This window comes from Arachis hypogaea, chromosome 15 (genome assembly GCF_003086295.3).
Source record: "Arachis hypogaea cultivar Tifrunner chromosome 15, arahy.Tifrunner.gnm2.J5K5, whole genome shotgun sequence".
NCBI classification, from domain to species: domain Eukaryota; kingdom Viridiplantae; phylum Streptophyta; class Magnoliopsida; order Fabales; family Fabaceae; genus Arachis; species Arachis hypogaea.
The window spans coordinates 135,229,590-135,298,303 of NC_092050.1; the positions used below are offsets into that span (position 1 = coordinate 135,229,590).

Below are 68,714 nucleotides of genomic sequence, written 5' to 3' on the forward strand. Positions count from 1 at the left end.
GGGTTTAGCAGCTGGACTTGCAGATGAGCCTCATCAGCCATAGGACATGCATACATCATGTGCATATTGTTTGCTTTGCTTGTTGTGCATTAATTGAGAATACCTAATTGATTATATTATACTAACTGTTATATTTGCTATTTGTATACTACTTGTTTTCTACCCGTGCTTAACTTTGTCTGTTTTTCTGTCTATGCAAATTCACCAGAGATGGAGGAACGGAAGAAAGGTGAAAAGACTTAGTGTTAAGGTTAAGTTTAAGCTAGGCTTAGATATCCTTAGAAGACCACCCGTTAATGTTTCTGTTTAGTACTTTAAACTTTATAATCTGAGTGTCGGCATTCTAGGATTGCCTCTGGCATTTCCAAGACCTTATATCTTATGTGCGTGGCACCTTTACCATGCTGAGAACCTCCAGTTCTCATCCCATACTATGTTATTTTTCAGATGCAGGTCAAGAGGCATCTTGGTAGACATCTGGAGCTTCTGCAGCGAAGTGGTTTCATTTTGGGCCTTACTTTTGATATATATATATATATACTCTCCTCATGTGTTTATAATTACTTTACTTTTGTACCTCTTAGAGGTTCTATGGAGAACTACGGTTTTAAAACATATATTTTGGGGTTATGGATTGCATATTTTGTATGTAAATATTCTCCGGCCAGCCTTAGTTTCGCAGGCTGAGTTAGGAGCTTATTATTTCGTATTCTTGACCCTCTATTCCTACTCTCTATTTATTATACTTATGAACTTTAGTATTTTTAGCACGCAAATAATCTACTTTCCTGAGCGTTGCTCTTTTTTTTATTTTACGGTTTTGTTTTATCTGTTTTTTAAGGCTCTTCATATACTGTATTCCTTTCAATATTATTATGTATATATTTTATTTTATTTTAGAGATCGTAATATCACACTACCTCTGTTTTACGGCTTAAGTGTAAAGTTTTATGTGGTAAAGTGTTACATACATCACCGTCAATTTCTACTGAACAAAAGTGATACCAATATGTAGAAGAAAAAAATACAAACACTTTATTCGAATTAGATTTTTTATTAGAATTACGGATCTTAAAAAAATCGTGGAAGAAAGCTTCACGGTTTCATGGTCTCACGTCTCACTCTCTCTCGGCTTCTCTTTCGCTTATTTTCTTTGTCTTTGGTTCGGCGAATGAAGAAGGAATATGTGATTAAAATGATGCAATTAATGAAAGGAGGCGTGTGTTATGATTTAAGGGCCGTGTGTGATACCGTGTGTGATAGTTATATTAATGTGTATGTGTTCGGTTATGATGATGAATAATTAGAGAAGATATTTATTTAGTGGGAGGATGATTTGTCAAAGCAAAGGTTAAGTGTCATGTATATATATATAAAACAAATCTTTCTTTTATTGCTCCATATGGTTCGGTTGTGGATGGTTTATAATCATAGAAGGAGATTTGCTTAATGAAAAGATTAGGTGTCATGGCTTGGTTAATCATGGGTTGGGTGTCGTGTTTCGGAGTTGCTGATTCAGTAGTTTAAGTTATAAATATTTTAAACAAATAATTATGAAAATTGAATATATTAAAACACAAGTAATAACATATATAGGGTTAAATATATATGAGTTACTAATATAAATGACATTAGTAACTTGAGAATGAAAGATATTTGACGAATCATCAGCAACTCTAAACTCACCAAAAAATATCGATAATTACTCATATCGACAAATATCGGACTTGATAATAATAATATTATTATTATCTAGGGTCTATTATAATTATAGCATGTAAAATAAATTAATAACATAATAATAAAATTATATTATCATTTATTTTACTTTGAAACTCGGAATCGATTCATCAAAATAAACCTAATTGCTGAGAAGAATATTTTTCGAAAAATATCGTGTTGGCATAAAAATTCGGGTTGTTACATTCTACCCTCCTAAAAGAAAAATTTGTCCTCAAAATTTTCTTTACCTGTAAACAAGTGCGGATAATCGGTCCTTATTTTATCTTCTAGTTCTCAGGTGTGTTATGTTTCCTCATCTCGTTCCCAAACTACTTTGACTAAAGAAACTGTTTTTCCTTGTAGATGTTTGTCGCTCGTGACTACTTTTTAAACCGGTTTGGCAAGATGTGTTAAGTTGATTTGAAATTGCACTGTTTTCGGTTGCAGAACGTAGCTTTCGTCGGGATTATACCTCTTTAGTTGCGAGATATGAAAGACATTATGAAGATTTGACAAAGAAAGGGGAAGAGCTATCTGATAAACTATTGGACCGACTCTTTTGAGTATCTGAAAAGGTCTTATATATCGAGGGTTAATTTTTTTTTTTTGGGTTCTAGGAGCTCGACCTATTCCTACGGCAGGGGTTAATTTCAGAAAAATATGATCATTCTCATTAAACTCTAAAGGTTTACTTCTATTATCGGTATAGCTCTTCTGTCGGCTTTGCGTTGGTTGAATCCTCCCATGGATCTTCTTAATCTGCTCAGTTGTTTCTGTACCAAGTCTGGTCCCACTATACTAGTTTTCCCTCCGTCATACCAACTTAATGGTGATTGACACCTTCGTCCGTAAAGAGCTTAATATGGCACCATTCTAATGCTTTGTTGAAAGATGTTGTTGTAGACAAACTCAATCAAAGGCAGATACTTGTCCTAGTTTTCTTGATGATTCATCAAGCAAGATCTCAACATATCTTTCAAGATTTGGATTATCTGCTCTAACTGTCCATCTATTTCAGAATGATACGTTGTACTTATGTGCAGCTCTGTTCCAAATACTTCCTGAAGTGCTCCCCATGGTGACACACTTGGACGAATAAAACTTCTCCTCAAGTAGCTCATGTAATTGCTTTTTTAGTTCTGCTAGTTTTAATGGTGACATCTGATAAGGTGCCATCGAGATCGGTTCAACTTCAGGTATCAAATGAATGCCCAACTTTATGTTTTGCTAAGGAAGAAACTCTGGTACGTCTTCAAGAAAAATGTCAGGAAGTTCCTTCACTATTCGGATCCATTCCAAATTTAGTTTTCTGCCACTTCAGCTAGCCAATAACAGAACATACCCCTCACACTCACTCCCGCTATAAATAACTCTCACATAATTTAAGTAAAAAGAACGGGATGACACAGGTCTAGTATGCAAATTATTAGACAAAATAATAGCAATTTTCTCAAAACAGTCAAGAAAACATGGTTCTATTGCCTATATCAAACTCTACTTGTTGGCACACTAGGCTAGTCAGAACATTTTGGGATGTAAGTGTATGAACAAGAAAATCAAAATTCAACTTTGAGAAATCTAATCCTAACTCATGCACAACAGATAAAGAAATAAAAGAATGTGATGCACTAGAATCATAAAGTGTAGTTAGGAAACGAGTCTTGACACAACACTGATCTTGGGTCAAGGAGTCCGAATACGAGCATCTTTAGCAATCATTGTAAAAACTCTTCCTGGCTATTGCGGTCTAGCTACTCCTTGTACCGACTTCTTCGGACAATTACTCACTATATGTCTCGGTTCACCGTAGTTGTAGCAGACTTTCATTCCAAAATAACAAGGCCTACCACTGTGATCCCTTCAACACTGCTTACATGTCGGGCCTTCGTGAATCTATTGAGGTTGCTTACCAGTATTATGTCTTGGCCTGTTTTCATTCCCAATAGTAGAGCACATAGAAAAGTTTTTAACTTGTTGATTTCCTCGCATAGGTACTCCTGGTGCCTTAAAATTAACCTTTCGTTGTACCGCATGTCTATAGAAATTATTAAAGTTTCTTGGTGGTAAGCTCGGATGACTCATCCTTGATGCTGCCATCTTATTTTCACAAACTCTTCCATCAGTTGACTCTTATTGACAAGCTCCGCAAAATTTCGTATTTCCAGTGGTACTAACGAATGCATTAACTCATTGCGAAGTCCTCCTTCGTACTTCAAACATTTCCATTCTTTAAAATAATATGGATTTCCCTAACAGATCTTAGAGAGTCGGAACAAATCCTCAAATTTTCAGGTATATTCTGCTACTAACATATTCCCTTGTTTCAATTGCATCAATTCCATCTCTTTAGCATCACGAACGGATCTAGGAAAATACTTTTTATAAAATTTCTCCTCAAAAGTATCCCCGACAATCTCTTCCGCCTCCTGTCTTGACAAGTGTTGCACTCTATGCTACCAGTGTTCAACTTCTCCCTCCAGCATATAGGTTGCAAATTTCACATGTTGTCCTTCTGGCACATGTTGCGCTCGCAGTGGCTTTTCGATACCACAAAACCAGTTATCAAATTCAGTAGCCACCAGCGTTTCTCTAAACTTTGGCGCATTTACTTTCAAAAAAGTTGCCAGCGTCATAGGGTTATCATGATTTTCAACGCCTTCATTACCATTACAGTCTCCGCTGTATTCACCATTACGTTTCTGGTACGTAAAATCGTGATTATTCGTTCCCTGGCTATAGTGCCAAAAACTTGGTGTGGGAAAACGTGATCTCAAGACTTCTTCACAATTTCGTGTAACTGACCAGCAAGTGTACTAGGTCGTCCAAGTAATAAACCTTACGTGAGTAAGGTCGATCCCACAGAGATTGTCGGCTTGAAGCAAGCTATGGTCATCCTTGTAAATCTCAGTCAGGCGGATTCAAGGGGTTATAAGGTTTTAATAATTAAAATATAAATAAAAAAATAAGATAGAGATACTTATGTAATTCATTGGTGGAAATTTTAGATAAGCGTCTGGAGATGCTTTGTTGCTTCTGAACTTCTGCTTTCCTATTACCTTCTTCCAACCATGCGTTACCTCGTTCCATGGCAAGCTGTATGATCCTCTCGGATGAAAACAAATCCATATGCGTTGTCACCACACGGCTAATCATCTGTCGGTTCCCGCTAGCGTCGGAATAGGACCATTGTCCTTTTGCACACTGTCACTGCGCCCAACATTCGCAAGTTTGAAGCTCGTCACAGTCATCCCTTCCCAGATCCTACTCGGAATACCACAGACAAGGTTTAGACTTTCCAGATCTCAGGAATGCTGCCAATGGTTCTAGCCTATACCACGAAGATTCTAATCTCAGATTCAGATGCTCTGTTGTTAGGAGAGACAATTTGGATCGTTGATTGTGAACCCAAGAGAATATACTCTGGCTGTCGTCCAATGACTACGTTGACCATCATGTAGACCGCTTTGTGGTTGTCAGGCACGCGATTTTGGCTAAGCGAGTAATAAAGATTTGGGTGATTGTCACAGGTCACCCCTTTATTCTGACTTAACTGAATTAAGTACGAGAGTATATCTTGGAGAAGAAGTAGGCGTGAATTGAAGGAAAAACAATAGTAATTGCATTAATTCATGAAGAACAATAGAGCTCCACACCTTAATCTATGGGGTGTAGAAACTCCACCGTAGAAAATACATAAGTGAAAAAGGTCTAGGCATGGCCGTGAGGCCAGCCTCTCCAAACGTAAAATATGGCAAAAAGCTTAACAAAAGATATAAAATAAATCTCTAAAAGTAGTTTTTATACTAGACTAGTGGCCTAGGGTTACAGAAAATGAGTAACTAAGTGCAAATAGTGCAGAAATCTACTTCCGGGGCCCACTTGGTATGTGTTTGGGCTGAGCATTGATGTTTTCACGTGCATAGGCTGTTTCTGGAGTTAAACGCCAACTTTGGTGCCAGTTTGGGCATTTAACTCCAATTCTGGTGCCAGTTTTACGCCAACATGTTTTAGGCTGACTTTGAACGCCAGTTTGGGCCATCAAATCTCGGGCAAAGTATGGACTATTATATATTTCTGAAAAGTCAGGATGTCTACTTTCCAACGCAATTGAGAGCGCGCAAATTGGGCTTCTGTAGCTCCAGAAAATCCACTTCAAGTGCAGGGAGGTCAGAATCCAACAGCATCTGCAGTCCTTTTTCAGCCTCTAAATCAGATTTTTGCTCAGGTCCCTCAATTTCAGCCAGAAAATACCTGAAATCACAGAAAAATACACAAACTCATAGTAAAGTCCAGAAATATAATTTTTAAATAAAAACTAATAAAAATATAATAAAAAGTAATTAAAACATACTAAAAACTATGTAAAAACAATGCCAAAAAGGATATAAATTATCCGCTCATCACAACACCAAACTTAAATTGTTGCTTGTCCCCAAGCAACTGAAAACAAAATAGGATAAAAAGAAGAGAATATACAATGAATTCTAAACTTATCAATGAAGATTAGCTTCAATTAGATGAGCGGGACTTGTAGCCTTTTTACTTCTAAACAGTTTTGGCATCTCACTTTATCCTTTGAAGTTCAGAATGATTGGCATCTATAGGAACTTAGAATTTTTAGATAGTATTATTGATTCTCCTATTTCAGTATGTTGATTCTTGAACACAGTTACTTTTATGAGTCTTGGCCGTGACCCTAAGCATTTTATTTTCCAGTATTACCACCGGATACATAAATGCCACAGACACATAACTGGGTGAACCTTTTCAGATTGTGACTCAGCTTTGCTAGAGTCCCCAGTTAGAGGTGCCCAGAGCTCTTAAGCACACTCTTTTTGCTTTGGACCACGACTTTAACCGCTCAGTATCAAGCTTTTCACTTGACACCTTCACGCCACAAGCACATGGTTAGGGACAGCTTGGTTTAGCCGCTTAGGCCAGGATTTTATTTCTGTGGGCCCTCCTATCCATTAATGCTCAAAGCCTTGGATCCTTTTTACCCTTGCCTTTTGGTTTAAAGGGCTATTGGCTTTTTCTGCTTGCTTTTTCTTTTTCTTTCATTTTTTTTCGCATGCTTTATATTCACTGCTTTTTCTTGCTTCAAGAATCAATTTTATAATTTTTCAGATTATCAATAACATTTCTCTTTTTTCATTATTCTTTCAAGAGCCAACAATTTTAACATTCATAAACAACAAATTCAAAAATATGCACTGTTCAAGCATTCATTCAGAAAACAAAAGGTATTGCCACCACATCAAAATAATTAAACTAATTTCAAGATAGAATTCGAAATCATGCATTTCTAGTTCTTTTACAATTAAAACATTTTTCATTTAAGAAAGGTGATGGATTCATAGGACATTCATAGATTTAAGACATAGATACTAGACACTAATGATCATGTAATAAAGACACAAACATAGACAAAACATAAAACATAATTTTTGAAAAAACAGAAAAATTAGAACAAGGAAATTAAAGAACGGGTCCACCTTAGTAATGGCGGCTAGTTCTTCCTCTTGATGATCTTATGGAGTGCTTGAGCTCCTCTATATCTCTTCCTTGCCTTTGTTGCTCTTCCCTCATGGCTCTTTGGTCCTCTCTGATTTCATTGAAGATAATGGAGTGCTCTTGGTGATCCAACCTTAGTTGCCCCATATTGGAACTCAATTCTCCTAGGGAGGTGTTGATTTGCTCCCAATAGTTTTGTAGAGGAAAATGCATCTCCTGAGGCATCTCAGGGATTTCATGATGAGGAATTTTCTCATGCTCTTGTTGAGGTCCATGAGTGGGCTCTCTTGTTTGCTATATCCTTTTTTTAGTGATGGGCTTGTCCTCTTCAATGAGGGTATCTTCCTCTATGACAACTCTAGCTGAATTGCATAGGTGAAAAATGAGATGAGGGAAGGCTAACCTTGCCAAAGTGGAGGGCTTGTCCGCCACTTTGTAGAGTTCTAAAGATATGATCTCATGAACTTCTACTTCCTCTCCATTCATGATACTATGGATCATGATAGCCCGGTCTATTATGACTTCAGACCGGTTGCTAGTAGGAATGATAGAGCGTTGGATGAACTCCAACCATCCCCTAGCCACGAGTTTGAGGTCAAGCCTTCTTAGTTGAACCGGCTTGCCTCTTGAGTCTCTCTTCCATTGAACGCCTTCCACACAAATGTCCCTAAGGACTTGGTCCAACCTTTGATCAAAATTGACCCTTCTAGTGAAAGAATGAGGATCTCCTTGCATCATTGGCAAGTTGAATGCCAACCTCACATTTTTCGGACTAAAATCCAAGTAGTTCCCCCGAACCATTATGAGCCAATTCTTTGGGTTCGGGTTCACACTTTGATCATGGTTCTTAGTGATCCATGCATTGGCATAGAACTCTTGAACCATTAAGATCCCGACTTGTCGAATGGGATTGGTGAGGATTTCCCAACCTCTTCTTCGAACTTCGTGTCAGATCTCCGGATATTCACTCTTTTTGAGCTTGAAGGGGACCTCGGGGATCACCTTTTTCTTGGCCACAACTTCATAGAAGTGGTCTTGATGGACCTTTGAGATGAATCTCTCCATCTCCCATGACTCGGAGGTGGAAGCAATTGCCTTCTCTTTCCTCTTTCTAGAGGTTTCTCCGGCCTTAGGTGCCATTAATGGTTATAGAAAAACAAAAAGCTTTAGCTTTTCCCACACCAAACTTAGAAGGTTTGCTCGTCCTCGAGCAAAAGAAGAAAGAAAGGAGTAGAAGAAGAAGAAATGAAGGAGATGGAGGTGAGGAGATGGTTCGGCCAAGGGTGTGTATGGTGTATGAGGTGTGAAATTGAAGGTGGTAAGGAGGGGTATTTATAGGATAAGTGAGAGAGGGTATTCGGCCATGTGTGGGTGGGTTTGGAAGGGAAATGGTTTGAATTTGAATGGTGAGGTAGGTGGGGTTTAATGATGATGGATGGATGGATGGTGAAGTGGTTGTGGTGAAGAGGGTAGGATTTGATAGGTGAGGGGTGTTTGGGGAAGAGTTATTGATGGGATTGGTCAAGGGTATTTAGGGAAGAGTGTTATGAAAAGGTGTGAAGAGGAGAGAAGAAGAAGTGGGGTAGGTGAGGATCCTGTGGGATCCAAAGATCCTGAGGTGTCAAAAAATTTGAGTCCCTGCACCATTCTGGTGTTCAAACGCCCATTTTGTGCCAATTCTGGCGTTTAACGCCAGCTCTGCTACCTTTCCTGGCGTTAAACGCCACTCTGCTGCCCATTTCTGGCGTTAAACGCCAGCCGGATGCCCATTTATGGCGTTTAACGCCAGCCAGATGCCAGATAGTCCTTTCTGGTGTTAAACGCCCAAAGTGCTGCCTATTCTGGCGTTTAACGCCCAGAATGCCGCCAGGCTGGGCGTTAAACGCCCATTCTGCTATCTTTACTGGCATTTAAATGCCAGTAAGCCTGTCCTCCAGGGTGTGTTATTTTTAATGCTGTTTTTCATTTTGTTTTTTATTTTTCAGTTGTTTTTGTGACTTTACATTATCATCAACCTAAAGAAAATATAAAATAACAATGGAAAATAAAATAAATATAATTAAATAAAATTAGGTTGTCTCCCAACAAGCGTTTCTTTAATGTTAATAGCTTGACAGTGAGCTCTTAGAGAGCTTCACAGAGACTCAGAGCTTAATGGTGGCCTCCCAATACCAAACTTAGAAGTTGAGTGTGGGGGCTCTGTTTGACTCTGTACTGAGAGAAACTTTTCATGCTTCCTCTCCATGGTTACAGAAGAAGATCCTTGAGCCTTAAACACAAGGTAGTCCTCATTCAATTGAAGGACTAGCTCTCCTCTGTCCACATCAATCACAACTCTTGCTGTGGCTAGGAAGGGTCTTCCAAGGATAATGGATTCATCCTCTTCCTTCCCAGTATCTAGGATTATGAAATTAGCAGGGATGTACAGGCCTTCAACCTTCACCAAGACATCCTCTACAAGTCCATAATCCTGTTTTCTTGAATTGTCTGCCATCTCTAGTGAGATTCTTGCAACTTGCACCTCAAAGATCCCTAGTTTCTCCATTACAGAGAGGGGCATGAGGTTTATCCCTGACCCCAGGTCACACAGAGCCTTCTCAAAGGTTATGGTGCCTATGGTACAAGGTATTAAGAACTTTCCAAGATCCTGTTTCTTCTGAGGTAATTTCAGTTGAACCAGATCATTTAGTTCATTGATGAGCAATGGGGGTTCATCCTCCCAAGTCTCATTACCAAATAACTTGGCATTCAGTTTCATGATTGCTCTTAGATATTGAGCAACTTGCTTTTCAGCAATATCTTCATCCTTTTCAGAGGAAGAATACTCATCAGAGCTCATGAATGGCAACTGTAAGTTTAGTGGAATCTCTATGGTCTCTACATGAGCCGCAGATTCCTTTGGTTCCTCAATAGGGAACTCCTTGGAGGCTAGTGGACGTCCATTGAGGTCTTCCCCATTGAAAATCATTGCCTTTTCTTCCTCTCCAGGTTCGGCCATGTGGGACGTGTTTATGGCCTTGCACTCTCTTTTTGGATTCTCTTCTGTATTGCTTGGGAGAGTACTAGGAGGGAGTTCAGTAACTCTTTTACTCAGCTGACCCACTTGTGCCTCCAAATTTCTAATGGAGGACCTTGCTTCAGTCATAAAACTAAGAGTGGTCTTAGATAGATCAGAGACTACAGTTGCTAAGTCAGAGTGGCTCTGCTTAGAATTCTCTGTCTGTTGCTGAGAAGATGATGAAAAAGGTTTGCTATTGCCAAACCTATTTCTTCCACCATTATTATTATTGAAGCCTTGATTAGGCTTCTGTTGATCCTTCCATGAGAGATTAGGATGATTCTTCTATGAAGGATTGTAGGTGTTTCCATAGGATTTCCCCATGTAATTCACCTCTGCCATTGCAGGATTCTCAGGGTCATAGGCTTCTTCTTCAGAGGAAGCCTCCTTCGTACTGGCTGATGCAGCTTGCATTTCAAACAGACTCTGAGAAATCATATTGACTTGCTGAGTCAATATTTTATTCTGAGCCAATATTGCATTCAGAGTATCAATCTCAAGAACTCCTTTCTTCTGAGTTGTCCCATTATTCACAGGATTCCTTTCAGAAGTGTACATGAACTGGTTATTTGCAACCATTTTAATGAGTTCCTGGGCTTCTGCAGGCGTCTTCTTCAGATGAAGAGATCCTCCAACAGAGTGGTCCAATGACATCTTGGACAATTCAGACAGACCATCATAGAATATACATATGATGCTCCATTCTGAAAACATGTCAGAAGGACACCTTCTGATCAATTGCTTGTATCTTTCCCAAGCTTCATAGAGGGATTCACCTTTCTTCTGTCTGAAGGTTTGAACTTCCACTCTAAGCTTACTCAATTTTTGAGGTGGAAAGAACTTGGCCAAAAAAGTATTGACCAGCTTTTTCCAAGAGTTCAGGCTATCTTTAGGTTGTGAGTCCAACCATGTCCTAGCTCTGTCTCTTACAGCAAAGGGAAAAAACATAAGTCTGTAGACCTCAGGATTAACCCCATTGGTCTTAACAGTATCACAGATTTGCAAGAATTCAGCTAAGAACTGATGAGGATCTTCCAATAGAAGTCAATGAAACTTGCAATTCTGCTGCATCAGAGAAACTAATTGAGGCTTAAGCTCAAAGTTGTTTGCTCCAATTGCAGGAATTGAGATGCTCCTTCCACAGAAGTCAGAAGAGGGTGCAATAAAGTCACCAAGCATCTTCCTTGCATCTCCACCATTGTTATTGGGTTCGGCCATCTCTTCTTCTTTTTCGAAAAAATCTGTCAGGTCCTCTCGAGAGTGTTGTGCTTTAGCTTCTCTTAGTTTCCTCTTTAGAGTCCTTTCAGGTTCCGGATCAGCTTCAACAAGAATGTTCTTATCCTTACTCCTGCTCATATGATAAAAAAGAGAACAGAAAAGAATAGGAATCCTCTATGTCACAGTATAGAGATTCCTTTATGTGAGTAGAAGAATAGAAGAGTAGAATGAAGAAGGGAGAAGATGAAGAATTCGAACACAGAGAGGGAGAGAGGGTTCGAATTATAAGAAAAAGAGAAGTGTTAGTAGATAAATAAATAAATAGAAAGAGATGAGAGAGAGACAGAATTCGAATTTTAAATTAAAATAAAAGGAAAATATTTTTGTTTTTATTTTGATTATTGGTTAGTATTCGAAAATATTAAAAAGAATAAAATAAAATTAAAATTTAAACAATTAGTTAATTAAAAAGGAATTTTGAAAAAGTGGTGAGGAGTTTTTGAAAATAAGAGAGAGAAAAGTAGTTAGGTAGTTTTAAAAAAGATAAGAAATAGTAAACTTTTAAAATCAAACAAAAAGTCAAGTAGTTAATTGAAAAAGATTTGAAAATCAATTTTGAAAAGATAAGAAGTTAGAGAAGATTTTGAAATTAAATTTTGAAAGAGATATGATTGAAATTTATTTTGAAAAAGATTTAAAAAGGAAATTAAAAAGATTTGATTTTTGAAATTAAAGTTGATTACTTGACTAATAAGAAACTAAGATATATGATTTAGAATTTAAAGATTGATCCTTTCTTAATAGGCAAGTAACAACTTGAAAATTTTTTAATCTAAACATTAAATGTTAGCATTAATTTCGAAAATATGAAATAAAAATAAGAAAAAGATTTTGAAAATCAATTTTTTTTAGAATTTTCGAAAATATTGAAAAAAAATGAAAAACAATTGATTTTTTAAAAAATTTGAAAAAGATAGAAATTTTAAATTGAAATTTTGACTTGACTAACAAGAAACAACCAAATTTTAAAACTTTTGACTAAATCAATTCAAAATTTCGAAATTTATGAGTGAAATAAGGGAAATATATTTTTTTTATTTTTGAATTTTTAATGATGAGAGAGAAAAACACAAAAAATGAAACAAAACATAAAAATTCAAGATCAAAACAAAAAATGCATGCAAGAACACTTTGAATGTCAAGATGAACACTAAGAACACTTTAAATGTCAAGATGAACATCAAGAACTTATTTTTGAAAATTTTTAAGAAAAGAAAAACATGCAAGACACCAAACTTAAAAATTTTTAAACTTTAGACACTAATAATTCAAGAATGCATATGAAAAACAAGAAAAGACACAAAATAAGAAAATGTAAAGATCAAACAAAGACAATCATCAAGAACAACTTGAAGATCAATGAAGAATACATGCATGAATTTTCAAAAATTTTAAAAAATTAAAAAGATGCAATTGACACTAAACTTAAAACTTGACACAATACTCAAACAAGAAACATAAAATTTTTAGTTTTTATTGTTTTATTATTTTTTTTTTGTATTTTTCGAAAATTATTTGGAAAAAGAAAATAAATAAATTCAAAATTTTTAATAGGAATTCCAAGAATCATGCAATGTTAGTCTAAAGCTTCGGTCCAAAAATTTAGACATGTCTAAATAGCCAGCCAAGCTTTATATGAAAGCTTCGGTCCAAAAGATTAGACATGGCCAATGGCCAGCCAAGCTTCAGCATACAAATCAGACATACAACAACCAATTAGATGGGGATCCAAAGGCTCTTGCAATGATAAGTGGAAGCTTTGGTCCAAAAGAATTAACATGGCTTGGCAGTCAACCAGGCTTCACATATCATCTGAAACTCTAGAATTCATTCTTAAAAATTTTGAAGAACAAAATAAAATTTTTGTATATATATATATATATATATATACAAAAATAAAAAGCTTAAAAATAAAATAAAATTATCTAATATGAGCAACAAGATGAACCATCAGTTGTCCAAACTCGAACAATCTCCGGCAATGGCGCCAAAAACTTGGTACGCGAAATCGTGATTATTCGTTCGTTGGCTATAGTGCCAAAACTTGGTGTGGGAGAACGTGATCTCAATACTTCTTCACAATTCCGTGTAACTGACCAGCAAGTGCACTGGGTCGTTGGTGCACGAAATTGTGATCATCAATGGCGCCAACAGCTTGGTACGCACAATTGTAATCTCAACTCTTTGTCACAACTTCGCACAACTAACCAGCAAGTGCACTGGGTCGTCCAAGTAATAAACCTTACATGAGTAAGGGTCGATCCCACGGAGACTGTCGGCTTGAAGTAAGCTATGGTCACCTTGTAAATCTCAGTCAGGCAGATTCAAATGGTTATGTAAAATTGATAATTAAAAGATGAATAGAACATAAAATAAAGATAGAGATACTTATGTAATTCATTGGTAGGAATTTCAGATAAGCGTATGAAGATGCTTTGTTCCTCCTAAACTTTTGCTTTTCTATTGCCTTCATCCAATCATTCATACTCCTTTCCATGGCAAGCTTTATGTTGGGCATCACCGTTATCAATGGCTACTTCCAGTCCTCTCAGTGAAAATGTTCCAAATGCGCTGTCACCACACGGCTAATCATCTGTCGGTTCTCGATCATGTTGGAATAGGATCCATTGATCCTTTTGCGTCTGTCACACGCCCAACACTCGCGAGTTTGAAGCTCGTCACAGTCATCCCTTCCCAGATCCTACTCGGAATACCACAGACAAGGTTTAGACTTTCCGGATCTCAGGAATGGCCGCCAATAATTCTAGCCTATACCACGAAGATTCTAATCTTAGATTAGAAACCCAAGAGATACATTCAAGCTTGATTGCATGTAGAACGGAAGTGGTTGTCAAGCACGCGTTCATAGGTGAGAATGGTGATGAGTGTCACATAATCATCACATTCATCATGTTCTTGAGTGCGAATGAATATCTTGGAGAAGAAACAGACTTGAGTTGAATAAAAAAACAATAGTACTTTGCATTAATTCATGAGGAACAGCAGAGCTCCACACCTTAATCTATGGTGTGTAGAAACTCCACCGTTGAAAATACATAAGTTAAAATAGTCTAAGCATGGCCGAATGGCCAGCCTCAAAGGTCTAAGGACTAAACGTTCAAAGATTCAAAATACAATAGTAAAATGTCCTATTTATAGATAACTAGTAGCCTAGGGTTACAGAAATGAGTAAATGATGCAGAATCCACTTCCGGGCCCACTTGGTGTGTGCTTGGGCTGAGTATTGAACCTTTCACGTGTAGAGGCTTTTCTTGGAGTTAAACGCCAGCTTTTGTGCTAGTTTGGGCGTTTAACTCCAGCTTTTATGCCAGTTCTGGCGTTTTGACGCCAGAATTTTTATGCTGACTTAGAACGCCAATTTCGGCCATCAAATCTTGAGCAAAGTATGGACTATTAGATATTTCTGGAAAGCCCAAGATGTCTACTTTCCAACGCAATTGAGAGCGCGCCAATTGGGCTTCTGAAACTCCAGAAAATCTACTTCGAGTGCAGGGATGTCAGAATCCAACAGCATTTGCAGTCCTTTTTCAGCCTCTGAATCAGATTTTTGCTCAAGTCCCTCAATTTCAGCCAGAAAATACCTGAAATCACAGAAAAACACACAAACTCATAGTAAAGTCCAGAAATATGATTTTTATTTAAAAACATAATAAAAACTAACTAAAATATACTAAAAACATACTAAAAACAATGCTAAAAAACGTATAATTTATCCGCTCATCAGTCGTCCAAGTAATAAACCTTACGTGAGTAAGGTCGATCCCACGAAGACTATCGGCTTGAAGCAAGCTGTGGTCATCCTTGTAAATCTCAGTCAGACGGATTCAAGTGGTTATAAGATTTTAAGAATTAAAATATAAATAAAACAGAAAATAGGATAGAGATACTTATGTAATTCATTGGTGGAAATTTCAGATAAGCGTCTGGAGATGCTTTGTTACTTCTGAACTTCTGCTTTCCTACTGCCTTTTTCCAACCATGCGTTACCTCCTTCCATGGCAAGCTGTATGATCCTCTCGGATGAAAACAAATCCATATGTGCTGTCACCGCACGGCTAATCATCTGTCGGTTTCCGCTAGCGTCGGAATAGGACTATTGTCCTTTTGCACACTGTCACTGCGCCCAACATTCGCAAGTTTGAAGCTCGTCATAGTCATCCCTTCCCAGATCCTATTCGGAATACCACAGACAAGGTTTAGACTTTCCGGATCTTAGGAATGCTGCCAATGGTTCTAGCCTATACCACGAAGATTTTAATCTCAGATTCAAATGCTCTGTTGTCAGGAGAGACAATGTGGATCGTTGATTGTAGAACCCAAGAGAATATACTCCGGCTGTCGTCCAATGACTATGTTGAACATCATGTAGACCGCTTTGTGGTTGTCAGGCACGCGATCTTGGCTAAGCGAGTAACGAAGATTTGGGTGATTGTCACAGGTCACCCCTTCATTCTGACTTAACTGAATTAAGTACGAATGTATATCTTGGAGAAGAAGTAGGCGTGAATTGAAGGAAAAACAATAGTAATTGCATTAATTCATGAAGAACAGTAGAGCTCCACACCTTAATCTATGGGGTGTAGAAACTCCACCGTAGAAAATACATAAGTGAAAAAGGTTTAGGCATGGTCGTGAGGCCAGCCTCTCCAAACGTAAAATATGGCAAAAATCTTAACAAAAGACATAAAATAAATCTCTAAAAGTAGTTTTTATACTAGACTAGTGGCCTAGGGTTATAGAAAATGAGTAACTAAGTGCAGATAGTGCAAAAATTCACTTTCGGGGCCCACTTGGTGTATGCTTGGGCTGAGCATTGAAGCTTTCACGTGCATAGGCTGTTCCTGGAGTTAAACGTTAGCTTTGGTGCCAGTTTTGGCATTTAACTCCAATTCTGGTGCCAGTTTGGGCGTTTTACGCCAAGATGTTTTAGGCTGACTTTGAACGCCAGTTTGGGCCATCAAATCTCGGACAAAGTATGGACTATTATATATTGCTAGAAATCCCAGGATGTCTACTTTCCAATGCAATTAAGAGCACGCCAATTGGGCTTCTGTAGCTCCAGAAAATCCACTTCTAGTGTAGGGAGGTCAGAACGCAACAGCATCTACAGTCCTTTTTCAGCCTCTGAATCAGATTTTTGCTCATGTCCCTCAATTTCAGCCAAAAAATACTTGAAATCATAGAAAATTACACAAACTCATAGTAAAGTCTAGAAATGTGATTTTTAAATAAAAACTAAAAAATATATATTAAAAAGTAATTAAAACATACTAAAAACTATGTAAAAATAATGCCAAAAAGGGTATAAATTATCCGCTCATCAGTTTCCCACTACGATCTCCATTCCTCTCTCTTAAATGGTCAATTGCTCGCATTGTAGCAGTTGCCATTTTACGCACAACCTCATCCATGGTGTTTACCGTAGCTATAAAAGTATTCGCATCCCTCGTCGGATCATCTACAGGGGTTCGCACCAGGCTTATCACGTGCTCGTCCCCATGCAGCCATCAAGATCCTATTCAGACCCAACATTCAATATTAAAGTGATCAGTCTTAACATTTCAGGCAAATTGTGAATATTCTTTAAAATAGATACACAGCGACAATCATGCAACACATATCACAAGGATATCCTATATGCATGAGACACAACTCAGAGTATGCAATGAAGTATGATTCAGTCCATTTTCCAAGCCTTTAATAGGAATGAACTACTCTGATACCAAATTGTAACGACCCAACTTTCAGTACGTCATGATCATATTGAAAATCAAGCGTCACTAAGTTGCTCTCCTAAAAAATTAACTAAATATTTATTATTAAGCCTGTAATTGTATTAGCGCGTGATTGAATTTTTCAAAAAAATTAATAATTAAATAAGTACGATAGAATAACACAAACATCAGAGATAGAGATAATATACATCATATATACACAATACCATACAGGTCATAAGTTAGCGTATAACCCTTCACATCTTGTTACTATAGACATAATCAACACTCCGGGTCCTAGTCCATATAGGAAGCCCCTAAGCTGGCACCTGAAAACTAGCCTAGTCAACTATATACATCCTACTCACTCAGTGAGTCTAATCAAAAGTGAGAGACTAAACACAAAAACTAGAATAACACAAAAAACTCCCAAAAGCCACATCCTCAGCTCTTAAGCATGAACTATCGTCGTCAGAGAAAATCTCAATCACATATGAGCACTCCTCAGGATCCTCGTCCTCATCATCAGAAATCTGAATAATCTCAGGAGGGATCCTGGCACTCGTACTACTGCTCTAGCCCACGCTCATCGGCCCACTAATAGAGGTGGTGTGCAGCTCCTCAGATGACGGCTCAGACGAAGACACTGAGATCTACTATACAGGAATATCCCACTAAGTTATAAATAGTATTTATAACTTCCTTAAAGACGTAACTCCTTTTAAGCTTTACTTCTAAACTTTTATTAATTATGTTTTAAACTTCAAACTTTTAATTATTTTACTTTTAACCCAGTATTTTTAGAAAATTCCTAATTAGCTCTTTGTTTATTAATATTTACAAAAGTAACTCTGAGTCTTTATAAAAATACCCGCTCATCCCCAAACACTTATTTTTTACTCAAATTACCTCTAAACTTATTTATTTGTAAAATCAACCTCATTTTTTATCAAAACACAATTCCATTCTCAAATTAATAATGGTAACAAATACAGTTCTTTAAACCCAAAAATATCTTTTTATAATCAGTTCGAATATATATATATAACTTTAAATTAGTTTTCGAGCTTTACGGTTACCGATTCTTCACAGATTTTAATTTAATCTCTCGACCCTTTAATTACACAAAATTTTACTTGATTTCCAAAATAATCCTAGTCCCGAATTCATCAAAATAATCCAGTTCTTGGCTGCACTTAAACCGATTCTCGTCTGTGCCTCGTAGAACTCCAATTGGCCGAACTCAAGGGGAAGGGGAGTTACGTCACCATCAACTTCTACCGAACAAAAGTGATGCCAATGTGTAGAGAAGAAAAATACAAACATTTTATTTAAATCATATTTTTTATTGAAGTTACAGATCTCAGGAAATCGTGGAACACTACAAGGGAGGCGCAAATTGGCGGCGGTTTTTTCTTAATTAGCGACGGTTTTAAATCGCCGCAAAATCAAATGCCGGCGGTTAACCAGACCGCCATGGATATGGGCGCCGGGATTGGGTTTGGCGGCGGTTTCCAGCAACCGCCGCTAAATCAAAAATTTCGTAGCACACCAATAGAAACTGCCGCCAAATGAGACTGGCATAATTTGCTTCATATTTACCGGCATTTTCCAAATCGCCACAGGTTATCACGATATGTCCAAGTTTCCACACGTTTAGCGCCGGTTTTAAACCGTCGCCAAATGGTACTACAATTTCGGTCAAAGTTACCGGCGGTTGCAAACCGCCGCCAGATGTAACAGTTTTCATAATCTCTGAATCCAAACAGTGGCGGTTTAAAACCACCGCTAATTTAAGAAAAATAAAAAAAAAGGAAATTTAGGTTTTTCAAAAAAACACACATAATTTATTTAAAATATTATTGAATTATTTTTTTAATTCTTTTTATATTTTTTATTATTTTAGGAGTGAATATTTTCAACAAAAATAAAATCTAAACCTGTAGCAAAAACAAAATTGAAATATAAGCAAAACAAAATAATATATCCATCCAAATACAAAGTAAATAAATCTCTTTCAAAGAGTTGCACAGTCTAATTCAATAAAATATTTGCTTCAATGCAAAATAACTCCAATTCTAATATTCTATTTTCCCTCTATCATTCCACAAAACTCATCCCTACAGCGATGTCTGATGGTAGCACCTCACCCTGCCGTTGAAATAGATAAATCAGAGCACTCTCTATCGCCTTCATCTTTTTCTTCTCTACTGCTGCCTCATCCTCCATCGCCTTCCTCTTCAACTTTTCGCCTTCCATCTCTGCCTGCAGTTCAAGCAGCTTCCTCTGGGTCTCCTCTAGTTGGACTTCGTTGCCAGACGCATGTGAATTCGGACCGAAGAGTTGACTAGGAGTTGGTCCAAAATCCACACCACGTACTCTACCCGGTTTCTCTTTTCCGAAAACCTGAGCAATGGAATCATTTTGAGACAACATTCTAGAAGACTCATCATGTTGCTCAATCTCCTCAATTCTTTCCTACATACACAAATTAGCAATATCCTCAATTAATTGTATCACTTACATCACGATAAAAAATACACAAATATAGCAGCAAAAAAAATTAAATATTACACATAAACTCTCAGTGAATAAAAAAGCCAAAGGCGAATGAAAAGAAAAATAACAAACAAACAAGAAGGCGGAATTGATTTCTGATAGTAAATGAAATGTTTTGAAGATTAGCATCGATAATCATATTACATATAAACTCACAACATAAAGATGTGATAGTTTAGTTCAGCATACTATAGAATTCATAGGCCTTCTCTAATTCTTTACACACAGTAAGTTCATCACATAATAAAGTGAGAACACCATAACAGTTCAAAGAAGCCTTCTCTCTATACGCAACGCATGGTGCATCATTTTTTAAACTTGGAACATGCAATATCATAGTAATGTGCAAAGATATGCACTATGAACCAAAACCCAAAAAAAAAAGGAAATTCTCCTAAACTGACTTGTGTTAACCTTTATCAATTAACTCTTAAGATTCCAACATGGGAGCATAATTGAGCATATTTACAACATGGGGTGCCATAAATTTACTTAATTTGAATAACACAATTAACAAATTCATAAATCTACAACATGGGATAAAGGTACTTAATTTTTCAGCCATTCAGTCACAATATTGATAATTCTCTAATGCATACAAAGCCAAGAGAATGTTAAAAAAAGAGGGTAGTCATAATTTGATTACCTTGAAAGAAAGCAAGTGCTTTCTGGGAGTTGCAGAGGCAAGAGAGGCTTAGGAAGAAGCGATGGGAGTGATAGTGAATGAAGTGTATTCGTAGAGAGGACTTAATACCTATAATTTAATTACTACTAAACAAGAAAAGCTTTGTGCTTGGGGCATGTTTTTTCCTTTTAACTATGGAACCCCACTCTTGTTGTATTTTGCCTGGTTTAATGGAAAAAAGATAGAAAAAATAAAGCTTGTTTTCTTGCCCACAGCACCCTTTTCACACTTTTCTACACCCCTGTACTATACTACTATATAATAGCTTGCTTTTGTTTTTTTTTAGTCCCCAAGAAGAGGAGTAAGCAGCCGCATGGGAATCTCTATTATATCCAATATGCAAAGTAAAGCTAATAATAGTGGATCAGAAAACACTAGTGGTTTCCGTAGGTTCTATGTAGAAAAATAGAAAGTGGGTAACTAGTAGAAGCTTTTGATAGGTTTTGTCTACTTGATCTTTCTACTCTCTACTCCCTATTGTGGTTTCCTTTATTTGCAAGGGTTTATCTATTTTCTATTCTAACAAATAGTCATTATAAATTAAAAAATTATTAAAAATATAAAAATTAATATTTTCGATTAATATGGAATTTGGAAACTTAGTTAGAGTTGGTAAACTATAACAAGTAGTACTTACACCAATTGCTCTTGCTTCATCATTGATATATAAGCCATTTTTTTGTGCACTGTGATCCATAGCTCTCCTCTACCGACTCTCCTTCCTTGTTCTTCCGACTGTAACAACAAAGTTTTTGCATTAAAATTTTCCAGAAAATCAAGAAAAATTAAGTCACAGAGATAGTTTAATAACTAAATAAAAACAAGTAAAGTACCTCTTCTTCCATCCGCTGTGCGAAACTTTTCGAACCGCCAGTGTGAGTATATAGTTGTTTTGATCGATTGATCGCATTTTTCCTGCACTTCTCCTATTGGTCCATCAGAGACAAAGGGCGATTAGAATCTGATAGAAAAGGACTCAATGCAACATAATTGGTATTCTTGTGTAACAACGATACAGTATATTACCTTCGTCTCAGCTTCGGCGCGATAGTCAAGGAACCATCTCCAATGTTCTCGATCAATTCCCAGCGGTCGATTCTCAAAATTTTGTTCAGCCGTGAATATTGGCTCATAAAAACGGTCATACAACCTCAGCCTTGTTTTCTTCCAAGACTTGCCCATACTTTTCAAAATATTTTTCTTGATAGTTCCTTCGCTGTCTTCATCAAAGTGGAAATTTTGCTACACAGATAATACAAGTTATCAATAATTGTAAAAATAAGCAGATTTAATTTATCCGGAATATAAACTTTTACCTTGACACATTCGTTATAAACCTTGTCTTTAGTGGTAATCTGACGCCAACTTTTCCTACAGATGGGAATTTTCCATAATCAGATCCCAGCAGACCAAGCACGCCACTCAACAGTCCAGCTTCGTATCCAATTGCTTGCTTTGCGTTGTTGAACCTGAGCACGATCTTCCTACCGTTAGGCCGTTTCATAGCATCCCTCACGCTTAGTTTTGCTGGCTTGATTGTGCCGTCACAGTCTATAAGCCAAATATAATATTTGCGTTATGGACAGCATACGAGAAAATTAATATATAACATAATAATATTAACATAGTACCTTATTATACACCTATCAAACGAAGCACGATGGATCCGACCAGCATATAACATGCATAAATTGGGGTAGAATTGCAACACTTGAAACAAATTTAAAAAAAAAAATTACTGACTTTTAGTGTAAAAAACTAATAATAACTACAAATTTAAAATTAATTTGAAATGTCGGAGGCAAAAATAAAATTAATATAATAAATCAAAATTTTTTATAATATTTTGATAGGCCACGTAATACATTTTATCCAATTATAGATTATAAAACTAGAAATTTAAAAAACACTTTGCAAACAATGGAGAAGGTCAAATGTCATTAACTGTTTTGCAACAGAAAGCATTTGGGATGAACGAATTAGAGTATAGTGTAAATTAATAATGGGTGGAGCCTAAATGATGTTGATGGAAGAAAAATATTTAAATACGATACCGATGATCTTAACCGTCCAAAACTATGTAGTCTTGCGTCCTCTGCAACTCCGAGCCACAGAAGCATCATGGAGGTCGTCAACTTCTTCTTCAGCAAGAGGTTCCTCATTTGCATTAGCGTCCAAGTTTAGATGGCCTGGCAGCGAGTTCTGGGCACTATTTGTGCTCGTCTGTGGAGCAGGCCTTAGTTCACTTCGCGGGGGACGGAAAGGGCGTGAAGTAGCGGGGACACTATCACCACTGGTCGGGAGAATTTGAGAGACATCATGGTGGGAGTCCGAAGTCGCACTCGCTCCCGTTTGAGGTTGCTGAGATCCTGGTCCCAATTTTGATTTTTTCCTGAATCGACCTTTCCGAGTCTAAACTCCTGACACCAACAAGTACACACAAAAATTATACGAATAGTCATTGTCCATAGTTTGTTTTTTCTGATTCATAATCTCAATCAGCTCATGAGGCATTTCATTCTTTTTTTTTTAATGCATGTTAATTTTAAATCAGCATGAAATCGGCAGATTATGAAGTTTTCAATAACAGACGAAGTTTTAGAAAATTGCTCCAAACACAATGCAGTTTCACGAACAAGACCCCTGGGACATCTATGAGGAAATTATATAGACATGCATGTTGCTATGACCAGGTAAAAACTTCAGTCAAAATATATATACAAAAAATATATGGAGGACGAATGCTTACCCGAGAAGAGAAGAGGGGACAGCAGCCCTTGGAAAGGCAAGAGCTGCGACAGACGAGAAGAGCGGTAGGTCAGGCCTTCGTGTCAAGGGAGGGCTTCGACGGCCTTAAGGCTATGTGAGACACGACTGAAGGTTAGGTTCAATTGGAGGCTTGCAAGGGAGAAATAGGATTTGGGTGCCGTGTCGAATTTGATCTCACCTTTGGCTCTGGCAATGTGTTGGCATGGAAATTTGGTTTCCCACTCTTTTATACTAATAATTTAAATAATAATAAGAATAATCATAATAATAAAACTAATAGGATAATAATAAAAACAGCAATAATTAACAATGCCATCTCCTTATTAATTCACACTCGCACACCGCATCAACTATAAGTATCGAGGAGTGTTAATGTATATGTTAAACATAGGAGTGATAATAAAGAGTTTTTTTATTTCTGAACCCAAAATTATTTATCATATCTTTTTTGTTGAATTTATGATTAATAAAAATTGTGATCTCTTTTACTATTTAAAAAGGCATATTATTCCCATATCGAATATATCAAAAAATTTATTACTTAACTTGCCATTGTTGATTTTTAAACTATTTGCATGTGAAGGATCATTGATTTTTCATTATTCTTAAAAGAAATTTGTCTTTTATAAATTGTTTCCAATTTTTGTTGAAATTGATTTTCCTGCATTGGAATCCAAGTATGCATGACTATTATAAAAATATATTCCTCAGGTTAGAATCTATTCCAATGATATTAATTTCAGAGACAAATTTAAGTTGTGGAAATGCAAATACATAACTGGTGCACAAAATTGTGATCCACACTTTTCACAACTTCACACAACTAACCAGCAAGTGCACTGGGTCGTCCAAGTCATAAATCTTACGTGAGTAAGGGTCGATCCCACGGAGATTGTCGGCTTGAAGCAACCTATGGTCATCTTGTAAATCTCAGTCAGGCAGATTCAATTGATTATGAGGTTTTGATAATTAAAAGATAAATAAAACATAAAATAAGATAAAGATACTTATGTGATTCATTGGTGGGAATTTCAGATAAGCGTTTGGAGATGCTTTGTTGCTTTTGAATCTCTGTTTTCCTATTGCCTTCTTCCAATCATGCGTGCTCCCTTCCATGGCAAGCTGTATGATCCTCTCGGATAAAAAATAACAGGTACGATCTCTGCACGGCTAATCAACTGTCAGATTTCTCGTCTCGGATGAAAAATACCAAGTACAGCTACCGCATGACTAATCATCTGTTGTTTCCGCTAGCGTCAGAATAGGACCCTTGTCCTTTTGCACACTGTCACTGCGCCCAACATTCGCAAGTTTAAAATTCGTCACAGTCATCCCTTCCCAGATCCTACTCGGAATACCACAGACAAGGTTTAGACTTTCCGGATCTTAGGAATGGCTGCCAATTAGTTCTAGCCTATACCACGAAGATATTAATCTCACGGACTCGGTCCGTGTATTAGATATGCAAGAGAATATACCCCGACTGTCGTCCAATGACTACGTTGAACATCATGTAGACCGCTTTGTGGTTGTCAGGCACGCGGATCTTGGCTAAGCGAGTAATGAAGATTAGGTGATTGTCACGGGTCACCCCTTCATTCTGACTTAACTTAATTGAGTACAAGAGTATATCTTGGAGAAAAAGTAGGCGTGAATTGAAAGAAAAATAATAGTACTTGCATTAATTCATGAAGAACAGCAGAGCTCCACACCTTAATCTATGGGGTGTAGAAACTCCACCGTAGAAAATATATAAGTAAAAATAGTCTAGCCGTTTGGCCAGCCTCCCAGTCCTCAGATGATAAAGTTCATCCAAATATGTAAATACAATAGTAAAAAGTGCTATTTATACTAAACTAGTAACTTAGGTTTACAGAAAATGAGTAACTAAGTGCAGATAGTGCAGAAATCTACTTCCGGGACCCACTTGGTGTGTGCTTGGGCTGAGCATTGAGCTTTACACGTGCATAGGCTGTTCTTGGAGTGAAACGCCAGTTTGGGCCATCAAATATCAGGCAAAGTATGAACTATTGTATATTACTAGAAAGCCCAAGATGTCTACTTTCCAACGCAATTGAGAGTGCGCCAATTGGGCTTCTGTAGATCCAGAAAATTTACTTCGAGTGCAGGGAGGTCAGAATTCAACAGCATCTGCAGTCCTTTTTCAGCCTCTGAATCAAATTTTTGCTCAGGTCCCTCAATTTCAGCCAGAAAATACCTGAAATCATAGAAAAATACACAAACTCATAGTAAAGTCCAGAAATGTGATTTTTGCATAAAAACTAATAAAAATATAATAAAAAGTAACTAAAACATACTAAAAACTATGTAAAAACAATGGCAAAAAGGGTATAAATTATCCACTCATCACAACACCAAACTTAAATTGTTGCTTGTCCCCAAGCAACTAGAAACAAAATAGGATAAAAAGAGGAGAAAATACAATAAATTCCAAACTTATCAATGAACTTAGTTCTAATTAGATGAGCGGGGCTAGTAGCCTTTTTGCTTCTGAACAGTTTTGGCATCTCACTTTATCCTTTGAAGTTCAGAATGATTGGCATCCATAGGAACTTAGAATTCAGATAGTGTTATTGATTCTCTTAGTTCAGTATGTTAATTTTTGAACACAGTTACTTTATGAGTCTTGGCCGTGATCCTAAGCATTTTGTTTTCCAGTATTACCACCGGATACATAAATGCCACAGACACATAATTGGGTGAACCTTTTCAGATTGTGACTCAGCTTTGCTAGAGTCCCCAGTTAGAGGTGTCCGGAGCTCTTAAGCACACTCTTTTTGCTTTGGACCACGACTTTAACCGCTCAGTCTCAAGCTTTTCACTTGACACCTTCACGCCACAAGCACATGGTTAGGGATAGCTTGATTTAGCCGCTTAGACCAGAATTTTATTCCTTTGGGCCCTTCTATCCATTAATGCTCAAAGCCTTGGATCCTTTTTTCCTTTGCCTTTTGGTTTAAAGGGCTATTGGCTTTTTCTGCTTGCTTTCTCTTTCTCTTTCTCTTTCTCTTTTCTTTATTTTTTCGCCATTTTTTTCGCAAGCTTTGTTTTTCACTGCTTTTTCTTGCTTCAAGAATCAATTTTATGATTTTTCAGATTATCAACAACATTTCTCCTTTTTCATTATTCTACAAGAGCCAACAATTTTAACATTCATAAACAACAAATTAAAAAATATGCACTGTTCAAGTATTCATTCAGAAAACAAAAAGTATTACCACCACATCAAAATAATTAAACTAATTTCAAGATAAAATTCGAAATCATGCACTTCTTGTTCTTTTGCAAATAAAAATATTTTTCATTTAAGAAAGGTGAAAGATTCATAGGACATTCATAGCTTTAAGACATAGACACTAGACACTAATGATCATGTAATAAAGACACAAACATAGACAAAACATAAAGCATAGAATTCAAAAAACAGAAATATAAGAACAAGAAAATTAAAGAACGGGTCCACCTTAGTGATGGCGACTAGTTCTTCCTCTTGAAGATCTTATGGAGTGCTTGAGCTCCTCTATGTCTCTTCCTTGCCTTTGTTGCTCCTCCCTCATGGCTCTTTGGTCCTCTCTAATTTCATGAAGGATGATGGAATGCTCTTGGTGCTCCATCCTTAGTTGCCCCATGTTGGAACTCAATTCTCCTAAGGAGGTGTTGATTTGCTCCATCCTCTTTTTAGTGATGGGCTTGTCCTCATCAATGAGGATGTCTTCCTATATGATAATTTCAGCTGAATTGCATAGGTTACAAATGAGATGAGGGAAGGCTAACCTTGCCAAAGTAGCGGGTTTGTCTGCCACCTTGTAGAGTTCTAGAGGTATGATCTCATGAACTTCTACTTCCTCTCCAATCATGATACTATGGATCATGATAGCCCGGTCTATTGTAACTTCAGACCGGTTGCTAGTAGGAATGATAGAGCGTTAAATGAACTCCAACTATCCCCTAGCCACAGGCTTGAGGTCAAGCCTTCTTAATTGAACCGGCTTGCCTCTTGAGTCTCTCTTTCATTGAGCTCCTTCCACACAGATCTCTATGAGGACTTGGTCCAACCTTTGATCAAAGTTGACTCTTCTAGTGAAAGGATGAGGATCTCCTCTCATTATTGGCAAGTTAAATGTCAACCTCACATTTTCCGGACTGAAATTCAAGTAATTCTCCCGAACCATTGTGAGCCAATTCTTTGGGTTTGGGTTCATACTTTGATCATGGTTCTTGGCCACAACTTCATAGAAGTAATCTTGATGGACCTTTGAGATGAATCTCTCCATCTTCCATGACTCGGAGATGGAAGCAATTGCCTTCCCTTTCCTCTTTCTAGAGATTTCTCCGGCCTTAGGTGCCATTGATGGTTATGAAAAAATAAAAAGTAGAGCTTTTCCCACACCAAACTTAGAAGTTTTGCTCGTCCTCGAGCAAAAGAAGAAAGAAAGGAGTAGAGGAAGAAGAAATGGAGGAGATGGAGGGGAGTAGTGAATTCGGCCAAGGGGGGTTAAATGTGTATGAGGTGTGAAATTGAAGGTTGTAAGGAGGGGTATTTATAGGGTAAGAGAGAGAGAGAATTTGGTTATGAAGGGGTGGGTTTGGGAAGGAAATGGTTTGAATTTGAATGGTGAGGTAGGTGGGGTTTATGATGGATGGATGTGAGTGGTGAAGAGAATATGGGGAATAGGATAGGATTTGATAGGTGAATGGTGTTTGGGGAAGAGGTATTGATGTGATTGGTCAAGGGTATTTGGGGAAGAGTGTTATGGAAAGGTGTGAAGAGGAGAGAAGAAGATGTCGGTTTGGTGGGGATCCTGTGGGGTCCACAGATCCTGAGGTGTCAAGGAATTCTGCTCCCTGCACCAATCTGGCGTGTAAACACCCTCTGTATGCCAATTCTGGTGTTTAACGCCAGCTCTGCTACCTTTTCTGGCGTTAAACGCCAGTCTGCTGCCCCTTTCTGGCGTTTAATGCCAGCCAGACACCCTTTTCTGGCGTTAAACGCCAGTCTGCCTGCCATTTCTGGCGTTTAAATGCCAATAAGCCTGTCCTCCAGGGTGTGCTATTTTTGATGCTGTTTTTTATTTTGCTTTAATTCTGCAACTGTTTTTATGACTTCACATGATCATCAACCTAAAGAAAACATAAAATGACAATGGAATATAAATAAATATAATTAAACAACATTGGGTTGCCTCCTAACAAGCGCTTCTTTAATATCAATAGCTTGACAGTGAGCCCTTAGAGAGCTTCACAGAGACTCAGAGCTTAATGGTGGCCTCCCAACACCAAACTTAGAAGTTGAGTGTGGGGACTCTGTATTGAGAGAAGCTTTTCATGCTTCTTCTCCATAGTTACAAAAGAAGATCCGTGAGCCTTAAACACAAGGTAGTCCTCATTCAATTGAAGGACTAACTCTCCTCTGTCCACATCAATCATAGCTCTTGCTGTGGCTAGGAAGGGTCTTCCAAAGATGATGGATTCATCTTCATCCTTCCCAGTGTCTAGGATTATGAAATCAGCAAGGATGTAAAAGCCTTCAACCTTCACTAAGACATCCTCTACAAGTCCATAAGCCTGTTTCTTTGATTTTTCTGCCATCTCTAGTGAGATTCTTGCAGCTTGTACCTTAAAGATCCCTAGTTTCTCCATTACAGAGAGTGGCATGAGGTTTATACCTGACCCCAGGTCACACAGAGCCTTCTTAAAGGTCATGGTGCCTATGGTACAGGGTATTAAGAATTTTCTGGGATCCGGTTTCTTCTGAGGTAATTTCAGTTGAACCAAGGTATTTAGTTCATTGATGAGCAATGGAGGTTCATCCTCCCAAGTCTCATTACCAAATAACTTGGCATTCAGCTTCATGATTGCTCCTAGATACTGAGCAACTTGCTCTTCAATAATATCTTCATCCTCTTCAGAGGAAGAATACTCATTAGAGCTTATAAATGGCAACTGTAAGTTCAGTGGAATCTCTATGGTCTCTGTATGAGCCTCATATTCTTTTGGTTCCTCAGGAGGGAACTCCTTAGTGGCCAGTAGACGTCCATTGAGGTTTTCCTCACTGAAAATCACTGCCTCTTCCTCCTCTATAGTTTCAGCCATGTTGGGTATATTTATAGCCTTGCACTCTCTCTTTGGATTCTCTTTTATATTGCTTGGGAGAGTAATAGGAGGGGTTTTAGTAACTCTTTTACTTAGTTGACCCACTTGTGCCTCCAAATTTCTGATGGAGGACCTTGTTTTAGTCATGAATCTGAGAGTGGTCTTAGATAGATCAGAGACTATGGTTGCTAAGTCAGAGAGGCTCTGCTTAGAATTCTCTGTCTGTTACTCAGAAGATGATGGAAAAAGCTTGCTATTGCCAAACCTATTTCTCCCACTATTATTATTATTAAAGCCTTGATTAGGCTTCTACTAATCCTTCCATGAGAAATTAGGATGATTCCTCCATGAAGGATTGTAAGTGTTTCCATAGGATTCTCCCATGTAATTAACATCTTCCATTGTAGGATTCTCAGGGTCATAAGCGTCTTCTTCATAGGAAGCTTCTTTAGTATTGCCGGATGCAGCTTGCATTCCAGTCAGATTCTAAGAAATCATATTGACTTGCTGAGTCAATATTTTATTCTGAGCCAATATTGCATTCAGAGTATCAATCTCAAGAACTCCTTTCTTCTGAGTCATCCCATTATTCACAGAATTTCTTTCAGAAGTATACATGAACTGGTTATTTGCAACCATCTCAATGAGTTCCTGGGCTTCTGCAGGTGTCTTCTTCAGATGAAGAGATCCACCAGCAGAGTGATCCAATGACATCTTGGATAATTCAGACAGACCATCATAGAATATACATAAGATGCTCTATTCTAAAAGCATGTCAGAAGGACACCTTCTGATCAATTGCTTGTATCTTTTCCAAGCTTCATAGAGGGATTCACCTTCCTTCTGTCTGAAGGTTTAGACTTCCACTCTAAGCTTGCTCAACTTTTGAGGTGGAAAAAATTTGGCCAAGAAAGCATTGACTAACTTTTTCCAAGAGTTCAGGCTTTCTTTAGGTTGTGAGTCCAACCATATCCTAGCTCTGTCTCTTACAGCAAAGGGGAAAAGCATAAGTCTGTAGACCTCAGAATTAACCCCATTGGTCTTAACAATGTCACAGATTTGTAAGAATTCAGCTAAGAACTGATGAGGATCTTCCAATGGAAGTCCATGAAACTTGCAATTATGTTACATTAGAGAAAATAATTGAGACTTAAGCTCAAAGTTTGTTTGCTCCAATTGTAGGAATTGAGATGCTTCTTCCATAGAAGTCAGAAGTTGGTGCATAAAGTCACCAAGCATCTTTCTTGCATCTCCACCATTGTTGTTATTTTTGGCTGCCATGTCTTCTTCTTTTTCTGTTAGGTCCTCTCCAGAGTTTTGTGCTTTAACCTCTCTTAACTTCCTCTTCAGAGTCCTTTCTGATTCAGAATTAGCTTCAACAAGAATATTCTTATCCTTGTTCCTATTCATATGAAAAACAAGAGAACAGAAAAGAAGAAGAATCCTCTATGCCACAGTATAGAGATTTCTTTATGTGAGTAGAAGAATAGAAGAATAGAAAGAAGAATGGAGAAGAAGAAGAATTCGAACACAGAGAGAGGGAGAGGGTTCGAACTTTAAGAAGAAGATATGTTAGTGAATAAATAAAATAAATAGAAAGAGATGAGAGGGGGAGAGTATTCGAATATTAATTAAAAAGAAAAGAAAAATATTTTTATTTTTATTTAATTATAAGTTAGAATTCGAATTTAAGAAAAGAGATAAAATAAAATTAGAATTTAAAACAATTTGTTAATTAAAAAGAATTTTAAAAAATTTGTTAGTGATTTTCGAAAATTAGAGAGAGAAAAGTAGTTCGATAGTTTTGAAAAAGATAAGAAATAGTAAAACAAACAAAAAGTCAAATAGTTAATTGAAAAAGATTTGAAAGTAAATTTTGAAAAGATAAGAAGTTTGAAAAAGATTTTGAAATTAAATTTTGAAAAAGATATGATTGAAATTTATTTTGAAAAGGATTTGAAAAGGAAATTAAAAAGATTTGATTTTGAAAATTAAAGTTGATGACTTGACTAACAAGAAACTAAAAGATATGATTCTAGAATTTAAAGATTGAACCTTTCTTAACAAGAAAGTAACAAACTTGAAATTTTTGAATCAAAATAGTAAATGCTAGCAAAGATTTCGAAAATTATGAAATAAAATTAAGAAAAAGATTTTGAAATTTTTGAAAACATGAAAGAAAAATGAAAAAGATTTTATTTTTGAAAAGATAGAATTTTTAAATTGAAATTTTGACTTGACTAACAAGAAACAACCAAATTTTGAAAATTTTTTACTAAGTCAACCCAAGATTTCGAAAATTATGAGTAAAATAAGCGAAAGATATTATTTTTTATTTTTGAATTAATGAAGAAAGAAAAAAACAACAAAATGAAACAAAACATAAAAATTTAAGATCAAAACAAATAATTCATGCAAGAACACTTTGAATGTCAAGATGATCACCAAGAACACTTTGAAGATCATGATGAATATCAAGAACATATTTTTGAAAATTTTTAAGAAAAGAAAGACATGCAAGACACCAAACTTAGAAATTTTTAAACCTTAGACACCAATAATTTGAAAATGCATATGAAAAATAACAAAAAACACAAAACAAGAAAAATTAAAGATCAAACAAGGAATATCATCAAGAATAACTTGAAGATCAAAGAAGAACACAATGCATATATTTTCGAAAAATTAAAGAGAAATTAAAACATGCAATTGACACCAAATTTAAAATTTGACACTAGACTCAAACAAGAAACACAAATTTTTTTTGTTTTTATGATTTTATTAATTTTTTTTCGAAATTATTTTGAAAAAAGAAAATAAAGAAATTCAACATTTTTAATAAGAATTCCAAGATTCGTGCAATATCAGTCAAAAGCTTCGGTCCAAAAGAATTAGACATGGCCAAATGGCCAGCCAAGCTTTAGCATAACAATTACAGACATGTCCTTTCTACAATGGAAAGTGGAAACCTCGGTCCAAAAGATTTGACATGGCTTAACAGCCAGCCAGGCTTCAACATATCTTAAGAAGCTCTAGAATTCATTCTTAAAAATTCTGAAGAACATTTTTTTTTTGAATTTTTCGAAAACTATAATATATATTTTTTTTCGAAAATAAAAATAAAAAGCTTAAACATAAATAAAATTACCTAATCTAAGCAACAAGATGAACCGTCAGTTGTCCAAACTCGAACAATCCCCGGCAACAGCATCAAAAACTTGGTGCACGAAATTGTGATCCACACTTTTCACAACCCCGCACAACTAACCAGCAAGTGCACTGGGTCATCCAAGTAATAAACCTTACATGAGTAAGGGTCGATCCCACGGAGATTGTCGGCTTGAAGCAACCTATGGTCATCTTGTAAATCTCAGTCAGGTGGATTCAATTGATTATGAGGTTTTGATAATTAAAAGATAAATAAAACATAAAATAAGATAAAGATACTTATGTAATTCATTGGTGGGAATTTCAGATAAGCGTTTGGAGATGCTTTGTTGCTTCTGAATTTCTGCTTTCCTATTGCCTTCTTCCAATCATGCATGCTCCCTTCCATGGCAAGCTGTATGATCCTCTCGGATGAAAAATGCCAGGTACGATCTCTGCACGGCTAATCAACTGTCGGATTTCTCGTCTCGGATGAAAAATACCAAGTACAGCTACTGCACGGCTAATCATCTGTTGGTTCCCGCTAGCGTCGAAATAGGACCCTTATCCTTTTGCACACTGTCACTGCACCCAACATTCGTAAGTTTGAAGTTCGTCACAGTCATCCCTTCCCAGATCCTACTCGGAATACCACAGACAAGGTTTAGATTATCCGGATCTCAGGAATGGCTGCCAATTGGTTTTAGCCTATACCACGAAGATATTAATCTCACGAACTCGGTCCGTGTATTAGATATCCAAGAGAATATACCCCGACTATCGTCCAATGACTATGTTTAACATCATGTAAACCGCTTTGTGGTTGTCAAGCACGTGGATATTGGCTAAACGAGTAATGAAGATTGGGTGATTGTCACGGGTCACCCCTTCATTCTGACTTAACTGAATTGAGTACAAGAGTATATATTGGAGAAGAAGTAGGCGTGAATTGAAAGAAAAACAATAGTACTTGCATTAATTCATGAAGAACAGTAGAGCTCCACACCTTAATCTATGGGGTGTAGAAACTCCACCGTAGAAAATACATAAGTAAAAATAGTCTAGCCCTCTGGCTAGCCTCCCAGTCCTCAGATGATAAAGTTCATCCAAAGATGTAAATACAATAGTAAAAAGTGCTATTTATACTAAACTAGTAACTTAGGTTTACAGAAAATGAGTAACTAAGTGCAGATAGTGCAGAAATCCACTTCCGAGGCCCACTTGGTGTGTGCTTAGGCTGAGCATTGAGCTTTACACGTGCATAGGCTGCTCTTGGAGTTAAATGCCAGCTTGGGTGCCAGTTTGGGCGTTTAACTCCAGTTCTAGTGCCAGTTTTGGCATTTTACTCCAGAAAAGGGTCTCAGGTGGGCGTTTGAACGCCAGTTTGGACCATCAAATCTCGGGCAAAGTATGGACTATTATATATTGCTGGAAAGCCCAAGATGTCTACTTTCCAACGCAATTGAGAGCGTGCCAATTGGACTTCTGTAGATCCAGAAAATCTACTTCGAGTGCAGGAGGGTCAGAATCCAACAGCATCTGCAGTCCTTTTTCAGCTTCTAAATTAAGTTTTTGCTCAAGTCCCTCAATTTCAGCCAGAAAATACCTGAAATCACAGAAAAATATACAAACTCATAGTGAAGTCCAGAAATATGATTTTTGCATAAAAACTAATAAAAATATAATAAAAAATAACTAAAACATACTAAAAATTATGTAAAAACAATGTCAAAAAGGTATAAATTATTCGCTTATCAATAACCTAAAGAAGAGATATTAATACTGACATCCTCTTCATATGCCAACATTACCTATTATGTCCTTCAAAAAGATGCAGATCAGAGACACATATTGAACATGATAATGATTAGCCTTCTGATCGCCAATCGTCGGAGAAAGGGAAAAATGTAACTTGGTTATCTTCTCTTGGAATGAGCTCAATCTATTTTGTGGTTGATCATTTTCCCAGATACATATACAGTTTAGACCACATGCTTAAATCCTTTTAACTCATTAACTATGGTCAGCAATTTGGAAATTGAAATCAATAACCAACCCTGAGATTCTGAAAGCTTTTGCCAACTCAGAAATTGAAAGCATTGTAACAGTTGAGAACCAACTACTAAGCCAGTTATATGATCTACAACAAGCACTTCAATGGGGGAGCAACAACATCAAACCCTACCTACCAAACACAAATCACAGGAATCCAAGTAAGCAACAAAGTTTACACATATGAGAATTCAACAATGTTTCAGTACCTTGTTCCAGCAGTGATCAATATCCAAAATGCATTATCTCAGCTAGGCATTTCATCAAACATCCAAGTCTCATCACCAAGCTCCCTTGCAGTTCTTCAAGAATCATACCATCCTTCAGTTGGTACCTTCAAGAATGACATAACTGAAACCATGACACCATTCTTAAGCTTCTTATAAAAAAAATTTACCATCTTGGATCAATGCATACCCTTTTTTTGCATACAAAGACAACCCAAATGAAATCCCATTAGACTTTATTCTCTTCAATCCAATTGAGAGAATGGTTGATCCAAACAAAAATTATTCAATATAGATTCAGTTGCATTTGCATATGCAAAATTAGGGTTCAACATGGTGAAAACAGGGTTTCAGAAAGGGGGTGGCCTCCAAAAAGGGACAGTGATGAAGCAGGAGAAATAGTACAGGCTGCACCAATACACAATAGGAACTTGTTTAGGAGACAAATGCAAAATAAAGGCATACCATCGAAGCCAAGGATGAGATTGGAGGCTTATGTGTTTGCATTGTTCAATGAAGATTTGAAGCCAGGTCCAACTTCTGAGAGAAACTATGGAGTGGGTAAAACTGATGAATCCATGGCTTATAATGTTGGCCTATCTGCTTTTGCAACTAATTCTAATCCCTCCACTTCAATTTCTCTTACCTCCTCTGCCACCCACAATAAGGTAAATCAAACTTGCTCCTTTCTAATTCTTTAATTATCCAGCTATATCATTTTTAAACTATGTTAATTACAAAAACTAGTTATCTTCTTTTATCCATTTTGATTAAACTCAAACTTCATTGAAACAGGGTTGAGGAGAAGAGGTAGGACACAGAAGCTGGGGTATTTAAAATTGTGAAGAAACAAATCTACTATTTTACCTTTTATGTGAATATTCATTTTGATAACTGTTAGATGAACCATAATTGTGAAGAAGGAAGATAGAAATATCATCTTCATGTTGCACAGAGTATGGACCACACGATCCTGAAGCAGATGAAGTTGTTGAAGATCTACAGATTTACTGCATATTAGTCGGAAAAAGGCTGATAACTCAGCCAAGACGGCAGACACTGGGGTGGGCAACACGTGTTTTGACGCAATTGGCAGTAGATGTTCCATTAGAATATGGCAGTCATGACTCTTCAAACCGAATAACTTGCGCTGTTTTAAATCAACACAGCGAGAGATGTTGCTAGAGTACCCGTCTAGAAAGACCACATTCTTGATGGTCCTAAGAAAGAAATCCTTCTGTGGGTTTGACATGGTAAAGACTGCAGAGGGATACTTTCCCCCTTCAAGTGGTCACATATCATGCCTGATTCCCATCAACTGGAGATCTTTTCGAGCTTTTAGGTGGTCTTTGGATTTACCTCTCTCGTTCAACATAGTGAAAACAATGTTGTCGCACACATTTTTCTCTATGTGCTTGACGTCAAGGTTGTGACGTAATTCGTTGTTCTCCCAGTACGACAAATCAAAGAATACACTCCTCTTTTTTCAGAGAGACTCGTCTTGTACCACGGTCTGCTATCCGCGCCTTCTTTTACCGCCCACCGCTTGTATCTTGCCCTGTGAGACGGGCACACCCTCTAATTGTCTCAAGACATCCCTGCCAGTCAATTTGCTAGGTGGGAATCTATCCTCTACCTCGCCATCAAATCTGCTCCGGTCCTGTCTATATCTGTGATCGCGATTCAAGAAGCGACGATGACCCATATAACACCATTTCTGACTGAAGGTGAGTCGCCTAGTCACGGCATCCAAATTGCACGTGGGGCAAGCTCTCCTGCCGTACGTATTCTAGCCAGATAAATTGCCCAAGCCAGAAAAATCGATGATAGTCCACATCAATGCAGCTCGCATCTTGAATGTTTTCTTCTCACTGGCGTCGTATGTATCAACACCGGCCCACAACTGCTTCAGCTTATCGATCAGGGGGTGTAGGTAGACATCTATGTCATTGCCAGGATTTTTAGGACCGGGAATAATCATAGAGAGAATCAAGTTGGTTTGTTTCATGCAAATCCATGGGGGTAAGTTGTACGGAATAAGAATCACTGGCCATATTGAGTACTTTGAACGGAGATTTCCTTAAGGATTAAAGCCATCACTAGCCAGGGCTAAGCGAACATTGCGCGGATTGCCAGAAAAGTCTGTATATCTCTTGTCAAATGATTTCCAACCCTCGCCGTCCCTGGGATGCCTCATGGAACCGTCAGAGTTGGTTCCTCTCTTGTGCCACAACATGTCGATGGCTGTCTTGCTGGACATGAATAATCTCTGCAACCGTGGAATAAAAGAAAAATAATGAAGAACCTTTGCCGCCTGAGGTTTCCCATTCTTCTTGACAACGGCATTGATCCTGAGTAAAGAATTCTTCCTGGTCTTTTGCTTCCACCTGGATGCTCCACACCGTTTGCATCTAGACGGGTCTTGGTCAGAACCCTAGTATAGCATGCAGTCATTTGGACATGCATCTATCTTCTTGTACTCAATACCGAGCTTCCTTATGATCCTCTTGACGTCGTGCAAGGTCTTCGGAATCCTTGCATGCTTAAAGGCATCCCCCAGTAGCTCTAGAATCAATCCGAAAGCCTTGTCGCTCACTCCGCACATGCACTTTATATGGTACAGCCTAACCAAGAAAGACAGCTTCGAGAATCTTGAGCATCCCGGATATAATCCCTGCTTGCCGTCCTCAAGCAAGTCGTGAAAGGCACGAGCCTCACAGCTGGGTTCATCAGATAAGTACGGCAACCCCTCAACAACGTCTCCGACATGCCCATTCATCGAGTCTTCACCGTCACTCTGCAGTCCTGGCAAGTTGAATGCGTCGTGGACCATGTCACGCATTTGATCTCCTGAATTTACAGTGGGGTCTAGTTCTTCCCTACCGCTGGATCCCTTGTCTACGATCCTCTCACCGTGATGTAACCAGAAGGTATAGTTAGGGGGAAAGGGTTTCATCAGAAGATGATCCTAGGCGTCCTCTCTAGTTTGGTAAAACCGAAACCCACACAAAGGGCATGGACAATGTATCCTCCCATCGGATGATGTATTGGCAAATGCGAAGTCAAGGAATCTATTCAGACCATCCCTATATTCTACACTCCCTCGTGGCTTTGTAATCCAGCTCTTATCAATGACTAAATATATGAAATAGCACAAACAAATAAATAAATAGTAAAAAAATACATAGAACAAAACAAAAAAAAAAGGGGAAAATGGGGGTGTGTCAAGAGAACGAGTAAGTTTATCACAATTATGAGATGGGAGAATACCATACGTAATAAACTCGACAATATATTACAAGCAAAACCATGTAAGGACCAACAGAATAACTCAAAACGGAAACAGAAATAAAATTACTTGCATCCCAGATAACATGTAGCACATGAAAGGTATTGGAGAGGAGACTTACTCATTGCAAAATTATGTGCTTTTTTAAAAGAATACTGGTAGAAAGAATTCCTGATTCGAAGTCCAAAAAATGAAAAGATAAAGAAAAGCTTCCTTAAAAAATGAAAAAGAAAACAGGAATAACTGTTAAAGTTAAAAAAAAATAAGTCAAGAAATATAACTAAACAATCATAATGTACAGATAATAGAATCTTCAAGATATCTTAAAAAATGTAAAACATATCAGGAGTGAAAGTTAGATTTAAAAGACAATTTTAAAAAAATACAAATAAACAATTATAACAGATAGAGGATAAAATCTTGAAATTGTAGATATATTGATTTGGTTATGCTTCTAAGAAAGTCATATTATAGTTCCCCTGTCCTGTCTTCTACCGTGTAAATACAAATAATTAGTTCAGTGAAACAAATAAATTTATCTATGGTATTGCGTTGAATCCAGTTGCTACATTTGATCTTACAATAGAAGAGCATAACCAAATCCAATTATCCAAACACATTTGTGCAGAAAAGAGTAGGACTTCGGAAAAGAATTTATGTACTTAGAGAATGATTAACTTGAAAAGAAAGTTAAGTTTCGTCAATGATATGGAGTGTGTATTTGTGATGTTACAGTAATGCCATTCATGATTAAAGATGGAATACCAGTTTGTGTTATCCTTTCTAATTTGATATTGCTCAAATGTTGCTAATGTAATAACTTTTGTACATTCTCTCGAGCACAGTTAATAGTAATAATATTTTGATCAGTGACCCTAGTTGCTTGCCTGTCGTATATGTTTTTAACTTTGTTTTCTTTCTTAAGTATTTTCATTTTTCTGTCACGAATCCTGCAGTACTATGATGAATTAAAATATAGTTGATCTCAATGGGCTTCCCTCTAAAGAGAATCCATACCTAGTGTACTCCCCAATCAGCTTCATCTATATGAATATTTTTCCTGTGAATCGCTACTTGTAGTATTTTCATGTAAATTTCAGGCATGTATCTAGCTAGAGGAAATCATGAGAATAAGAACATGAACAAGATATATGGTTTTGAGGGCGAGGTGCACTCAAAGTTAAATGAAACATTCGTGGAACTGTTTTCTGATGTAATTTGCTGTTTACCTTTGGCTCATTTGGTAAATGAGAAAATTTACGTAGTTCATGGAGGTCTATTTTCGTATTATCAATTATGCAACAATATCCAAAACTCCAAGAATATTGCTTATAACACTTTGATAATAGTCAAAAGTTGTTGTGTTAAGAAGTTCACAATGCTGAATATTGCTTATAACACTAAAACAAAATATACTCAAATCCAGCCTTATTATTTTTCTTTTCCTAACTAAGAGAACAATCAATTCTACTACCCACATAGGCAAAAGATGTATAGAATAATAATAATAAATCATAATCACCATACTCATAACAAATAACAAAGTTGAAAAAAAAATAACCTTGATCAGAGTGTGCTCTAGAAGCTTCTCCACTGCGGACAATTTTGCAATTTCTTTGTGCAGTACTTAGCAACTGACACCGTTGAAGATCCTCTACACGCTTTCAGTTTCAAATAAATCTGTATTAAAACAGCGCAATTTCAATTCCCAAAACCCAACAGAAAATTATAAAAACATGCAGTTAAAGCAAAGATATGCTTTCCACTGGAGATCCCAACAGGGTTACATAAAAACAAAAGGAAAGAGGCATGAAAACTTGAGCAACGAGATGGATGAGTACTGTGGTATCTCAAATCACATTCAGACGCTAATTAGCTATATGACCGTGTCAAGGAATATATTAAAAAAAAACTACAACATCACGTTGTATTTAAGTAACTAATACCCTACACTCCAGCTTTTATATATGACTGTGTTAGTTCATAGGAATCATGTCTGTATTTTGTAAGTCATAACTTGTTTTTTAATACTGCATTGGAATAGTTGAGTAGATTTTTGTCTCTGCAGAATCTGTTGGTAGGAAGTGACTCCATTATGGTAGCTATAACATGGATCTTGTCTCTGATGCTTAATAATCCACAAGTACTGAAGAAGGCTCAAGATGAGTTGGAGAACAAAATTGGGCGGAATAGACAAGTGGAGGAATCCGACATCAAGGATTTAGTGTATCTTCAAGCCATTGTGAAGGAATCTTTGCGGCTAAGTTCTCCGAGTGGTGTCATTTTTCCTCGTGCAGCGATGAAGGACTGCACGCTTTCAACTGGCTATCACATCCCAACAGGCACCAAGTTGATGATAAACATATGGAAAATAATGCATGATGAGAACCTGTGGCCTGATCCATATAGCTTTCAACCTGAGAGATTCTTGTGCAGCAGCCATAAGGACATAGATGTGAGGGGCCAACACTATAAGCTTCTTCCATTTGGCTCTGGAAGGCATTCGTGCCCCGGAATTTCACTATCTCTCAATGTTATGCATCTTATTCTGGCTGCACTGCTGCATAGCTTTGAAATTACTACTCCATCCAATGAACCTGTAGATGTGACAAAGAGCAATGGTTTGACAAATATGAAAGCAACTCCACTTGAGGTTCTTCTTGTTCCACGCCTCAACTGTATTTTATGATGGGAAGGCTAAGGGCGCTCTATTTTTCTGCTGATTGTGTTGTGCCTTTTATTTTTGTACTTAGATGTATTATTTGAGTAAATGAGTGGTATGTACAATCGAAGCCATGTTTAACAGACATCTCTCTTTAGCATTAGTTATAGGCTGTTAGTGCTTCTTGCTAGGTTTGTCATGTTAAGTCTACTCATTGCTTCCTAAGTGATTCATTATCGCAATCAAATTATCAAGTTTTCAAAACAACAGATGCAGTTGTTATTGATTAAGTGCTATGTTCTAATTACACACAAATAATAATACAAATGTAACTTCTCTATTCTGTACCATAATGTTGATCAGAACAGCTATATAGAACACAAATATAAAATGGGATAAAGGGTCACGTGTCTATATGTTAGTTAGAACTTAGATAGGCCTCTTGATTTTAAAATTCCATTCATCAACCAGATGATACCATGCATGAAAGCTGCAGAACATGGAATAGAACTAGGCACAACATATACTCTGATAATGCAGCTATCTCAAGAACTAATCAGCAAGAAGAAATAAAAATTGTACAATGACATGTACAAGCTTCAAAGAGATTCAACTAAGCAAGAAAAGCTAAAAATGTTCCATCAAACCCATTTCGATGGATAAAAATTGTTAGAGATAAATTTTGAAGAAATAAAATGTACTCCTTTTTTAGCAAATCTATCTAAAATAAAGACCAAGGTGTAAAGCACAAAGAACCCACCAGCAACCTATGATGCACGGACACTGACACGGACACGGGACACGACACGACACGGGACACGCCGACACGCGAATTTTAAAATCTTACATGACACGGGGACACGTATATATATAAAATATAAAGTATTTTTTAGATAAATTGTAATGATATTTTGATATTTTATTGATATTAAAATATAAAATAAAATTTTTAATTATTTTTAATGTCTTATTTTAATTATATCAAGTATTTAAAATATTTTTTGTTTTAATAAATAATAATATATACTATATCTAAATTTATTTTAAAAATATATGTTAAGAATAAGACTGGACACGCGGACACGTGATGGTATTTAGGTGTGTCCAAGCGTGTCCGGAAAAAAATTTTTTATTTTTTATTAAGACACGGTTGGACACAGCAGACACGCGTGTCGGACGAGTGTCGGTGAGTGTCGTGTCCAAAATGTGTCTGACACGCGGACACGATAACTCAGCGAAGTGTCCGTGCTTCATAGCCAGCAACACATCATATGAAAGTGAAAAATACCAACGTTCACTTGTCACTTGGAAAAATCAATAACAAAATGCTAGTTCACAGATACATTTGTAGCTTATTCAGAATTGGATTGTGAGACAAGAATCAATCAAACAGCAAAATTTTCACAAGGTTACAGTGTACATAAGTTATCTATCAAGTTAATATCAGAGCAGATAAAATTGCAAAGCAAAGCATCTAACCCAGAGAATTCAGATAAATTGAAAACTAAATGTATTTATCTAACTAATTCAGACTATCTAAACAGCAGCAATTAACCCCAATTAATAGAAGATATAGACAAATTCCTTCTCAGAATCCTTGAACCAAGAATTAAAAAAAGAAGGAAAGATGAGTGTGGAAGAACGAACCAGTGACAGGGGGGAGGCTACAATAGCTCGGACTGGCTCACGGTGGAGGAGGGTGTAATGGTGTCGCGCACGATCGAGGTTATAGGAAACTGCGACGCGGGTGAGAGAAGCACGGATGGGGGCTCTACGACTCGAAAACCCACAAGGAGCTGCAGGGTGGAGCTGAGGAGAGGGATTTCTCACACTGTGTTTGAGGGGGTAGGGTTTCAGGAACTGGGGACGGATCGACAGCAATGGCGCACGGTAGAGAGGCGAACGCAGAGTTTGGCGCGCTACGAAGCTCAACTCGCGGGTTTCTTCAAAATTGGGGGAAATCAATTAGTGGTTAGAATATAAAAAGGGGAATTGAAAAATGATTTAAGATAAGAACGTTACCTAGCGGCGCTTCTTGCAGCGGTCGCCAGGGATTTTACGGCACACGGAGGGTGGGTTGTTTCGCGCCCCTGCTCCCTCTCTTCTTCGCGCCAAACAGCTAGGGTTATCCAAAGAAGCGCGAAGATATGTATGCAGATTTGGCAGCGTTTTTCACTGCCCAGCCGCAATCCAGGACTGTTTTGCGGCTTCTACCAGACCGCCGCTCAACTCTGCCTTGATCTTCTCAGCCTGTGGTGTTGGCTACTCACCCGCCGCTACTCTCCGCTTCTGCCGCAGTGGAAGGAAGCTTCACGGTTCCATGGTCTCATGTCTCACTCTCTCTCGGCTTCTCTTGCTCTTATTTTCTTTATCTTTGGTTCGATGAATGAAAAAGGGATATGTGATCAAGATGATGCAATTAATGAAAGGAGGTGTGTGTTATGATTTAAGGGTCGTGTGTGATAGTTATATTAATGTATGGGTGTATATACATATGTGTGTATCACAAATCCTTCTTTTCTTTCTAAGTGCAGGTTCAGTTATGATGATGAATAATTAGAGAAGATATTTATTTGGTGGGAGGATGATTTTTCAAAGCAAGGGTTAAGTATATATATATATATATATAACAAATCTTTCTTTTATTGTTCCATATGGTTCTGCTGTGGATCTTTTATTATAGAAAGAGAAGAGATAAGGAGAAAAAACCCTAGCAGAGAAAGAGTACGTACTCCGTACTCAGAGAGAATGAGAGAAGGAGAGAGCGGGAGAGAGCGTTTGAGGGTGAAACACGGTGAAGAAGATGGCCATGCCATCGAAAGAGATAAGGGGGAGAGTGTGGGAGGGTTTGCATCAGGTGTGAAGGAGGGATCAAGTAAGGGCGACCTTAGTTCCAGGGTGACTTCCAAGATTTCGTTCCGTGACAAGGTTATTGGTTCTACGGTAGCCACAGGGATAAATCGGGCTGAAGCTCTAGATGAGGATTCCATGGCAGTGGTCACTGGAAAACAAGGAGATCCTATGCCTCCAAGAGTTTGCTTCTCCGAAGAGGCTAGGAACATCCTTTCTGAACCATACAAGGAAGCAATTGTGATCAAGGTTCTTGGAAAAAACCTTAGTTACACGGCCATGTTTCACAAATTGAAAGGGGTATGGAGGATCACCGGTGGATATGAAATCTTGGATGTGGGTTTTGGGTACTTCCTCGTTAAATTTGATCGCATGGACGATCGAGAGAAGGTTTTACTAGGGGGGCCATGGATGATCTTCGGTCACTATATTGCGGTCAAGCCATGGACACCGGATTTTAAACCTTGTGAGGACACTTTCGGGGAGACTATGGTTTGGATTCGAATCTCTGGTTTGAGCATATGGTACTATCAGGATAAAGCCATGATGAGAATCGCTTCTGCTGTGGGAAGACCAGTCAAGGTGGATCTGGCTACTAAGTTGGCGGAAAGGGGAAAATTTGCTCGGGCTTGCGTGCAAATTAATCTTGGTTTGCCGGTGGTCCGGAGTGTGATTGTCGATGAGTTTGAATATAAGGTGGAGTATGAATGCTTACACCTTATTTGTGACAAGTGCAATTGTTTCGGGCATCCAGCAACTGACTGCAGAATGACCCCAATAGATTCGGAAAGGGTGGATCGAAAGGAAACATCAGTGACCGAGACGGCGGCCCGGATGGTGCAGCCACAGGAAGCTTCAAAAGAGAAAATTTTTGAATTTGGATGCAATCCCAAAGAGTCAGTGATAGTTGCAGAAATTGGGGAGGAATTAGATGATACGTTGCATGGGAAGGAAGTGGGGTCCCAACATTTGAAAAATGAGGCTGGCTGGACCAAAGTCAGCAGTAAAAGGAGAGGAAAATTGAGTCAATCAAACAAAGCCCAACAAACATCTAAAGATAAAATGTCGGTGCGCTCAAATCAGAAATTGGACCAGAACCGTGACTTTGGGCTACGTATGAGAGGAGCCGAATCAGGGGTGAAGACCGGGTCGGTTAGCGGCTCTAAGGCACGCATGGCATATTCCAAACAGCAAGGGGTGAAGGGCAAATCTGTCTCCGTTGCGGTGCCGACTTTTACTGCCATTATCAAAAACGGACACAAGAGGTTGCGCCCTTCTTCTTTGCAGAATTCGCCGTCGACTCCAGACTGCCTTGGCGACACCAGCAAGCAGCAAATCGGCAAATTGGAAGGGTCAGTGGAGGGACACAGACAAACCGGGCAACAACTGGACAAGGACAAGCAAGGCTCAGGGGGATATGATGGTGGATCTTCATCATCTCGTTAGGGACTTCAGCTGAGGTTGGTCCTTTTTACAATACAAATTGTTTTATGGATTATTTAGATTTAAGCTTTCTATTTTGGAATATTAGAGGTGCCTCTAATAAATTGGCCCGGGTTCATAGTAAGGAGTTAGCGAATAAATTTCATCCTACTTTTTTCATTTTGTTTGAAACCCATATTGCTTTCGAGAGGATGAAATCTTTTTGGAATAATCTAGGTTACCAGGGTGTTGGTATTGTTGAGGCTAATGGTCATAGTGGGGGTATCTGGGTTCTATGTTCTAATTCAAATATTTCGGTGAGAGTATTGGATGTAGTTGATCAATGTATCAGTTTTGAAATCACTATGGGCAATACATCTAGTTACTGCAGTGCGGTGTATGCTAATCCGCATATACATCGGCGTAAAGAACTGTGGGGTGACTTGACAAGGATTGCTAATATGATCCACGGACCTTGGATTGTGTTAGGGGACTTTAATGATGTTTTGTTGCAGAGTGAAGTTAGAGGGGGGCAATTTAGACTTGCCAGAGCAGAACAATTTGCGGAAACATTAGAGGATTGTGGGCTGTTTGATATGGGGGCTATTGGGAGAAGATTCACTTGGTACAGGAAGGTGAAAGGTGGGGTGCAGGTGGCCAAGAAGCTTGATAGAGCAGTCATCAACCAGGACTGGCGACTAATGTTTCCGGAGGCTTATACTGAGGTGCTGGCGCGCCTTCACTCTGATCATTGCCCATTATTCACTAGGTGCAAGATGGCAAAGAGGGCTACCAAGGGCCATCGTCCGTTCAGATTCCAGGCTGCGTGGATGACTCATCCTCTTTTTAGGAATGTTGTTGATACAGCTTGGAATAGAGGAGCTCCGGATGTAGTCAAATGTTTGTTGGAGGTTCAAAAAGATGCAACTAACTTCAATAAAAAGGTTTTTGGCAATATTTTTGTTAAGAAAAGGGAGTTGGAGAGGCTTTTGAATGACGTTCAGATTACTCTGGAAAGTCGGGAGGATCAACAGCTTAGGATCAAAGAGCAAGTTTTGCATCAGGAACTGAATGATGTCCTTCTTCAAGAAGAGTTGTTGTGGTATCAAAAATCTAGAGAACAATGGGTGAGATGTGGAGACAGAAATACAAAATTTTTTCATCTGCAGACAGTTATCAGGAGAAAGAGGAACAAAATTCATGGGTTATTTTTGGAGGATGGGTCTTGGGCCACGGAGACTACGACTCTAGAAATGGCGGCAAATTCTTTCTTTCAAAAGCTCTTTTCTACAAGGGAGGATATTGACCTGGACGCCATGGGGCCTTTTCCTTGCCCGTCTCTTAGTACTGAGGCTTGTCAAAAGTTAGTGGAACCGGTGACGTCTGAAGAGGTTAAAAGAGCTGTGATGACCATGAGTTCATTTAAAGCCCCAGGGCCAGATGGATTTCAAGCAATTTTCTACAAAGAGTTCTGGGACTCTCTTAGCAACGATGTGTGTAGACTGGTCAAGCGAGCCTTTGAGGGTGAGCCATTGAATGCGGCTATTTTCGATACTCTCATTGTTCTAATTCCTAAAGTGGAAGTTCCCTCTTCCTTACGGGAGTTTCGGCCTATTAGCTTATGTAATGTAATTTATAAAATTGTCACAAAGGTTCTAGTTAACAGGTTCAGACCTTTCCTGTCGGAGATCATTGGTCCTTTGCAAGGAGGGTTCATTCCAGGAAGAGGAACCACAGAGAATATTATCATTGCTCAAGAGATTATGCACTTCATGAGGAACACCAAGTCTCGAAAAGGGACCATGGCATTCAAGATTGATTTGGAAAAAGCTTATGACAGGGTAGACTGGCGTTTTCTGGAAGCTACTTTGGTTCGGTTTAGGTTTCCAAAGGCTACCATTAATCTTATATTGAATTGTGTGACTTCCTCTTCGTTGGCAGTTTTGTGGAATGGGAACAGGCTCCAAAATTTCAATCCGAAGAGAGGGTTGAGGCAAGGAGATCCTATGTCTCCTTATCTATTTGTACTCTGTATAGAAATGCTTGCCTGCTTTATCTCTCATAGAGTTTCCCAAGGTTTGTGGAACCCAGTTGCGGTTTCTAGGAATGGACCACGACTCTCTCATTTGATGTTTGCAGATGATCTTTTGCTTTTCTGTAAGGCATCAAAAGCTCAAGTAATAGAGGTCATTCATTGTTTGGACTTGTTTTCTAGAGCGTCAGGTTTAAAGGTAAATCTTCATAAGTCAAAGGCCCAGTGTTCCAAGAGGGTGTCGGAGAGGAGAAAAGATGTTCTCTCAGGGGTCTCTAACATCCGGTTCAGCAATGATTTGGGTAAATACCTGGGAATTAACATCAGTCATGCCAGAGCTTCCAGGAAGACGGCTCAGGAGATTATTGAAAAAATTTCGAGAAAGCTCTCCAGTTGGAAAGGACGCCTACTGAATAAGGCAGGGAGGCTTTGTCTTGTTAAATCGGTTATGGCCTCTATCCCAGTTTATGAAATGCAAATTTCTCTTCTCCCGAAGTATGCATGTAATAAAATTGATTCCTTGATGAGACAATTCTTATGGAAAGGCCAAGCGACTAGAAAAGGGCTGCCTCTGGTCAAGTGGGAGGTCGCCATAACTCCTAAAAAGGCAGGAGGATTGGGTATTAGGGATACTTCCTGTGCTAACATGGCGCTTCTAGGAAAGTTGGTATGGGATTGTCTAAATAATAGTGAGAAGTTATGGGTGCAGGTTCTGAAGCATAAATATCTCAGGAATCAATCTGGTATGAACGGAAACAGTAGAAATTCTTCATCGGCCACCTGGAAGAACATTGTTAGTGCCTATGAGCATCTCAAGGAAGGGCTTCATTGGAATATTGGAGATGTCCACAAATCAGTTTGGTATGATGAGTGGACTCCTTTTGGTAAGCTTTGCAACCTTGTTCCTTATGTACATATTTCTGAATCAGATTTCATGGTGGCTGACTTGTGGAAAGGGGTGTCTTGGGAGGTTGATAGTCTTACCACGCCTATTCCGCATGAGATTAAGCAGTTTATTTGTGGTCTGAGATATCCTAGTTTGACTGAGTTGGAGCCACAGTGGGAGTGGTGGCCTGCAGCAACAAAAAAGTATAGTGCAAGGGAGGGTTACAGATGGTTATTAAAGAAAACATTAAATTGGAATGCCAACAGTAATTGGAACTGGTTGTGGAACACAAACATTCCAGAGAAGTTCAAATTTACTATGTGGCTTAGCTTACATGATGCTCTACCAACTGAGACCTTTCGATTCAAGCGGCATTTAACTTCTTCAGATATATGTAAGAGATGTAACAAGGCGCAGGAGACTATGGAGCATTGCCTTAGAGACTGTGAACGATCAAAGGCAATCTGGTATATGTTGGATCCTAGTATCCTGGACTCGACGGCTGGTAATGCTCTTGAAGAGTGGTTTCGGAAGGCCTTGGCTAACAATGAGGCGTCCTTTGGTGCAGGGCTTTGGTGGGTATGGAGACATAGGTGCAATGACATATTCAACACTGACAACCCTTGGACAGACCATAAGGTTGTTGCCTTGGCCAGAATTACCGCCAAGGACTTACAGGTTTATAGGAATCGATGCAATGCTTTTAGGTCTCTCCGAAATTGTCTGTGTTGGGAACCACCGGTAGGCAATAGTTTTAAAGTTAATTGTGATGCAAGCTTGTATATGGATTCAAATTTAGCGGGATTTGGGTGTATTATTAGAGATTCTAAGGGAGATTGGATCTCGGGCTGCTCTGGAAGCATTCCCCCTTGGTCTATAATCAGATGTGAATTATTTGCTGCTTGGAGGGGGCTGGTTTTAGCTTGGGATTGCGGTTTAAGGGATATTATATGTGAAACAGATTGCCTTGACATTCTGCCCATCATGCATGAGCTTACAAGTAGGTATCCATCTGAAGTAACAGATTTGGTTCACAAGATTCAGGAGCTTTTATCTCGTCCTTGGCTTGTTCACGTTGAATGGGTGTCCCGAGAAGCAAATAGAGCTGCGGATTGGATGGCTAAATATGGTGCCAAGAGTAACTCTAATCATGTTATTTGGTCTGAGCCTGGTGTTGATCTCCAACGAATCATCCGCTCGGATTTAGAATAGTTTTTGCTTTGTTTCTTTCCTTGTTTAGTCACCAAAAAAAATATGGTTCTGCTGTGGATGGTTTATAATCATAGAAGGAGATTTGCTTAATGAAAAGATTAGGTGACATGGCTTGGTTAATTATAGGTTGGGTGTTGTGTTTCAGAGTTGCTGATTCAGCGGTTCAAGTTATAAATATCTTAAACGAATAATTATAAAAACGGAATATATTAAAACACAAGTAATAATATATATAGCGTTAAATATATGAGTTACTAATATAAATGGCATTAGTAACTTAAGGATGAAAGATATTTGATGAAGCATTAGCAACTCTAAGCTCATCAAGAAATACTGATAATTACTTATATCGGCAAATATCGGACTTGATAATAATAATAATAATATTATTATTATCTAAGCTCTGTTATAATTATAGCATGTAAAATAAATTAATAGCATAATAATAAAATTATATTATCATTTATTTTACTTTAAAACACAGAATTGACTCATCGAAATAAAACTAATTGCTGAGACTAATATTTTTTGAAAAATATTATGTTGGCATAAAAATTTGGGTTGTTATATATGCGGATACTCAAAACAGAGGGGGTGACTCGCGTACCCATGAACACCGCCGCATATGCGTACTTTCAAATTTTGGCAATTCGTGCATACGCATGCCTCATGTGTACGCATGAGTGTAAAAGTTGATAAAGTCGCGTACGCATCCACCTCATGCATATGCGTGTGTGTTAAACAAAAAGAATTCTCACGTACGCATACATGTGTTCGCGTACGTATGCCTTGTGTTTTACAGAAAAGCTGTTAAGTATGTAGAAATCAGTTTTACACATCCAACTTTGAACGCATATAACTTTTTTGTTAAAAATTATTTTTAGTCCATTTTTCAAACGTTGTAAATTTCACGAGCCTAATTTTCATTCAAAATAAGTTTTATAAAATTTGAGCTGAAAGCCAAGTTATGACTCATCGAAGTTGGTCAAAAATTAACTTTTACCAAAGTTTACAAAATCTCTAGTTTCTTTCTAAAATCCTCAATTCCAAACCAATAATTTTCACAATCAAAACAGTCTCTACTGTCCCTAACCAGGTTCTTACACTACCCATTCATACCACAACATGCCAATATACAAATTCAATCAATTCACAATCCACCCTCAACCCTCAACAACATCCCAATCATCATCATTTCATAATCATTAAAATTATACCTCAGCACATACAAGCTCAATCACCCTTTATTTCACAATTCATATATCACATACACAATTCAATCAACAATTCACTCAGTTCATTCCTATCTTAAAGTCTTCTAGCCTAAGTTTTCACGTGATATTAAACATTAACTACGAGAAACCAAAACCATACCTTAGCCGATTCCTCTCCAAGCCAAAAAAATCTCAAAATACTCCCTTTTCACAAGCTCCAAGCTTCCAAATATCAATTCTGCTAGCCCAACCACCGAAATTTCGTTCCAAACCACCAATTGAACACCAAATCAACAAGAAATACAATCTAATTCACACAATATCACTATAATTAACATAAGGTTCCCAATTTCAATAATTTTCAAGGGTTTGATGGTTTTCACCATTCCCACGATCGTTTTGGAAAAACCCAACGATTTTTCGCTGCTAGAGTTTACTTAAACAATCAAAATCATTCAATTCATTAATATCAAAACTCAACAATTTTTAAACTTAAGAGGAGAAGGCTGGGTGAGAAAATCGACTTTCTTACCTCATTGTTTAGATGATTTTGAAGAAAATTTCGAGACGAACATGTAGCCGCTAATGACTTGTCAATCAGAGTTGCGGATTGAGAGATATGATAGATTGAATTTTTGGAAGCAATGAAGTTATGGTTCTTACAATTCCCTTTCCCTTCTTCAGTGTGGAAATGGAAGAATGATGAGGAAAGAGCTAAGTTATGTGTTTTATATCTTGGGCTTTGGGCCCAGTTTGGATCCGGTCTAATTGGTTTGGCTCGTTGATCCGGTTTTGAGCCAAAATCTTTAAAATTAGTGTCAAAATTCATATTTTAAATATTTCTACTTCTCTAGATTATAAAAAATTTAATTTTCTAATTTCTTTGAATAATAATGAATTTATTGGCTAAATATTTATTAATTTTGTGAAGTTTACAATAATGAAGAAGAAAAAGAAGGAAGAGAAGGAATTTTAAGTTATTATTAAGTAATTTTGTGTATTTTGGATTTAAATAAGTTTTAGAATAATCTTTGTAGAATTTTCTAACTTCTTCAAGTGTGTTAAAAGTCATCCAAACTTTTAGCACAAGCTGCTCATCAACATCCCATAGAAACTGAAAATACACCGAAAGCGTTTTCAAGATAAACCAATTTATAATTTAAAATACATCAAAACTAGGAACGAAACATATTTATCAAAATAATAATTCAGATTCAGAACTTGTACTATATTACATTCAATTCAAACCATCAATCATGAACAACAATTTTCGCAACAAAAATAAAATTATTCAACTACAAAATCATAAACTACTAACGAACTACATTAATTAGATTTGAACTACATCTCAGCCACTTGATTTGATTCAAAACAATAATACAATTCGCTTTGGTTCAATTGACAGTCTAAACTTGAAAATACACCAATTTATAATTCCAAATACCCCAAAACTGGGAATGGAACATATTCATCAAAATAATAATTTAGATTCAAAACTCGTACATTATATTCAAATTCAAACCATCAACCATGAACAATAATTTTTACAAACAAAAACAAAATTATTCAACTACAGAATCATAAAATACTAACCAACTATATTAACTAGATTCGAACCACACCTCAGTCACTTGATTCGATTCAAAACAATAATACAATTTGCCCTGGTTTAATTGACAGCATGAACTTGAAAATACACTGAAAATATTTCCAAATACACCAATTTATAATTCTAAATATACAAAAACTGAAAACAGAACAGATTCATCAAAATAATAATTCAGATTCAGAACTCGTATATTACATTCAAATTCAAACCATCAACCATGAACAATAATGTTCACAAATAAAAATAAAATTATTTAACTACAAAATCATAAACTACTAACGAACTACATTAACTAGATTCGAACCACACCTCAACCACTTAATTCGATTCAAAATAATAATCCAATTTGCCTTGGTTCAATTGACAGCTTAAACTTGAATCATTCATTGTCTTCGAAAACAAAATACCTGTTCAAAGCTTATTTCACAGCTTGATTTCAAAAACTTTGATCAAATTTTCAAATTAGATAAAAGAGCATTGATCTTGAATGAAGAGAATATAAAGAACGAAGAGAACATAAAAAAGAAAGAGAAATGCAGAGATGAAAGAGAACTAGAGAATGCAGAAAATGTTGAGAAAATTCGAAAAAGAAAACGAAATCCACATGAAAAAGACAATTATGTATATTCACGCATTAAGTCAAAAGTTTGTTAGAAGTAGTGGTGCGTGGAGGTGAATTAGGTTAAAACTACTTGGTTGAATTTAGTTGGTTAAATGACTTAGATGTAGAGATTAATTCTTTTTTATAACAGATATGCATGATCTATCTACTTTAACATTATGAATGCATGACTTTAACCCCCTTATCATATATACATGTAGCTTATATTCTAATTTGGGAAATTCTCTGGTGAGGACGCCGAAAATAAGCATGTGATGTTGACGCTATGTGTCAAGTTTAGATTGTAACGCAGGTAAGTTTCATTGATTGTAGAACAATTCTAAGTTTTCGTTTTTCGTTCCTAGCAAGTGAGATTAATGATATTGATTCGTGATTAAGTGTTCATGTATGGGGCATATTTGGGCTAGTAAAAAAAAACTTAAGTGGTGGGCTAAAGTGGAAAAAATGCTTTTTCTAGAGTGTGGATTTTAGTAGCAGTCATTATTTAGAATAAAAGAAAAGGAAAATTGTCAAAAAATAAAATTTGTTTCGGTTGGACAACATGATTTTTTACGGAATAAGATATAATAGACACAAAATTATAGATGATAAATAAAAAAGAAGAAAAATAAAGATAAAAATTTAAAATTTAAAAAGTAATTGAAAAGAGTAAATAATAAACTTAACTATCTTTCTTAACATTCTTAACATGTTATTTTTTTTCTAATATCAAGCACATATAAGTTGATGCTAGTTTATGTTAAGTAAAATGAGAATATTTTATTTTTTTAACTTATTATGAATGTATTTAAGAAAATATGCAAAATTTATTTTTTTATCATATATAAATATGTTATAATATTATTTTTATATTGTCTATTATATACAACCGTTGAGTTGAGAATTGTTCACACCTCACGGTCAATAAATAATATTCAATATGACCGTAAAATAAAGAATGTTAATATTAATATTTGTATGCTTTGTGCATAGATTTATGACACAAATAATTTTTATGGGATATAATTAATTCTATATTTACACCAAATAGATAAATTTAAATTCAAGAAGTTGAAAAATTAGCTTCTTAATTAATGAATATTTTGAACCTAATTATATTAAATGATTATTATTATTATTTTGTAATATTTTATAACAATGATTGGTTTAATCTATTATATATTATTAAAATTATTTTTTTTTACTTAATAATGAAGCTAGCATGTCATGTTTGTGAAAGTGTTTTTAAATTTATTCTTTTCAATCATTAAATCAAATCAATTATAATAAATAAATTATAAAACTAATTAATTTAATCAATTCATATGGTTAAATAATTTTTGGATAGTATTTATTTTTGTAACTTTAATTAGAATGATAAAAACATTTGTTTTGGTTAGAGGTCAAAATTAGCAATACTAATGACCTCATAACCGTAGTTCATCTATTTACTATATTGAATTGGATTTTAGTAAAGTTAATTTTTTAATAACTATAAACAGTGGATAACAACAATAGGTACTCGAAGTACTCTATTGTTGGTTTTCAATTTTAAGTTTTGTATTTTGTATTTATTTATACGATAATTTTTTTTTTGTCTTTTTCTTCTACTTCAATCTTATTTTTTCACTAAAATCATATCCAAACCACGATTTCATCAGAAAGCTACAAAATTATTTCATTCAGAACTAGCCGATAAGGATGACAATACACCTGCTTGCTGCCGCCGAATCCAGTAGTGTCTAGTATGACTAGATACCAGCATTTGTGTTCCTCTATGAGTCCAAACATATATATCAAGAGTGCCTTGAATATATTGTGATTTTGCACCTCTTATACCCTAAACTACACTTTCCTTTGCCTGGTGTCCTACATCTAGATTCGGAATCAGTGGAAGCAGTCAAATGTTGTCCTAATCAGCTAGTTCTGAATGAAAATAATTTTACAATTTTCTCGTAGTCTAGATTTGATTTTAATGAAGAAAATATAAAATTAGATTGAGACTAGGTTTGTCATATGAATAAATACAAAACTTAAAAATTAAAAACGAACAACAGAGTACCTAAGAGTACTTATTGTTGTTATTTACTATTTATAACTATTAGAAAATTAAATTTACTAAAACCTAACTCAACATGATAAATAAATTAATTATGGGACCATGGATTCCTTGCTCCTACATTTTTGTAGGCTTATCATTAACCACCATAAAAATAATTACAAAATGTACCCCGTTTTTTTTTTTTTTTTGAAAAATTTATTAAATAGATTTTGATCTCTTTAACTTTTGTTATTTACACTTTTTTCCTTTATCTTTTAGTTTCAGATTCAAAGAAGAAGAGAGGTCTGCTAGGGTTTATAGAATCAATTTCAATCAATGCCATTTTCTCATCTTCTTCCTCTGCTGTATCTCTGGTTCGCCTATTCTCGCCGCCACAACACGCATCAGACGCCGCCGCTCCCTGCGTCCGCCGCCGCTCCTCACAGACTCCGAGGAACGAACTATCAGTATCACCACCCTGTTAAATTTCGCAGAGAAAGAACGAGAACCAGAGCGACCCTTGATGACACTGAAATAGGACAACTTTCCTCAACCCCACTTCTTGTTGAGGACGACAAACCCAGCAAGGTATACTTTTTCCTCTGCCTTCTTTTTAGTTTGGTTTGATTCTTTTAGAATAGTCAAGATGATGAATTTTGAATCCTTAGGGTAGCTTTTCAGGCAATGATTTTTGCCCTGCTTCGAGTTTCCTTGGTGTTTTGAATTGAATTTGATATGATTTATTTATTTATTTTCATGGCTACTTAGGAAGTAGAGGAAAGTGTAAAAGTGCTAAAAGATACAGCTAAGACAAGAAAGGTAGCAGCGGAGAAGGTTCTGTCTGCACTTTCTGTCATTGAGAAAGCAAAAATTGATCCTTCTGGATTTCTTGAAACCCTGGGTGGCAATGAATCCCCTGGGAGGACATGAATGCTAATTTTCACCGCTGAGGTGAACATATTTGTATTACTTTTTTGTTTGCTCGTTCTTTGGCTATAATCTGTTTCTCCCTTTGCATGCTTATACTTGGCAATTTATACTTACCATACTTTTGTGCGGCATTTTAGAAACAATTCTGGTGATGATGAAAGTGTAGGTACGAATAGAAGAAAGAAAGACTCAGCAAAGAAAAGAAAGTTTGCTGATTTCCAAAAGGTTTGCCCATTTCTTGTTCGGTAATATCTATTTCTAACCGTAATAGCTTTTAGTCAGAAGTCAGTTTCAATTTTTTTTATGGTGATTTGTAGGAAGAACATGAAGCAAGAAATAAGGTTCCAAATTCTGATAAACTAAGTTTGAAGCGAATAGATAGCATGACACTTGAAGTAAGTACTTTAGGTTGTCTTATTTGGTATCTGGATGATATCTATCTGCAATCTATGCAAAAAGAGAAAAACACAACTATAACTAAATGAGATGGTGTTTATGTGGTGGTTTTCTAAATTTCATACTACCCTCTGATTGAAAATATTCATGCACCTTCTAGGTTCATGTAAAGCAAAGGCGGAGCAAGGAAGAAAGGTCTGCATTGGCTAAAGCATGAAGGGAGGATAGAGGAAAATACCTTCCTAGAAAAGCCGCAAATCAGAAAAAGGTATGTTAGCAGTTCATTCTTGTAAATTTTTTTTTGGACTTTTGAAATGCAATGAATTTTAACCAAATATGCATATCTTAAACTTGGTAGTTGATTCCATAACTTTTTTTTAAAGAAAGAATAAACTATCCAGGTTATGTGTGAATTTGGAAAGTTTAAAAGGGAAAAATTGATGTTAAATGATTTTGATTGCATTCAACTAAGTTTCCTCCCACTGTGGTTCACTTTTTGATTGGTTAGGACTTAATTAAATTGCATGAATTAATTTGATAGGATCACAGCTTATAGCTTTGCTGTGTAAATAGATTGTGTTTGTTGTTTGTATATTGAATTAGTAGATTACTGCTAGAGTAGGAAGGGATTTGAGCTGATTTAACACGCCTAAGAATCTTAACAAGTCCTTATCTTCAAAATCTTCGTTGAAAATTGCTATGGGCTTGTTCTGTAATCTTTCTGTAAATCTCTATAGGAAAAAATAGAAAATGAGAGAAGATTCTAGTAATTTTGTTTGGAGGGAAATCTAGACCCTTCTAATCTGATAAGATTGAGTGTGTGTTGTTTAATGCTGCATACTGTTTAATGCCGCGCAAGACGAGAAACTGAGAGAGATTAGATTTCTTGGAGAGCATAATTTCTCATTTGGCTGGTCATGACAGTAGTCACCTCATGATATAAATAATCAACGCCTAGGAATGGTACGTTAATTTGTAGGACTGACTGCTTTTCCTTTAGCCTCCATAATCTTGAGACTAAATTGTCCACCCTTTCCATCTTATTATTGTGTTATTATCATATGTAAATCTGTCTCTCCAAGTAAGATTAACTACATATATTAGATAACGTTATCTTCCATGTGAAAATTTTGGTATATCTAGATTAATGCATCTTGGTACACATTTTATCGTTGTGATTAGATTTCTTGGAGAACTATTATCGTTGTGATTTTATTGGTGTTGTGGTTTGATGATTGATGCGCTTTCTCTACTTTTTGGCGTTCGATTAGGAATTCGTTTTTTTCTCAATAGTCAAGAAATTTAATTATGCTTGCAATTAAAACTTAGAGATCTATTCAGTATTTTCATTGAAAATAATTTTATTTGTATATTTTATTGCTTCAATTGATCAAATGCACCAGCTCTGAATGTATCTGCACATACAAGTGCTGGCTTCCAGCCCTTCTTCTGATGATAATACGCATACTTTGTACAAGTTGTGGTTTTTCCAGATCCTGAATTCATTTAAGAATCATACAGGTATCAGTGCCATATTGCTTAGGAGTTAGGAATATGCGTAAACCAAATGTGTAAAGATGGCTAATTCACCTCCCAGGTTCCCAGTACCATTTGTGCCAAGTTGAACATAAAAACACATCATAAATAGTCAGAACTTTCAGCTTATTTAATAAGTTTTTTCTTTGATATATTTTAAGTCTATTCTGCCTTATGAGTTTTTCATATTAGAAGAAATAGTGGGAGAAGAAAAACTGGTAAGAAAAAACAAATGAAGAATGGGTTATTTAACTGTAAATTTTTATAGTTATGTTTTCTGTGCTCCTATAAATGCACTTCATGCTCAATTTTATATTGGCAGCAGGGTCATTTTTATTGTTATATTTTAATCTCTCTTGTCTATTCTCTCATTTCTGGATTCTTTTTCTTGTAATGTTTTATGTATTCAGTCTTAATTGGAACTTGATCATTATTTGTATCCCGGATAAAGGTGATGAATCAAGGCCAATCATACTTCATCTGGATTCTTTGAGTCTTCACTCTAGCAGATCACTATTTGATAACATCAAAAGGTTAGGATGAAGTAGCACTTGATTTATTGTATACCATATATGTGACATATCTAGTTCATTTCTGCTCTGGTTATTAGTTCTTAAACATATCACAGCTTCCATATCTTGTGACTTCACTACCATCCTATGTTACAAGTAGGTGTTTTTCTTATGTTCTTGTAATTTGTAAGCATATATGTAGATTAATGTAAAATTGACCTCACCATTATTTTATATTATTCATTCAACTTGGCCCAGTATTCTTAAAATGTATAGTTACAAACAAGCTAGCTAAATCCATACGTATGCTTATAGAGAAAATCATGTGTCACAAAATGGTCCTCTGACCTTGTATCTTAATGACATGATACAAGTTTGAAAACTTAAATGTTATGCAGATTTTACAGTTTGAATGAAAGGATTGAAATAATGAATAGTTATTAATTATTATAAGGCTTGTAATGTTGTTGTATTTAATGGCGCCACTGAACATGGTTTGTCCAAAATAGTTGTCATGTTGTTCCAAGTCATTAGCAATTAAGAACCCTAAGATTCCAAACACAATACTTTTAATGAATAAATTTCCTCACATCCATGTTCTATGGATTTGAGTACCTATCTCTCTGTAAATTTGCCACCACTCTATACAAATTGCCAAAACCACTTCTGTGTACTGATGCAGCAGCTGGCACAGGAAAGTGCCTTTCACAATATATAAAGAGAAAATTAAACACCTCATCAATCAACTCAAAGAAAACAATGTGTTTAAAATAGGGTCATTTCAGCAGGAATGGCATATGCATATCTAATCTTGCGAGCAATCTGTTTCTATGGATTGAGGTGGCAGCCAAGCAAACTTTGCGGGGTTCTCAAAGGAGAAACGATGTGTTCTTCAGTGGCCGTGAGCGGCGGGGATTTTGTGACATGGAATCAGAAATATAGATAGATTATAGATAGAGGATATATACTCTTTAATATTTTGTTGTCCTTTGCACCCACCGCATGCATAGCTGGCATTGCCAATTGTTCTTGTCTTTCTGTTTTTACTCTTATAGTTTCACCATTAGATTTTGGATTCACGCTTCTTCATTTCCCCTTAATATAATAAATGAAACTCGTGTCCAATTCCATGATTCCTAAGATTGACACTATTGGATTGATTTCAATTTTAAAAGATTGTGATTTATGATGGCTGGTACTCGGTGTTTGGTAATTTATATACAAATTTAAGTTTCATTTTGAATTGTGTATTGGTGTTTAGGAAGTTATGGGTCAGGAATTTTCTCATGAAGGGGTTAATAGCGAGCATACATCATATGATCAGTATGAGCAGGAGGAAGAAAAACATGAGGAAGTTGATGTGGATTATATGGATGAGGATGACACAAATGTGGAACCAATGTTCGATTTTCACGGCTTCGATGAAGGGTATAACATTGACTCACTCGAAGACATTAGGATGATTGAATTTTGGAACATCGGGGATGAAGATGTATGTCATTTTCACTTTTCTGATGTCGACATTGCATTTGAGTTCTACAATAGATATGCAAGGACAAGAGGCTTTAGTGCTCGGAAGAACGGGACTAGGAAGAGTCGTGCGAGCGCACTTAAGTTGAAGAATTTTGTATGTCATCGTGAAGGATTTAGACCGCCAAATAATTACGGCATCGAAAACCTTAAGAGAAAACCTACACCCGAGACAAGGTGTGGCTGCAGTGCAATGATGGAGATTCGTGTAGATGCACCTAGTGGTCGTTGGTTTATTTCTTATTTTTCTGATGAACACAATCATCCGCTTCTGGATCCTCGGTTGACTGGATTGCTCCCTGGGCATAGATTCATGTCCGAGGCTGATATTGGCCACATGGTTAACATGAAAAAGGGTGGGATTAGTGTTGGACAGATATATCGGGCATTAGAAAATCAGGCAGGTGGCTACGAGTATCTCTCTTTCACGCAAAGGGACATGTACAATAAAATAGCAAAGCAGAGGCGCCAATTACCCAATGATGCATATGCAGTTTTGAAGTATCTAGAAGATCAAGCAACAAATGACCCTTCTCTCTATTATAATCATCACATGGATGCTGATAGTACTTTGCGCAATTTATTCTGGTGTGATGGTCTCAGTAGGGCAGACTACTCATTATTTGGCGACGTACTGGCTTTTGATGCTACCTATAAGAGAAATAAATATATGTGTCCACTGGTGGTATTTTCTGGTATCAATCATCATAATCAAACAATTATCTTTGCTGCTGCTTTAATTTGCGATGAGGAAAAAGACACATATAGGTGGTTGCTACAACAACTGAAGGCGGCAATGAATGGGAAAGAACATGTTTCGGTGATCACGGATGGTGATCTATCAATGAAGTTCGCCATTGAGAAAGAGTTTCCTAATGCACATCATAGATTATGTGCATAGCATCTGATTCGCAATGCAACAAGTAACATTGGCAAGCCCCAGTTTACCTCCATGTTTAAAAAGTGTATGCTAGGCGACTATGAAATTGATGTATTTCGTCAAAAGTGGTTTGAAATGGTTGAGGGATTTGGTGTCGAAAACAAGAATTGGGTCCTAGATATGTATAAAAAGAGACATTCATGGGCAACTGCACATATAAGAGGGAAGTTTTTTACTGGTTTTCGGAATACTTCTCGGTGCGAGGGATTAAACTCGATCATTGCAAAATATGTCAACTCAAGGTACAATCTGGTTGAGTTCATTCAACACTTTAATCGTTGTGTTGACCATATAAGGTGGAAAGAGGTCCAGGCTGACCTCGCCTCTGTGAATGGGAGACCCAGTATGCAAACCTGTTTTCAACAGTTAGAGAGGAGTGCTGCCAATGTTTACAACCTATCAATATTTTATATGTTCCAACCAATCCTTATACGGGCTGCATCAATGAAGGTAATAAATATGAGGCAAACATGCTCTTATGTGATTTACTCTGTCGGTTTGGACCGAACGCCAAATGAGATGTGGCGTGTATTCTGTTGTGACATTGAGATGGAATTCAATTGTTCATGTATGAGAATAGAATCATTTGGCATACCTTGTGAACACATAGTTTGCGTCTTAGTGCATGAAGATATAAAAGAGTTGCCAGGGTCATTAGTCTTGCCTAGGTGGACCAAGACTGCCAAAGTTGGTTTGCAAAATGCGGTCGGATTTCATTGGGATTCTTTGATGCTTAGTCAATACGGTTGTTTGATGGATTGGTTTAGACAACTAGCCAACAATTTGAATAATTACCTATTTATGCACCTAGGAATACCTATTGCATTACGGACTTCCCAACCCTCGAAATTCACTGTGTCTTGTATACCACATTCTGCATACTTCTCTGATGATATTATTTCAGAAAGAGCCACTCCCTATAATACTAGTGTGCTTTACTATTTGAAGTAATGATATTATTAACTTTGTTTCTATAGTAGGAGTACTTACTATATTTCTAATATGATGCTTGCGTGGTTCATCATCTTCAACCTTACAGTGAGAGTCTAAGTGATAAAGTATTTTGTCAGGAATGCTCATTACCATCAGATACCAGTGATCATTCTCCTTGATTGGGACATATATCTGTATCACAAATAGGATGTAATATGTATAAGTCATAGTTTGAGTACTTTTTATTATAATAAAATTACTCCAATAATTATCTTCAACGTACGAATTGAAGGTCTCGGGTTGGTGGCATATAATATGCATATTTTTTCAGTAGGTCATGATCCTCCATATGTAACGACATGTCATCCTAGGAATATTTGAGGACAATGGTTATTTATTTTGGTTAGTTAAAAGAAAAAAAGCAAGATTTTGATTTACCACAAATGATGGTGGAAGGGACCAAACATTTTTTAATTTGGTCATGGTAATATTTGATGTTATCTTCAATGCCATCAGCTTTATTACCAGTTCAGACACTTACTTGCCAGGTACGAGACAGAATAAATCTCCTCTAGTTGCAGTTGTATCATAGATATGAACCAAATCCTCACTAACACAAAGCCAACACGTTAGCCACAGAGAGAATTAAAATTAAAAATAAAAGATAAAAAAAATGCTCACGCTATGTCAATTTCAGCATTAAAGATGTATATAGCCATGTTGACCAAATCCTCACTCAACCTCATATCTTGTGGTGGTTTGAATGAACAGTTAAGATTCTGCACTATACATACTTGAAAGCTATGCCAATGAATTTTTTAACTAAATCAAATACCTTTAGGATAGAACTGTTCTTGAAAGCCATTTTTTTTGGTTTCGCAGAGGTCGTTAACTGTGCTTTGTCTTTGGTGAATGTTAAAGGCCCTTTGCGTACTCTAGTTTCCGCCATCTTGCTTGATAGTTGACCTTTGTACTCAATTTTTGGCATTTTCGTTGGTCGTGCAAACGCCCTGTTTTGGAGAGATGGTGGATTATTGACTCTTGCCAATTTGTCCTTTTGCCTTACAAACTTACTCAAAAGTTCTTGCATAGTTTTATTATTTTTGGTATTTCTTTGAATACCGAATCTTGACGTTGGCTTCGATTTTTCTTCTCCATCCAGGTATGTTTGCGTCCCTTTGTAGAATGATGGGGGCAGATTGTGCAAAATCTCAACGTCTTTATTCTCGTTGGATAAATCCGTAAACACACAATTGTCGGACTTTACTTGCAACGGGCTAGAGTTTTTCTTTGTTACATCATCACAGGGTTTATTCTTCATCTCATATAGGTCCGTATTGTCGAATTTCTCATGCTTCTCATCAGTGTTACATTGAAGGGTGGTTAATTTATCAAGAGACTTCTTCGCCATCCACATTGCCTTCTCCATCTCATCAACTCTCTTGGATAAAGACTACATTATAAAATAGAAAATTAGCATTGGTATATATAAATAACATTGCAATATTATCATGAGTTGGATATATTACCCCTATGGCATGTAGTTTTATTTCAACGGAGAATTTTCAATAATTTCCATCCAAGAAGATCCAATGTGAACGTCTACTACTTTTTCTTCCATTGCTCTATTAGATTGTAATTTTAGTTTTAGTAGAGATAGTTAATAGTGTTCTATACTTGAGCATTTATATATAGGAATAAGATTATGTTTCCCACAACTAATTTTCTTTTAAAATTTAAATTTAAATATGATAACCAAAAATTAGTTATTATACTTTAAATTAAAAAAATATATATTCAAAATTAAAATAGTTTCCACGGCATAAAGTACCCTAATTTTATCTTGTATAAAATTAATAATAAATTTTTGTTTTATAATTCTAATATTATCTTTTTGAAAAAGATAATATTAGATTTTTATATGTAATCTTATTATTCTTAACTTCTTATCTTCTTACTTTAATTAGATAATTTTTTTAAAAAAAATGATAAAAATAAAATATCTTAGAATTTGTATTATTTTTATCTTATCTTATCTTTTATAACCAAATTTGCTATATATTCATCTTAAGGGGTTATATAGTACCGTACAAGACTCTGATACTATCTGAGTGAGTAGTAGAAGATGACTCCAATGAAAAATATGTAGTTCAAGAGTATGTTTAACGATATAACAAAAAGAATAGAAAATTTAGAATCAGTCCTTCATGTTCTACACCAAAAAATTGATTTGATCATGGCACAACAGAAAACTTCCACAAATAGTAGTTCGATGTTGGATCCTACTGTAGTTGTGCATTCTTCGAAAAGTACAAAAACTAGTGATCTTACTGGTATCGTGCCAATTCAACCCAAGAAGTTATTCCACTTGAATATTACTCGTGAAGCTACAACTCCACCTAATGGACAACCACATGTTAGAGTAGGAGCTATACTGCCAAAGATAACCTTAATTTTTTTCTTCTTTCGTTTATTTTTTCTTTTTTCTTTATTTTTTAGTGTAACCTTGAAACTATTTTTTTTATCTGCAGTGGTGGATACTTATTGCATTTGAGCCTACTGCTTCGATATGTTAACCGATTCTCAAGCTGCTGTTGCAGCCTATATTTTTTCGGATACGTTAGATCCGTACGTGTGGTTAATGATTATGTGTATAATGTAATGGTGTAAAAATTCTATGATTATCCCAACTAACCACTTTATGAATTTGGCAGTTCTGAAGAGTTGGTAATCTCATATGAAAAAGGTTATAGAAGTACATTTAGATGTCTTGTGCCGGAGAGATGTGTCGAATCACGAGTAAGTATAGAGGCCAATGCATGTTATACAATTTCTTGTAATTATATATTTAAGCCTCTATTTACCTATAAACATGTTTTACATATAATTTTAACATATTTTAGGTTATAAATCTGGTGGCACTTATGATGACACGTGTATTTCGACGTAGGAATGAAGATCCAATTTGCTGGTTCATGCCTGAACATTTTGCAGTAAAGTTATCCCTATAATATCTCTAAATTATAAGTTAATTTTTTGTGGCTAATAGTTTGAGTGGATATACTAATTTATAAGGAAGTTCTTTTTTCTAGACTAAACCATGCTATGTACTCACACGAGTAAATTGTATAATTAAATTATCAATTCAAAAATAGTTGTTAAATTGAAGACATATTTTCATTTAACAATTTTTTTTTTGTATGCAGCGATATGCTTTAAGCGACAAATACACACCGGCTGAGGTTATCTCTGATTTCCTTGGAGCATATATTTCATTGAAAATTAGCCACGTCGCTAGGGTACAAGTGACCAATTTATTTTCCATTAATATACTGTTAATTTTTTTTTTAGTGTGTATAATGATTTAAGGTTTTTTGCAGGTTTTTATCCCTGTCTGTGAGGAACTACATTGGTATCTGGTTATTGTTGACTTTACAAATCGTCGTCTAATCATATTAGATTCACTGTCTTGTGTCGAAAAACATCAACAACGCAAAAGGAACGCAATTAAAGTGGTAATTATTTGTTCTAAATCAGTACTCAATCATCTATAAACACTTAACAATTTAAATAACCATTTGTTGTAACTAGTACTCTTAGTCAATTTAAATCATTTACAATTCACAGTTTTTTTTGTCATGAATTCACTCTTGTAAAGGCAACTTATTTAGAAGCGATGTTAGATGATCATATTTTTTATGATGATAAGTCTAAAGTTGTAAATTGCTCCACTTTTTGGCCTATGACACCTTTTGGCTTACCCACTCAAAAAAATAGATCGTAAGTCTAATATTAAATTTTTTTTTTTTAAATATCATAACTCGTTCAATAGATTATATCTTATATGTATATAATAACTATTTGTTGAATGCTTTTTATCATAGGAATGATAGCGGAGTTTGGGTGACCAGTTGGATGAGAGAATGTACTTTACAAGATGACTTCAATATTCAGGTCATATTTATAAGAAAGTATTTTTAACATAATTTTTGCAACACACTTCTAATTAGAATTATATTGTTGGTGCTCTAAGCAGATTAACGACTCCACACAAATGAGACTTGCCGTGGATCTGGTTTTAGAGGAGTACAACGATTTGTGCCTCGTAATACAAGAAAATACTTGGCAATATAGGACCAAGGTGGAAACAGAACATGAAGACATTTAGGAATGAGGAATTATCTTTTTAGATATTTTTAATAGTTTCTTTGAAAGACAAAGTACTAAGCTATGTTTCATTTATTTTTACACTAATTTATCCTTTTATATATTACAATTCTATATTACTAATTTTCTTTACTTTATCGGTTAATATAAATTATTCATAACCTGTATATTTCCGTAAATAACGATGAAACCAGTCACATGACCCAGGAGACTTCGGTTTTGAACATTATGGTAGCCTTATGTATTGGAATTATTATTTGTGCAACAATGAAAAACTTATATTTAGCTTCTTCTAATGAGTAAAGGAAAATACATGTCAAAATATCAACAACAGTACATAACAAGGAGAAGAAAACAAATAAGAATATTTCTTTATCAAACTTGCATGAGATAACGTTAACAACACCGAAATCTTATCTCACTAGGTAAGAACTGTATAAATTAAATTATATAAAACAATGGTACACCAACATCAATGGAACCCAAGCACCATGATCTAGCCCCCTCCTTATGTCTTCTTCCATCGCGCTGAAGCCAGATTTTTGAAGTAGATCTCTTACCTTCCTTGCAAGTTGCGGAGCTCCTGGTGTTGAATACTTAATTTATATGCCAACAGAAGATTAAGATCAATTCATGGCCAACCAAGAACTATGGCCAAAAATTGTTCTACTTTGTAGTATCTTTCAAAAGGAGCCAAAAACATAACATGGTTAAGATTAAGAACTAAGATTTCCCATCACAATAAGATACCAAATTTTCAATCATTTCTAAAAAAAGAACAAATGAGTTTGGCTGGTTATATAAGATAAAACAGAAAGTGAAAAAATACATACTCCATTAACCTTCATAGTTTGTCTATCAACATCTGCAAAGAAGCTTGAAAGGGAAGGGAAGAATGGGTCCAAAGCATGGTCAGAAGGTGGTGATCAAATCCAATTATCCACCAGGAAAGTTGTGCAAGAAAGTGTTCAAGTTTCGATTGTGGGCAGCAGCAGCAAAAGAACAAGAAGGAACAACAATGATATTCAGACAGGTAACGAGGTTGTGGGAGAAGAAAATGTGAGGATTATTCCAGTTCAAGAAGTGACTCCTCAACCCAAAGAAAATGAAATTAGTAACTCTGCTCATCAAGAAACCTCCACGCTATACACACTACCAATGGAAAATGCAACTTTACATCATAAGTACTATAAAATTTGAAAACAAGTGAAGGAAATCCAATCACTCAAAATCAAAACCGATATTTACTTTATTTATTTCAGAAGCATGGCCCTCAAAAAATTGTCATCAACTGTTCCATTGTTGCACTTAACAAGTTGACATAAATACAGGTAATCACATCAAGAAGCAAAAGGACGGAGAAGGACATCAACTTAAAATTAAGGTACATGGAAATCTCCAGGAAATAAAAACTTGTGCAGATTCTGTAATTTTGGCTATATGTAACCCCTTTTTAATGTCTAAACTATAGTATGGAATAAGCACGAATTACTTCAACAAGTAGTGCTTGACACATTGGACACTTCTTTCCACTTCGGTGCAAATCATTAGCACAGTTAGAACATGTGCACATGTGCCCACATCTGCAAGGAAAAAACCAAAAAACAAAATGCTTGTTAAGAGATTAAACTCGAGAGCGAAATTGGCTGCTGATGTATCAAAATGATACTGAATAGTTTACCTGTACAAGAGAGAATCAATATTGCTTTCGCAGCAAATGCAGCAAACCCCTTTCCTCACGCATTCCCATTTGGATTTATCATCTGGTGAATCATGGTCACGTGTTCCTGTGATTAAATCAATTCAACTTGGTCTTAGAGCTAATGAATTAATGAATGATACGGACAGAAAGATAGATTTTTAAATGTGTTCCTGTGATTTTTGCCCTCGCTTTCTCAACGACAGAAAGTGCAGACAGAACCTTCTCTGCTGCTACCTTTCTCGTCTTAGCTGCATCTTTAAATACTTTTACACTTTCCTCTACTTCCTAAGCAAACATGAAAATAAATAAATAAAGCATATCAAATTCAAATCAAAACACCAAGGAAACTCGAAGCAGGGCAAAAATCATTGCCTAAAAAGCTACCCTAAGGATTCAAAATTCATCATCTTGACTATTCTAAAAGAATCAAACCGAACTGAAAAGAAGGCAGAGAAAAAAGTATACCTTGCTGGGTTTGTCGTCCTTAACAAGAAGTGGGGTTGAGGAAAGTTGTCCTATTTCAGTCTCATCAAGGGTCGCTCTGATTCTCGTTCTTTCTCTGCGAAATTTAACAGGGTGGTGATACTGATAGTTCGTTCCTCCGAGTCTGTGAGGAGTGGCGGTGGACGCAGGGAGCGGCGGCGTCTGATGCGTGTTGTGGCGGCGAGAATAGGCAAACTAGAGATATAGAAGAGGAAGAAGATGAGAAAATGGCGTTGATTGAAATTGATTTTATAAACCCTAGCAGACCTCTCTTCTTCTTTGAATCTGAAACTAAAAGATAAAAGAAAAAAGTGTAAATAACAAAAGTTAAAGGGATCAAAATCTATTTAATAAATTTTAAAAAAAAAAACGAGGTACATTTTGTAATTATTTTTATGGTGGTTAATGATAAACCTACAAAAATGTAGGAGCAAGAAATCCATGGCCTAATTATGGTTATGAGACCATTGGTATTGCTAACTTTGACTTCTAACCAAAACAAATTTTTCTATCAACTAAAGTTACAAAAATGAATACTATCCAAAAATTATTCAACCATTTGAATTGATTAAATCAATTAGTTTTATAATTTATTTATTGTAATTGATTTGATTTAATAATTGAAAAGAATAAATTTAAAAATAATATCACAAACATGACATGCTAGCTTTATTATTAAGTACAAAAATTAATTTTAATAATATATAATAGATTAAACCAACCACTATTATAAAATATTATAAAATAATAATAATAATCATTTTAATATAATTATGTTCAAAATATTCATTAATTAAGAAGCTAAATTTTCAACTTCTTGAATTCAAATTTATTTATTTAGTGTAAATATGGAATCAAATTATATCACCATAAAAATTATTTGTCATAAATTGATGCACAAATTATA

The 68,714-nt window shown here is 36.4% G+C and overlaps 3 protein-coding genes, 1 long non-coding RNA gene, 2 other non-coding genes and 1 pseudogene across 7 annotated transcripts; 6 read left to right on the forward strand and 1 right to left on the reverse strand.

Annotated features, from left to right (window-relative positions):
• Positions 1–11,006: 11,006 nt before the first annotated feature.
• On the forward strand, positions 11,007–11,110 carry LOC112753587 (small nucleolar RNA R71). The gene has a single exon (XR_003177968.1). It is a non-coding gene; the product is annotated as a small nucleolar RNA R71 (small nucleolar RNA).
• Positions 11,111–19,248: 8,138 nt separating this feature from the next.
• LOC112750809 (uncharacterized) lies at positions 19,249–23,443 on the reverse strand. Of its 2 annotated transcripts, XM_025799666.3 has the most exons (7): positions 23,301–23,443; positions 22,606–22,971; positions 21,868–22,102; positions 21,578–21,793; positions 21,385–21,477; positions 21,189–21,286; positions 19,249–19,785 (listed from the first exon to the last, which is right to left on the reverse strand). In XM_025799666.3, exons 4-7 carry the CDS (start codon positions 21,731–21,733, stop codon positions 19,605–19,607), a joined length of 528 nt encoding a protein of 175 aa, XP_025655451.1. In that variant the 5' UTR covers positions 21,734–21,793; positions 21,868–22,102; positions 22,606–22,971; positions 23,301–23,443; the 3' UTR covers positions 19,249–19,604. The 2 variants fall into 2 exon arrangements, with proteins under 2 accessions (XP_025655451.1, XP_072073750.1); XM_072217649.1 differs by having other exon boundaries at positions 21,578–22,102; positions 22,606–22,963; positions 23,301–23,423.
• LOC112748978 (glucan endo-1,3-beta-glucosidase 11-like) lies at positions 22,608–35,661 on the forward strand (annotated as a pseudogene).
• Positions 30,203–30,310, forward strand: LOC112752880 (small nucleolar RNA R71). The gene has a single exon (XR_003177289.1). It is a non-coding gene; the product is annotated as a small nucleolar RNA R71 (small nucleolar RNA).
• Positions 35,662–38,243: 2,582 nt separating the features above from the next.
• Positions 38,244–40,838, forward strand: LOC112748979 (xanthotoxin 5-hydroxylase CYP82C4-like). Its single transcript, XM_025797241.1, has 3 exons — positions 38,244–38,250; positions 39,250–39,392; positions 40,194–40,838. Exons 1-3 carry the CDS (start codon positions 38,244–38,246, stop codon positions 40,836–40,838), a joined length of 795 nt encoding a protein of 264 aa, XP_025653026.1.
• A 14,134-nt stretch (positions 40,839–54,972) lies between these two features.
• LOC112747169 (uncharacterized) lies at positions 54,973–55,984 on the forward strand. The gene is made up of 3 exons (XR_011873054.1): positions 54,973–55,266; positions 55,447–55,833; positions 55,926–55,984. It is a non-coding gene; the product is annotated as an uncharacterized lncRNA (long non-coding RNA).
• A 3,335-nt stretch (positions 55,985–59,319) lies between these two features.
• Positions 59,320–60,483, forward strand: LOC112748982 (protein FAR1-RELATED SEQUENCE 5-like). Its single transcript, XM_029292972.1, has one exon. It carries the CDS (start codon positions 59,320–59,322, stop codon positions 60,481–60,483), a length of 1,164 nt encoding a protein of 387 aa, XP_029148805.1.
• The last annotated feature ends 8,231 nt before the right edge of the window (positions 60,484–68,714 follow it).

Coding starts and splice junctions, on each gene's coding strand:
- LOC112750809 (XM_025799666.3), bottom strand. CDS start 21,733: ATGGGCAAGTCTTGGAAGAAAACAAGGCTGAGGTTGTATGACCGTTTT. Junction 21,478..21,577: donor GCGCCGAAGCTGAGACGAAG/GTAATATACTGT, acceptor ATGGACCAATAG/GAGAAGTGCAGGAAAAATGC. Junction 21,287..21,384: donor CACAGCGGATGGAAGAAGAG/GTACTTTACTTG, acceptor TTGTTGTTACAG/TCGGAAGAACAAGGAAGGAG.
- LOC112748979 (XM_025797241.1), top strand. Junction 39,393..40,193: donor GTTTACCTTTGGCTCATTTG/GTAAATGAGAAA, acceptor GCATTGGAATAG/TTGAGTAGATTTTTGTCTCT.
- LOC112748982 (XM_029292972.1), top strand. CDS start 59,320: ATGGGTCAGGAATTTTCTCATGAAGGGGTTAATAGCGAGCATACATCA.